The 71,195-nt window shown below is 47.8% G+C and overlaps 3 protein-coding genes, 2 long non-coding RNA genes and 1 pseudogene across 11 annotated transcripts; 3 read left to right on the top strand and 3 right to left on the bottom strand.

The window, feature by feature from the left end:
• Positions 1 to 739: 739 nt before the first annotated feature.
• Positions 740 to 6,741, top strand: LOC139830055 (putative disease resistance protein RGA4; annotated as a pseudogene).
• Positions 6,742 to 15,964: 9,223 nt separating this feature from the next.
• Positions 15,965 to 16,857, bottom strand: LOC139839211 (uncharacterized). The gene is made up of 2 exons (XM_071829263.1): positions 16,057 to 16,857; positions 15,965 to 15,997 (listed from the first exon to the last, which is right to left on the bottom strand). Exons 1-2 carry the CDS (start codon positions 16,855 to 16,857, stop codon positions 15,965 to 15,967), a joined length of 834 nt encoding a protein of 277 aa, XP_071685364.1.
• Positions 16,858 to 21,427: 4,570 nt separating this feature from the next.
• Positions 21,428 to 30,206, top strand: LOC127294561 (putative disease resistance protein RGA3). Its single transcript, XM_051324406.2, has 4 exons — positions 21,428 to 23,491; positions 23,604 to 23,739; positions 24,499 to 27,651; positions 30,070 to 30,206. Exon 3 carries the CDS (start codon positions 24,571 to 24,573, stop codon positions 27,616 to 27,618), a length of 3,048 nt encoding a protein of 1,015 aa, XP_051180366.1. The 5' UTR covers positions 21,428 to 23,491; positions 23,604 to 23,739; positions 24,499 to 24,570; the 3' UTR covers positions 27,619 to 27,651; positions 30,070 to 30,206.
• A 6,278-nt stretch (positions 30,207 to 36,484) lies between these two features.
• Positions 36,485 to 38,144, top strand: LOC127294564 (uncharacterized). Its single transcript, XR_007846755.2, has 2 exons — positions 36,485 to 36,942; positions 37,607 to 38,144. It is a non-coding gene; the product is annotated as an uncharacterized lncRNA (long non-coding RNA).
• A 1,637-nt stretch (positions 38,145 to 39,781) lies between these two features.
• LOC127348758 (uncharacterized) lies at positions 39,782 to 41,594 on the bottom strand. The gene is made up of 2 exons (XM_051374673.2): positions 40,185 to 41,594; positions 39,782 to 39,948 (listed from the first exon to the last, which is right to left on the bottom strand). The coding sequence occupies exons 1-2, from the start codon at positions 41,563 to 41,565 to the stop codon at positions 39,914 to 39,916; spliced, it is 1,416 nt and encodes a 471-aa protein (XP_051230633.2). The 5' UTR covers positions 41,566 to 41,594; the 3' UTR covers positions 39,782 to 39,913.
• Positions 41,595 to 62,675: 21,081 nt separating this feature from the next.
• LOC127294565 (uncharacterized) lies at positions 62,676 to 66,300 on the bottom strand. 7 transcript variants are annotated; one of them, XR_011743109.1, is made up of 5 exons: positions 66,252 to 66,300; positions 65,865 to 66,112; positions 64,469 to 64,710; positions 63,751 to 63,830; positions 62,676 to 62,935 (listed from the first exon to the last, which is right to left on the bottom strand). It is a non-coding gene; the product is annotated as an uncharacterized lncRNA (long non-coding RNA). The 7 variants fall into 7 exon arrangements; XR_007846758.1 differs by lacking the exon at positions 62,676 to 62,935 and adding an exon at positions 65,601 to 65,762 and having other exon boundaries at positions 63,212 to 63,830; XR_007846760.1 differs by lacking the exon at positions 62,676 to 62,935 and adding an exon at positions 63,212 to 63,525 and having other exon boundaries at positions 63,600 to 63,830.
• Positions 66,301 to 71,195: the final 4,895 nt, after the last annotated feature.

The raw sequence follows: 71,195 nt of genomic DNA, 5'->3' as shown, positions 1-71,195 counted from the left end.
ATGCCTCCGTGCAAGAGAGCTCAAGTTAAGACGAAGTTCTGCAGCTGCTCTATTCCTGCCTGGCTAGCTCGCTGCTCTATTCCTGCCTGGCTAGCTCGCTGCTCTTGTGTGGGCACATGCCTACCGCTGTGATTCTGCAGCACGCTGATGAGCGGCTCATCAATATGCAGAACGATACTGAAAGAGACGCTACTACTATGGCATTATCTTAAGAATAGGCGGCGACATGTTGTAACCCGGTCCAAGCTCCTGAAAAGGATCCGAGACGAAGAGCCATTTTATTCCACACGATAGCTATCGCTGCTGCGGAAAAATCAAGCACCGTGCTCTAACAACTTGCAGTGCAACGAGTGGATGAGCGACCAGTTCTCCGTTCTGCTCGGTTGATTGGCAGTACAGTAGTACTATCAAAGACTGGTTACGTCTTAGGTGGATATAAAATTAAGAAGGGACAGTGTGGAGAAGGCACACGGTGGCTGCGACAACCAAGCCAAGCTTTACCATTCGTGTATGCCGGGCTGGGGTACTAGCAAGTCCACCTTCTTATCTCTTTCGTGATTGGCTTACCAGACTCGATATAATCCTGCAGCGATACTACGATCCGTGGCTTATCAGCTCACCCTGTCAGGTACTCTCTCTACCTCCCATGCCTTTTATTCAGTGCTTTTATTCTTCTTCTCCGCTATAAACCTCAACCTTTCTAGCTGTGTCCATTCTCTCAACTGTCTTCTTTTAACGAGCATATGTACATCCCCTATAAAAGAATTTGGGGTTCTAGCGGTTCAATCTTAAATCTCGAGGTGAATTGTAGTAATAGTACTAAGCAGCCTTGCAGCTTGCAGGCTAGTGGCCACATCAGAACAGGGTGACTTTGTAGACAGTGTTACACTACATATCTTGCGCAAGGTGCCCTCAAACTGTTGATGAGATGCAAGAACGTGTTGCTTCAGTAGGGACTGCTCTTTGACATCCAACCATTCCTCTGGATCCTGCATCCATCAGTTTCCATCATTCTGTAACACTCCGCTTCTGCATTCAGTATCCTTCGTAACAGGTAATCTAAAGTGTGCCCCTAGATCAATAGAGAGTACATATTTCATCCTCTTTCCTGTCTTAACGTTTCTTAATTCATACCTAATTTGCACCAGTTGATGATGCAAATGCAGCTGAGCTTTCGTGATCGGTGACTCGGTGTGATAATCCTATCTGTTTGTTTGGCTGCTTAGCAAAGAGATCCTACTGGGATGGAACAATCTGTATGAATATATCCCGCTCGCCTGCAGCACTCTAATCAACATACCATTATTCAGGTATTTTCTTTAGTTCTTATAGCTCTGTTCAGTTGGAAATCTCCAAGCATTCGCTGAACTAGCTTTGTCTTAAGGGAAACACTTAATTCAACTTCTCCTTTTCCACTCTCCTGTAGTGAGGCTTTCTTTTATTGAGTGGCTGATAACCTCCCATTACCTTTTCTGTGCACCGGCCTATTCAACCAGTTACTTTTCATCCTCCTGGGCTCCGATCCATGGGGATCTTACAGTGCTGATGGGTTGATCTACATGTGAAGTGGGGATGGGTTGATCAATGGAGCAACCTGCTTCTGCGAGATGATTGCTATTGACTCTTGCCATCCAATGTTTATTTCGTACTGAAACATTCGTTTCTGAGGTAAGAATCGTACTATTCTAAAGATCATGCATGTTGGTTTCCATGACATTATTTTTAATATCATGACTTGTGTTACCATGACCCCTAGTGTCTTGTGTTCAGTTACATTGGTGATCTAGAAACTAGGCACGGAGCATACTAAGATGAGTAATCATTAGGCATTCATCATAAATTTAACACGGAAGACCTAGCACTCAATTTTATTAAAGCCAAAGAAGTAGCAAAGCTAGTATTAGCGCATTAGCTTATAAATGCATTATGCATGATGTACAAACCTTCATACCTACTTTACTCTCCAGTACATAAATGGAAATTCATTTGTTGGTCCCACTATTCTGGCTTGCTGTGCTAAATGCCAAACCCCACATAGCTCACTAAAGCTATAACTGGAGCTTCTCGCCCCAGCAGACTGTTTGAGTCAGAATTTCTCTAACATTCATACAGATTTAGTGAAAATTTTCTAGTTTTTTAACCAATCTTAACTCATGATCTACATTCATTACCAGCCTGCAAGTTTGCCCCACCTCCAGAGGAGTCGCTTTGTATTTCCAGTGGATCAACCTCATCAAGTTTGTCTGATGGCAGCCATACTGGATTCTCTTGTTGGATCATGTGCAAAAAAATTGCAAGAAATGATTACCGAAGAGGCAGTTCAGATTCTAGGGGTAAAAGAAGAACTGAAAGAACTACAACGAAAAATGACCCAGATACAATGCGTTCTTAATGATGCTGAGGAAAGGAGTACACAAGAATCAGCAGTCAAAAATTGGCTGGGTGAGCTTAGAGATGCTATGTATTATGCTGATGATATTATCGACATGGCAAGATCTGAAGGGGGGAAGCTACTAGCAGAACACCCTTCATCATCAACAGAGTCAACTAAATGTGGTGGCATTTTGTTTTTTACTTGCATTCCTAATGTTTTGAACCGTCGCAAGATTGCTGTTCAAATCAGAGACTTTAATGCTGAACTTGAGAAGATATCAAAGTTGAGTGAATTTTTAAAGCTTCAAAAATTGCAGCCTAAAGCAGAAGTTTCAACTGTGAAGAAAAGTATCAACCTTGTGGAGCCTAATCTTGTGGGAAAGGAAACTTTACATGCCTGCAAAAGATTGGTTGGGCTGGTTCTTGCAAACAAAGAGAAGAAGGCATACAAGGTTGGTATTGTTGGAACAGGGGGGATTGGGAAGACAACTCTAGCACAGAAGATATATAATGACCAAAAGATAAAAGGAGTCTTTAGTAACCAAGCATGGATTTGTGTTTCTCACAAGTACTCTGAAGTTGCTATTTTGAAAGAAGTTCTTCGGAATTTTGGGGTGCATCAAGAGCAAGGCGAAACCGTTGGAGAGCTCAGCAGCAAGCTTGCAGCCGCGGTTACAGATACAAGTTTCTTCCTTGTGCTAGATGATGTTTGGGAGCCTGAGGTGTGGACCAATCTGCTGAGAATTCCATTACATGCTGCTGCAGCCGGAGTAATTCTAGCTACCACTCGACACGATACAGTTGCACATGCAATTGGGATGGAGAACCTGCATCGAGTTGATCTGATGTCAGCAGATGTAGGATGGGAGATGCTTTGGAAGAGTATGAACGTTAATGAAGAAAAAGATGTGGAAAAACTTCAGGATATGGGTTATGATATTGTTCGCAAATGTGGTGGACTTCCACTTGCAATCAAGGTAACTTCCAGTGTTCTAGCAACTAAAGAGAAAACAGAGAATGAGTGGAGAAAATTTATTGATAGAAGAGCTTGGTCTGTGGGAAATCTTCCTACCGAGCTCAGAGGTGCTTTGTATCTGAGCTATGATGACTTACCAAGTCATCTGAAGCAATGTTTTCTCTATTTAGCCTTATATCCAGAAGATCACTACATTTTACGTGATGATCTTATCAGGTTTTGGGTCGCAGAAGGTTTTATAGAGGAGCAGCAAGGCCAACTGCTAGAAGACATAGCAGAAGAGTACTACTATGAGTTGATATATAGGAATATCTTGCAACCAGACCCTGTATGTGTTGACCATAGTTGGGTCAAGATGCATGATCTTCTAAGACAGCTTGCTCAACATATATCTGGAGAAGAAAGTTTTTGCGGAGACCCACAATCATTGGGGGCTAAAACTTTGTCCAAACTAAGACGTGTTTCAATCGTCACTGACAAGGATCTTATAGTTTTGCCCAATATGGAGAAAGAGATGATTAGAGTAAGGACACTACTTCTTAGATCTGCTAAGAGAATAAACGTTGGAAATACAATTTTCAAGATAATTCCGCGCATTCGAGTTTTGGATCTGACTGGTTCATCCATACCAACCATTCCAGATTGTGTTGGAAGTTTGATCCATCTACGACTACTTGATCTCGATGGTACAGAAATATCTTATCTTCCGGAGTCCATCGGTTGCCTTATAAATCTTCAGATATTGAACTTGCAAATGTGCAAAGCTCTGCATATACTTCCTTTGGCAATCATTCAATTGTGCAATTTAAGGCGCCTTGGCCTGAAAAATACACCAATAAATCAGGTTCCAAAAGGTATAGGCAGATTGGAATTCATCAATGATTTGGAAGAATTTCCTGTTGGTGGTGGAGGTGATAATGGTAAAATACAAGATGGATGGAAGTTGGAAGAGTTGGAACATCTCTCACAGCTAAGGCGGCTTCATATGATTAAATTGGAAAGGGCTACTCCTTATAGTACAGATTCATTGCTGGCAGAGAAAAAACATCTCAAAGTTTTGAATCTAGTCTGCACAGAACGTACAGATGAACCATGTTAGCAAGATTGAGAAGATCTTTGAGCAGCTAATCCCTCCACAGAACCTGGAAGATCTATATATCAGGAGGTTCTTTGGCCGGAGGTATCCCACATGGCTTGGTACCACCCAACTAGCTTCAGTTGTATACTTGAATCTCGTAGATTGCAATTCATGTGTGCATCTTCCACCACTCGGGCAGCTGCCGAACCTGAAATATCTGAGAATTGATGGAGCAGCAGCAGTTACCAAGATTGGGCCCGAATTCGTGGGCTGCAGGGGGGATAATCGCAGATCCACAGATGTGGTTGTTGCTTTCCCCAAGCTCGAATCGTTGTTCATCTCGGATATGCCCAACTGGGAGGAGTGGTCTTTTGTTGAAGAGGGAGATGCAGATGCAGCGGAACGGGGAGAGGATGGATCTGCTGAGATACAAAAGGGGGAAGCCCCGTCTCCAGGGATACAGCTGCTGCCACGGTTGAAGGTGTTGGGACTTGGGGGCTGCCCCAAGCTGGGATCTCTCCCACGACAGCTAGGACAGGCGGCCACCAGCTTGAAAGGGCTCCAATTAAGACGAGCAAGCTCCTTGAAGGTGGTGGAGGACCTCCCGTTCCTCTCTAAGACGCTTCTAATCGTGGAGTGTGAGAGCCTGGAGAGGGTCTCGAACCTTCCTAAAGTGGGGGAGCTCCGTGTAACTAGTTGTCCCGACTTAAGGTGCGTTGAGGAGTTGGGCAGTTTGCAGCAGCTTTGGCTGGACGAGGATATGCGGGACATCTCTAAGCTGTGGGTGCCGGGGATTCAAGAGCAGCACCGAAAACTTCACGGTGAAGACGTGGATGTCTACACGTGGCCTAGAAGCTGAGAAAACACCAACTTTGATGGCAACGGAGAGGCGAGGTATGAACACTAGCCTATAATTATTTATTTATATATGTTATCTTAGTTATCTGCTCTGATCTTGTCTGGTGGTGCATCCAATGCTATGCTCGACTAGATGACCACACGCAACATTTTTCTTATCTAGCCCGCCCCGATTGCTTCACTAGCATTTGATGACACTATTTAGGTTAAATAGAGAACTCGACAACGTTTTTACGCAGTTGGTCTTTCGCTCTTAAAGTAGAAATGCACAGGGAACCGTGAAACACCGGCTATTACATAGTGCACTGATGTGCTAACAGATATCCACACCACACTGATGTGCTTCAGAAACTGTACATATCCCAAAATAGCTTGAGTACATGCCCATTTACATGGCAGCGGTTGAAGGAGTAAACTTTAGTAGCTTCAGATTGTTACTCAAGTAGTTGCCTCTCAGTTCCACCCTTGAACTAACCAAACCCCACACTGTTGTTCAGCTTGTCTTAATTATCCTCTCACGAGTTCATAACATTTGCACCTAAACTTGTTCTACTTGTACACACAACTAGCTGTGCTCCAATAAACAGAGACTACTTGATGAGTGTCAAACTAAAATTCTTTCGCGACATGCTCATGCTGGATGTCTGCACACGTAGCACTGCCCAATTGAAATTCTGAAACCATGCAGTAGAGAGGTGGATTGGGAAACACTGTCCACCGTATACTAGATTGAAAGGCGGCATACTTCTATCCTTCATGGTATCTTTTTTACATATGGATAAATCTCAGTTATGTTTAATTTGCACAGTTTGTCCAGTGTACTTTAGGCCTTTTGCCTTTTTTTTAATGTACATATGATTTGATCATAGCTTAAATTTCTTCATATACATGACTACGCTTATTTTGTGTCATTATTCTTTTGTAGGTACTTGATTCTAAGAGCTCGTGAAACTATAATTTGGTCACTGCTCCATGGGTGCATCTTTTCTGGGTGGAAAACGAAAAAACAAAAAAAGATATAAAAAGGGAAATCAAAAAATGAAAACGAAATTTCCAAAAAAATGAGAAAAGGGGGAAAATATAAAAATATATTTTATTTAGTTTATAATGCCTTGTCACGTTATGTAATGACATGTATGGACTTGTATCCAGACTCTTCATTATTTTCCTCTTTGATAGTTAGGGTAGGTAGGTAACTCCGCCTATGTTATGATAAGTGTTATACTTATGTCATGTAGCCGGTTCCAAGCCCGGAGAAAGGAGGAGGATACTATCTATCAAGGCGTGACGGTGCACCCCGCAAAATGGTGCACCATTTTGAAAGATTACAAGACTGTGCTGACGAAACAAGAGTGAAGCAAGGTTTGGTTGGTGCCCTCGATCTTAAATTTGACACGTTGTTTGCTTATTATTTGTCTCTATTGAGTGTAAAATCCGGGGGCAGAGATTTGGTGCACATGGGGTACCAGTGATCCCATTCTTTTAAAACTAAAAATTATAATTTTTAGTTTCATTTTTTTGAAAATATCCGCATATAGACAATAATGTATTTCACAAGCGTGTAAAATATCAACTTCAAATACTTTATATTCTAAGCTACTAAAAGAATATTAGCTTTAAGTAGTAATTTTCAAATCTCAAAAACATATCAGATTTTATTATTTTTGTCTAGCACAAAATTAAAAGAATTTTGGGTTGAGATTTTGCATGGTTGTGTGATATATCATTGAAAATCCCCAAAATTATTTTCAGATTTTTAATGAAATGTAAAAATACCTTTTAATTTTTTAAAAATAGCGAGAGCACTAAAGCTCGGGAGCCAACAACACTTTCTGGTAAAATCTGCATGTTCTTAACTCTTAAGCTTTTCATCTCTGAGTTATTGAGTGAGATGCAATACACACTTTGTTACATCTGTAACTCGAGTTAATCTGACGCATTTTGTTGGGGTTCCAACACATACTATATCGAAGTTTCTCGATGCATATATATCTGGTCTTCTACCCTTTCAATACTTGTGCATGATATTTGCAAATGCGTATCTACCGGAACATGCTGCTAAGGATGTTGCGGCGATGGTGCAGCCCCTCATTTGTCAAACTCTCAATGCCTCCAGACGTGACCACGCCTCGCACCAAGTCGGTCCGTTGCCCCGTCTTCTTCTTCCAGGGGAGAACCATGAGGACCGAACATAGTTCTTCAGAGTTCAGAAGTAAAAAGGGTACTGAAAGTAGGAAGTCTGAATTGGAGAGAAATTTTCTTCTATCTCTGGAAAAGAATTTGCAGGAGCTTTGTCCTTTTTGGCCTCGTTCTGTTGTTTTGGGGAGGTAAACCCCGCCGGGGCCAAGCTGAAATCCCAGCGCAAACCCTGCCAATCTTGTCCATTCGACGGGGAAAAGTAAAATCGCCTCCACTTCCCTTGAAAGAATCCCCCGAGGGTGAGGGACGAGAGATCGGGTTGTGACCTAGGCGAGCTGGGCGGCGAACTATTGGGAGGGCAGCAGCAGCGACTCAGCGGCAACGAGAGCAAAAGTTTCTTGTCGATGTATATTTGGTCTTTCGCCCTTTCAATGCTTTGTCGGTACGATTTGCAAGTGCCTGAACTGTAGGACATAGCTGACAACAGTTGCATTGCATGTACGGGAACATGCCCCCGAGGAGTGAACCAAAGCGTTCAAGGATGTTGCGCCGTTATTTCGTTGGTGACGCCGCCCTCTTCCAGTTGTGAACCACCAGGACTAAACGCAGTCTTACAGTCAAATATTTTGTTTCGACTTTAAACAATCACTGGAAGTCTGAAATTGATAACCAATTTTCTGTCTTGAAAATAATTCACAGGAGCTCTGCCCCTTTCATCTAGTAAGAGAAGGTGAAAACGAAGTTACTATTTATTTATTTTTTAGGCACAGTTTAGTTCGTCGATGCATGCAATGTGCAAGACACTATCCCCCAAGTGATTCGTCGTGACGAGTAATTGGCTGATTAACTTGCGTGGTGAGAAATGAGAGCAGTTGCGGCCAAGCCATGTCATGGGAAGTTAGCACAGCCCAGCAATATCCCCTTATAATAGATGGGAACATGCAGCCCTAAGAGCATCTCCAACAGACGCGCTAAATCGCGGCGCGCTATACCAGCGATTGGGCGTGCTGTATACCGATGGCGCGCGGCATAGCGAATTTGTCTCCGGTAGAGGCTCTATTTTGCAGGGCGCATTGGTGTGCGAAAAACGCACCTCCGGCAGAGGCTCTATTTTGCAGCGCGCGCGTCGCAAACTGCTAATCCGATCATTTTTTTTTGAAAATTCATCAAACAAACTATGAAAATATGATCGAAAATACGAATATATTTTAAAAGTGCAACGATACAATGCGACATTTAAACGAAAATACTAAAATAAACTACTCCTCCGACTGGTTGTCGGACTCCCAGTCGAAGTCGGAGCTGCTCAGTGTCGTGTCCGACACCGGCGTCGACGTTGTCGTCCACTGGAAGTCGGAGGAGAGGACGATGGTCGACGGCCCTGCGCCGTTCTTCTTTTCCTCCTTCCTCCTCGCCGCCGCCTCGGCCCTCGCCTTCTTCCTTGCCGCGGACTCGGCGCGGCGCTTCTCGCGGCTCGCCTTTTTCTTCACTTTCATCGCCGCCTTCTCCTCCTCCTTCTACGCGTAGAAGGCCTCCGTGGCGGCGACGTCCTCGGGGAAGCGGCGCGCCCATTCGAGGCGCAGCGCCTCGTCGCGCTCGGCGATGAGGAGGCGCTGCTCCAGCTCCCGATGTCGGCGCTGCTGTTCGCGCGTGATCATCGGCGGCGGCGGCGCCAGCATCTCCGCTTGCTCCCGCGTGAAGACGTCGTGGAAGTTCATCGTCCGCCGGGAGCGGCCGAGCCGCCAGGCGACGGCGTCGTACGCCCGCGCCGCCTCGTGCGCGGTGTCGAACGTGCCGAGGCGGATCCGCTCCTCGCCGGAGCGGATTTCCGCGTCGAACCGGCCGCTCGGCCGCGCCGGACACCGTGGTAGCCGGAGGAGGGGCGGCGGCGCGGAGGCATCTCGCGGAGGCGGCGCGGTCGGAGGCGGAGCGGCCGGAGGTGGAGCGGCGCGGGAGGGAGAGAGGCGAGGAGGGAGACAGACGCGTGGAGGAAGTGGCAGTTGGACGCGTTCGCGCGTGGCGTGTTTATAGCGCGCGCGGCAGCGCACGCGGCAAGTTTCCCGCGCGGGCGGCAAAATTTTTAGGCGCGCGCCTTTTTTCCGCCTCCGCTGGAGCAGCGCGGCAGCGCCCGCGCGCGGCAAACCGGCGGTTTTTTTTTGCCGCGCGGGGCTTTTAGTGCGTCTGGTGGAGATGCTCTAATATCATTGCTTCAATGTTTTATGCTAGTACTCTAGGCCACAACAATGCTAGTACTCACCGTCACCGTGTTGCTGATTAATTTTTTTTTCCGGCAAGGTGGAAATTTTATTTAACAATCCAGATCGTAGTCTGCAAACTAGTTACGGGCGCTCTTCTCAGCAATCTGTTCTAACCTTCGGTGACGGGCCATTGTCGTTATCCCATTCCCGCACGAGATCCCTTTCCGCCGCCAGCAACTCGACTTCCGGCCACCTCCAGCGACCTCCTGCCCCGCTCACCAACGAATCGGAATTGCCTTCTCTCCCCTCTCTATACCACGGCATGGAATCACCAAATCGCTCCTCAAAACACAAACCCTGGCCATGCTCCCGGCTATACAGAGGAGCAGGAGTAGAAGCTTCGGTCTTGGCGTCCATGGTGGGTTGTGCCGCGGTAGCAGGTGGGGGTGCAGTGGAACGACGACCGGATGGACCGCGCGCCGCAGATGTGGCAGGCCAGCAAGGCTCTGCTCGCAACCGCCGTGCCCCCGCTGGGTGACGTCGTGCCCACTTGATCGCGAGCTTCCCCCGGGAGGGCGGGAGGCATGCATCAGCTCCACTCTCTGCTTTCTTCCTAGAGGCAAGTCACCACCCCTCGCCCACCATGGATCTGATTAGTTCCCCTTTCTAATCCTCTTTCGATTTTGCTACTGCTATTTGTTTCTGAAATAAAATGGTGTTTAATTACTTGTCGGACTCCTGCAATACACGAACAAAACTGCAGCCATGGTTCTGGTACTGATTTGAGGGAAATTGTTATAAGCATTTCTCTGCTTTCAGAATGATTTTAAGATAGTACTACGCACTCTGTAGTTCTGTTATTAAAGAACAAATAATAACTGATTTAGTCACACACAAGATTACTAGAAAACACATGAAATATGTATTGCAGTTCTTTGGACTATAACTCTTATCGCACGACCAACAGATCTTTGAATCATCCTAACAGTTCACGTGGGACACATAGCTGGACACACTTGGTTTTTCATATGGCTTGATTAGGATTAGTAAATTGTTTCCTGGCCAACAGGATTCGGATCAGTACTTAAATTGTTTCCTGGCCAACCAAGCAATCTTTTCATATGGCTGCTTGTTTGGGTATTGCGACGGTGGCTCATGGCTGCTTTATCGTGAATCGATTTTTCCTACTGCAGCCTTAGCATTCATGTTTAATTGTGCAACATGGATGCGATAATTTTATGTTTTTGCAGTGATAATTTGGTCTAGGACACATTGATAGTCGGTTTTGATGTGCTACATGATTATGTGTGTCAATGGGAATGAGTACAGTTATATGTTTCTTACTTGCTAATCATGACAAAAGCTGTTCATTTAGGTGTAGGGAATTCTTGTGTTTCTGGTTTCTGATTTGTTTTCCATAAGTATGGTGCTTATTTTATTTCCATGGTATCAACTTCTCATAAATCAAGATTACTGTCTTCCGTTGTTGTGATTAAAGCTATGATAACGGCTTAGCTTTGAAACAGATGTGAGTGACCAGACGCGAGCGTTGCCTATGCACATTTTATTTATCGACCCGGTGTGAGGGCCCTGATCTAATGTATTTTCATGTGTTTCTCTACAATTTTGGGATGCTTCCTTGGTTGCTTGAATATATATGTATTTGCAAAATTATTATGTATGGCCATTTATTTTGGTAGATTGGTCACTCGCTTCTCTAGATCCGCTATCAGATACTGTAACATAGATTCTTTCCTTATCTGGTAAATCATAGAACTGGCAATGTGAATTTTGCATCCTTTAGGAGTTAATGAGTTTGCCCGCTCTAAGTTTACCTACATTGTATACAAAACATTAACATTGTATACTCAAGCATAAATAGAATATCTTTGAAATGTATGGCTGCTTGTTTGGGTATTGTGGCGGTGGCTCATGGCTGCTTTGTCGTGAATCGATCTTGCCTGCAGTAGCCTTAGCAGTCAGGTTTAGTTGTTCAGCATGGATGGGAAAAACTATGTGCTTTTGCAGTGATATGTTCATGTATGACAGGCTGATGTGCTACATGATGTTGTTTCCTCTGTGCATGGTATAGTTATAGATTTGCTTTATCGTCTTCAAGCTTTTCTGCAGGTCATGTGATTTTAGTAGATAGATAGCTGGTTCCTCTTCTGAGATTTTTGCGGCTGGAGGCAGCCAGCACTTTACGGATACACAGAACGAAAGATATGATGCAGTTGAACCATCACTTGTGAGTAGGATCTGTTTTACATTTTTGTTCAGGGTTTTGGTGTGGTCTGTTTTCCTGCATACCATAGCGTTAGCTTTAGATTTTGACCTTATGAGTTGAGTTCGGATTGTTTTGTTCCCTCGATCATCTGCGGTTCATACTTTTCGTCATTGCAGAAGATAGTGTCTAGTGCAGTAGATATACGTATGTGCGTCCGGGTGTCTCTGCCTGTATGTTCAGAGTATGGGTTGTTCAGGCTGTATACTATTTAGTTCAGTTTTAAGCTGGATGTCTCTGCCTCTATGTTCAGAGTCTGTACTATGTTACTATTTCTTCCTTTATCAATGAAAGCAGTGCCTACTGCCTTTCGTAAAAAAAAAAAAAAATAGATTGATATACTTCTCTCCCAAATCTTCTCCAGATTTAGTGTCATGCGATCTGTTTTATTCAGTTTGGTGGTCACCATACTTTTGTATGCTATCTACTACTTCTGGCCCAAATAAATATATCTGCTACTTTTCTACTTCCTTGAGTGGATATATGAGAACATGCAATGGCCTGTATGGTGATGGCTTGTGATTTGAAAATGGATTTGAACAGTATCTTGACTGGATGTATTTTCCAGTGACGCCGAAGTTAGTTTTTCACAACTGGACCATTTGGTAACTTCAGTCAAGATACGGTATGATGTACTTCAGTCAAGGTGTAGTAAGGACTTACTCAACATTGTCATAATTATTCTAGCAGATCTTTAGATCTGCAACTCATCAGGCCATGTCACATGTCCAGTCCAAGTTTTACAGATAACTATTCCCATTATTGGAGAGTATATTTGTAAGTCTGTCAAGTCTCCAATGGGTATACGAAATGGTTATTAATTCTAATCTTTTTTTTTCAATTACATCAGCTTACTTCTGTAAGTATGGAGAAAAGGCTACAGTGTGTCTGTTTAAGCATCCATTAGTACTTGATGGCTGCACACATCAATAAGATGATTTGTTTGTCTGCCTCCTAATATTATGTTCTGTTCTGGTGTCTCATGAGTTTTTGCATGCCAATAGTATTGTTTCCTTTCTACAGATAATATTCTAGCAAAACAAACTTTATATTAGATTCATATGTCATCCACACTTAATGGTTTACTGTTTTGGGGGACTCGATCAGGTGTAGTAAGCACTTACTCAACATTTCCATAATTTTTCTATCAGATCTTTAGATCTGCAGCTCATCAGGCCATGTCACATGTCCAGTCCAAGTTTTACAGATAACTATTCCCATTATTGGAGAGTATATTTGTAAGTCCGTCAAGTCTCCAGTGGATATACGAAATGGTTATTAATTCTTTTTTTTCGAGAAAACGCAAAAGACTTTTGCGTTTCATTGCATTGAAAAGATAGGGAGTTTTACAAGCCTCCTAAGAGGGAGAGAACAGAAAAGGAAAAAAAAACATCAGTGCACGTCCCAAGTTGACGGCAGCACTACCCTTAAGCCCCTAGCCCCTGCTCTAGCCCACTGAACTGCCTCCATGATGTCGTCCACCAATCCAAAGATCGATGGCCGGCTTCTGTCAAAGACGCAGGCATTGCGGTGTTTCCAGATGAGCCACGGCGTGAGTAGGGTGATGGAGTCCAGGCCTTTGCGCATGATTTTGGGGGTTTCCTGCCTCGCTTTACGCCACCAGTCGTCCAGGGTTGCGTCGGCGTCGGTAGGTGGCTGGCAAGTCATGCCCAGGCGCGCCAACACCTCATGCCAGACCTGCCTAGAGAAGGGGCAGGCTAGGATGAGGTGATGCATCGTCTCCGGCAGCTGGTCGCACAGCAAGCACCTGGGGTGGTGCTGCAGTCCTCGCCGGGCCAGTCTCTCCGCAGTCCAGCAACGGTCCATGCTCGCCAGCCAGCTGAAGAATTTGACGCGCGGCGGCGCCCAGGTCTTCCAGGTAAGTTTCCACAAGCTGGACATGGTCGAGCCCTGGAACAACGCGAGGTAGCAGGACCTGGCTGTGTAAGAGCCGCTGTCTGTCCACTTCCAAACAAGTCTGTCCGGCTCCGTCGTCAGCGTGGTGTGGGCGATGGCCATCCAAAGCTGGAGGTACTGGCCGATCTCGTGGATGCCGAGGATGCCATGTATGTCGCGGGCCCAACTGTTCCCCTGGAGACCTTGCGCCACGGTCCTGATTTTGCGGCGGCGTTTGGGGATGCAATCAAACAGCGCGGGCGCGATCTCGCGAGCAGCCCGGCCATCGATCCATCGGTCTTCCCAAAAGAGCGCCTGCTGACCGTTCCCAATGACCATGCTGGTGGAGGCGAAGAAGATCGCGCGCTCCTCGGCCGAGAATTGCAGGTCCAGGTCCCTCCAGGCGCGCCTGTTGTCGGTGCGGGCAAGCCATAGCCAGCGCAAGCGCAGGGCCAGGCCAGTCCGTTCGATGTCAGGAATGCCGAGGCCGCCGTGGGTGAGAGGCCGGCACACTCGTTTCCAATTGACATGGCAGTTGCCGCCCTTGGCCTCTCTCTTTCCTTCCCATAGGAATCCCCGCTTGATCTTGTCGATGAGCTTGAGGGTTTTCTTTGGCGGTGCAAGGACTAGCTGTTGGTGGATCGGGATAGCGCTGATCACGGCCTTGACCATGGTCGCCCTTCCTGCCTTGGTCATAAGCTTGGCTTTCCAAGTAGGCAGGCCGGCAGCGGCGCGCTCAACCAGCGGTTGCATCTGCGCAGCTGTGGGCCTCCTCAGGGTCAGCGGGATGCCGAGGTAGGAGATGGGAAGATCGACAATGGGACAGCCTAGTTCTTGGGCCACCGGCGTGGCATTGTCCTGGTCGCAGCGAATAAGCGTGGCCGAGCTCTTGGAGTAGTTGACCTGCAGGCCAGAGGCGCGGCCAAATAACTGCAGGATCTCGCGCACGGCAGTGACGTCCTCCAGCGTGGGGCAGCAGAACAGGACCACGTCGTCGGCGTAAAGCGAGAACGCGGGGACGGCACGCGTAGGGTGTAAACGCTGCAGGATTCCAAGATGGGCAGCGCGTTGGATGAGGCGGCCCAGGGCATCGACTCCGAGGACGAAGAGTTGGGGCGAAAGAGGGTCGCCCTGTCTCAGTCCACGGCGGTGCCATATGGGAGGGCCCGGCTCGCCATTAATCAAAACCCTCGTGCTCGACGAGGAGAGCAGTACCGCGATCCACTCCAGGAAGCGATCTCCGAATCCATACTGCCGTAGCGCTTCGAAGAGGAAGGGCCACGAGATGGAATCGAAAGCGCGCGCGAGATCGAGCTTGAGAAGGATCCGAGGTGCTCCGAGCTGGTGCAGGAGGCGTGCGGATTCTTCACCAGGAGGAAGTTGTCGTGTAGGCTCCGACCGCCGATGAACGCGTTCTGGTTGGTGCTGACCAGGCCGTCGAGGTGCGGCGCTAGGCGAAGGGACAGCGTCTTGGCGAAGAGCTTGGCGATCAGGTGATGAGGCTTATGGGCCGGTAGTCACCCAGGGCAGCCGCGTCCGCACGCTTGGGAAGCAGCGTCATAAGCACCTGGTTGAGGCGATGGAACCCTCTGCCGCGCAGCTCGAAGAGCTGCTGGAACACGTCGACGACGTCCTGCTTGACAGTGGTCCAACACGCACGAAGGAATTCCGCGGTGAAGCCGTCGGGTCCAGGTGCCTTGCGGGCCGGCATGCGCTTGACGGCGTTCCAGATCTCGTCGACGGAAAAGGGGGCCTCAAGAGCGTCCAGGCTGTCCGTGGGCTCTATGAGCTGTGTGAAATCCAGCGTGCAGTCCCGCGCGACATTGGTGCCCAGCAGGCCGTCGTAATGAGCGAAGGCAGCCTCGGCGATGGCGGCTTGATCAGTGATCGTCTGGTCGCCGACCCGGATGGCGTAGATCCTATTCTTTTGTCTCCTGTAAGTGCACTGCTGATGGAAGAATGCCGTATTGGCATCGCCGTCGCGGAGGCAGGCGATCCGCGCACGCTGACGAGCGATGGTGCGGTCTAGGGACGCCAGCCCTAGATAGGTGGCCTTAAGCTGCCTGTGCAGCCAGATCTCGTGCGCGGATAGGGCACGGTCCTCCTGGGCTTTGTCGAAGCGGAGGATAAGATCCCTGGCGATTGCCATGCGCATCCGGACGCTACCCACCGTCTTCGAGCTCCAGCTGGTGAGGCTGCGCGCCGTGGCGTGCAGGCGCAGCCAGAGTCGCTGGAAGGGGTCAGCATGGTGGACAGAGTTCCAGGCCGCGGTGACCGTGTCGTGGAACCCGTCCAGGCGCAACCAGAACTCCTCAAAACGGAAACGGCGATGGCTAGCAGGCACGGGCGAGCAATCCAGCAGTAGCGGAGAGTGGTCAGAGACGACGGAGGCGAGGCAGCGCAGGTGGCATTCTGCGTGGCTTTCTTCCCAGTCCGTGGTGCAGAAGAAGCGATCAAGGTGCACGAGCGTGGGCGGCGATTGGCCGTTGGACCAGGTGTATCTTCTACCGTTGAGGTAGATCTCCTTGAGTGCCAGGTCATTGAGCACGCGGCGGAAGCGTCCGATCATGCGCCGGTTTAGGTTAGAGTTGTTCTTGTCGCCGTCGCGGTAGATGAGATTAAAATCTCCGCACAGCAGCCAAGGCCCGGGGCACGCAGCGCGGACCTCGCGCAATTCCTGGAGGAACGCGATCTTGTCGGCGTCAGTTTGGGGTCCGTAGACAACCGTGATCCACCAGGGAGTGCCGCCGGGCGTACAGACCTTGGCGGAGAGCGTGTGGGCGGTGAACTCCGGGTCAGAGATCGAGACAACCGTGCTCTTCCAAGCAAGAAGAATGCCGCCGCGCGTGCCGATCGCTGGCAAGTACACGTAGTCGTCAAACTCAGAGCCAAGCATCTCAAGGACAACCGACGAGTAGACAAGCTCCATCTTAGTTTCTTGCAGGCAAACAACGGAAGCGTCGGTGGTATCAATCAGCGAGCGAATGGCGGTGCGACGGGCGCGAGCGTTAATGCCGTGCACGTTCCAGTTAGCAATCTTAAGGCCGTGATCCATGGGGAAGAGATCGACGGTGGAGAGACACTAGCGCGGCTAGACGAGGACCGGCCCACCAGGGGTGGTGGCAGCATCCACCGAAGTAGCGATCGGCGGCATCTCACGGTCAACCAGGGCAGCCATGGCCGTGAGGCCGGTGAGCGGGATTGGCGCCGCGAACATGCCTTCGTAGGTCTTCATCTCTTCCGCAGTGATCCTCTGGTTGGCCCCGATGATGCCAAGCGAGCGCAGGACGTGCATGTGGGCGCGTCGCTCAGTCGTGGGCGGCACGGCGGTAGCGGCACATGCGGAGCGTCCCCGGCGCGGCGCGAAGTTGAGCGCGGGCCTCTGTCTGCGGCGCCTCGGCGTGGGCAGAGCGGCGGTGAGGTGCTTGGTGGCCGCCGTGAGGAAATCGCCAAGCGTCCATGGCTGCGGCGGGCATGGTCTCCGGCGGCGCATGGTGATCGGCGGCGAGGCAAACCTCGCAGCTGGCCGCGGAGTGGGCGTGCATGCAGCCGCGAGGGAGGCCGCCGTGGGCTGCGCGGAGGCCTGTGCTTCGTTGGAGGGCCCATCATACGCATCCACAGGAGTTGGGCGGCGCAGGATCGTGGGCGGGCTCTCACAGGTGTTGGGCCGTGGGCTTGCTTGGTTGTTGGTGGCATCGGGAGACGTCATGGCTGACGGTGCGGCGGTGGCGTTGCCGCCAACTTTGTCCGCAACGGCACGGTCAACAGAAGGCTCCAAAACCTCGGTCGAAGGAGACGAGGTAACAATGCCAAGGCCCGATAAAGGATCTGCAGCAGGGAGCGGTGGGTCCAGCGGCTGCGTCTCCAGCACGAAGCTGGGCGTGGGTTGGTCGCCGCACTGATCCCGGGGCACGCTTTGCGAAAGCGCGTCAGGCTCCTCCTGTCCATGCACACAAGCCGACAGAGGGTTTGAACGGCCGGTGGCGTCCGGTGTGCAGGGAATCTCTGATTCGGCGAGTGAGGCTTGGCCATCTGTCCCTGGGGCGGGCCCTGGGCTCTGCGGCGCTGATCCTGTCGGGGACGCAGCTATCTCTGCAGCAGGCTTTGGCAGTGGGCCCGTGTCAGCATCCTTCTTTTTCCAGCCCCATCTCTTTCCCTTTTTGGCATGGCGACAAGAACGGCGGGCCCGGCGTTGGCGCGGCCACGGATCGATGGTCCTGTCCAGCACCGGTGGCAGCGCGCCGCCGCGCGACGGCCGCCGGTGGGGGGGCCAAGCGGACATGGCGAGGCCGTCAGCCCGGACATGAGGGCCTAGGTCCATGGTGCCGAGGCCGTCAAGGGCCATGCCATCCACGCGGCCATCAGGGGTGTCGGCGGCGCGGCGACGCTTGCGTCCTCTCCTTCTGTTGCGCGGGCGACCGTCGCCGTTGCCACGCGCACCATCCTGGTTCGCGGCGCCGCCGTTGGCATCGGTGTCCGGGGCCTGGGTGGCTTGGCTGTCTCCCACGGCGACGGCGTGCACGATCTCGACGCTGATGGGGTAGGTGAGGGTCTTGACCTGCGGCGCCTGAGATGGCACGCGCGACGGGACCAGCTCAACGACCTCCAGAATGGCATGGGTGCGAATGTCGGCGGGGTTGTGGGCGCGGACGGGAGCGGGTGTCGGGGTGAATCTTCTCAATCCAGCAGCTTGGGGCGAGGAGGTGCTCAGCCGTGGATAGCTGCCAGGCTTGGGGAGGGATTCCGCGGCGGGCAAGCTCGACGTGATATTCAAACCTTCCCGAGCCGGCGTGGGCGAGCTTGCACCATGGCCGCATCATGAGGGAGAACGCAGGACAGCTGACGAAGTGATCGCCAGTGATCCGCGCCTTGATCTGCATGCTGGAGAAGATGACGAGGAAGTCCTCGGGGTGGTGAATGTGCACCGTGAAGTCACCCGGCGATAGCTCGAAGGAGGCGTGCAGCAGGTCGGCGACGTCGTCGATGCTAACGGCCGGGCGGGTGCCGGTGATGGTCGCCAGCATGGCGCGCTCAAGCATGCGCTCGGACTCCTCCATCTCGACGGAGCGTGACACGATGACTCGCGTCGGGGCCGGGGTCGCGAGGGCGGTGAGCGGCGCGTGCGTAGTGGCCGGTGGTGGGGGCGGCGGCGGCGGAGGGGTGGTGTGGCGCGTCGGGCCGAGGAGCGCCGCGCGCGCTCGGCCTCGCGTCGGGCCTGGCGTTGCCGGGGCCCGCACTCCCAGGACTCGTGGCCGGGGAGGAGGCACTTGCGGCAGCGCACCTTGTTGGTGCAGTCGCGCACGATGTGCCCGGGCTCGAGGCACTGGAAGCAGAGGCCGGCGTCCTCCACAAGCGAGGGGCTGCGGCGGGGCCGAGGCGGAGAGTGACGCGCCTCAGGGCGACGGGGGCGGCGGTTGTGGTACCTGCGGCGCGGCTGTTGGAAGCCATCGGCGTCGACGGCGGGCCCGTGGTTGACCCGGTGCACCTTCGAGCGGGGCGAGGCGGGTGGCGGCGGGCGCCTGCAGGCGGTGGCGGCACCGGAGGGTGCAGCGGCAGGGGTCGGCGCGGCGGCGGGGCTTGGCTGCGCCGCGGCGGCGCGCGCGACGTCGGAGTAGCTGCGCGCGCAGGAGGACTCGCTGTCAGATCTTCGCCAGCGGAGGCCGTCTGCGGAGCAGGACGCGTCGGAGGCGGAAGCGGGGGAGGCCATGACGGGGAGGGGCGGCCGGCGGAGAGCAACATCGGCGGCGGGGCTCCGGTGGTGGTGGGAGGCTAGGCTAGGCTAGGAGCGGTGGGAGCGGGGAGAGCCATCGTCAGCTTTCCTCGCACATCTCATTATGTTGCATTAAACATTGGTACTTGTTCGAAATGGTTATTAATTATAATCTCTTTTTTTTCAATTACATCAGCTTACTTCTGTACATGATCTTTACTTGCTTCTAATTTTCACATGTGCATGAGAAAATATTTTAGATCTTGCATTTAAATGGTTTGCATACTGATTAAGTATATGCTGCTTGCATGAATTTGCATACATATTGTACGAATGCCTTATCTGGGTTGAGTTTTGTTACAGATTTACATGGTGATAGCTCCAACGTGCCACCACATCATGATCAAATCAAGAAGATTGGGGGAGTTCCAGGTTAAGGAAAGCTATTCTGGCCAATAGACCGTGGTAATGCCTCACACATTTGATTTACTGCATAGTAATATAATGCAGTAATTTGGCATGTATTCTATTACTTTTGCTCTTATGTTTTGTACATTCTGATTCTATTACTTCGCAGGTTCTTGGTTACACCTGGAATGAACATGCTAAGAAGTTTTTCCATGGTGCTGAGATGTCAATGTACAAGATGGAAGTACTTAATAAACATGCTTAGAAAGTCTGGACTGATCAGAAATAAAATCATAGTATGATGGCCAACAGTCTCATAGGCTAACTTGTGTTTTTTCTGTCGTGTTACTAACTTCACTTTGATAACAGGTTCTTCTTTGAAATAGGCTTTCGCCCCGCTATATTAATATAGCAAACGACCCGATACAACGAACGCGCTGGTGCCGCAGCACAACACCAAGCCTAAAAGGAAACACAAGAGAAAAGAAAAAGAAAACAAAGCCGACACCGGCAGCTTGACAAGAACAAGAAAGACTCGCAACCGCTGCGCCCTCCAGAGAATGCTACCACACTCCTAGCACGCCGAAGCGCCGCGTATCAAGCAACACCTTCAACAAGGAAAGTGACGACGACGCCACTGCTGCCCGGACTGGTCCTAGGGTTTCCCCCGATACGCGGAAGGGAGTGGGGAGGAGGGACTACCGACGCCCTTCAGGAAGGCAAGGCGACACCCGCAGGCGTCACCGCGTCAGTGTCGGGCCTGCCGACAAGATTTCTCCCGTCCCCCAACCCACAAACCCGGACGATACGACGTGCTCCACCCGACTTGCCGCCCACCAGCACACGCCACCGCGACCTTGAAGCCATCCTGACTGTCTCGCTGTGGTCGCCGGAGAAGGGCCTAGACGTAGAGATGAGAAACAGCCGGGTCGGGGGTAGCAGCACCTCAGCCGAGCGGGAGGGAACTACCTCCACCGCCTTCGCGGTAGCCGACCGGACATGGCAGCGAGGTCAAACCCGCCCGGCCGGGCCCAAACAGGCCCGCAAAGACCTCGCTACCACGCTGCAGCAGGCCGGCCGGAGTACCGCCGCCACCCAGCCACCGCCGTCGCATCTCCTCCACCTCCAGGGAGCATCACCGGGGCGCCATGAGCAGCCCGCCCGCCTAGCCCCTTTGGGCCCCGAACTGGGCCCAGATCTGGGCCGAGCAGGCCCTGCCATGGCCGCTGCCAGCGCAGCTCCGCCACCAACGGTCGCGCCGCCTCTCCTCCAACCACCCGACGCACAGGTACCACCCCGCCGCGCCGGACCGCCGCCGCCGAGGAGCACCGCCGCCGGCCAGAAGCCCCGCACCCCCAGCGCCGCGACGGGTAGAGACGTCCCCGCCGCCGCCGGCACCGCCGAGGCAAGGCCCGGCGGCTCCCGCCGACGGCGGCGGCAAGGGGGAGCGCGAGGAGGGAGGGAGGAGCGCCGGGGAAGGGGCGCGGCCCGGCCGCCGTGGGAGGGCGGCGCGGGTCGCGAGAGAAGGGGTCTCCTGGGTCTTCCCTGTAATTTTCTTCTGCTGTGACGTTACGCCCTTGATAACAGGTTCAGCTGAGGGTGGTTACCTGAATGAGTGTATTTTATTTTCGTAGCATTACTGGAAGCCAGTGCTTTTCAGGATTAAACTGGCTACCTGCTAAAACAACACAAACCCACATCCAAGGCATTAGAGACATTTTTATTTGATAGATCTCACTGGGTCCTTCTTCTTTTTGCTCAGAACATAATGTTTACTATAGTGAAGCGTAATCATCAATTTGGATTCTATCTTATACCTGAAGCATGCATTGCGATTGCCAAAGTTAGTCCTATGCTCCTAGCTAATATGATGTTTTTGAATAAAACGGCATGCAATGCATGCCAATGGTGTTTGATTGTGTTTGTGTCCGAATTGTGAGCTGGCTTCTACGTGATTGAAAGATTGAGCAGAAAATGGGGGCCATGTGTTCCTGAATCCGGATGCAATTTTTCTATATTTTGTTTCCTTAAATTTTCTCCGGTCCAGCCAATAGGCTCTCTTACCATGCACCTTTAAGTACTTGATGTCTTCTTCATTTGCTGTGTTCAGTTTCCCATACTTATAGAACTGTGTATTTGCACCAGGCCGGCTTCTAAATTCTGCATTGTTTGTTTATTTGTCGATGATGTTAGATTGTGACCGATAAAAATAAGCAACGCTGGATGTGGTTTATTCCCCTAGAAAACCATGCTCTCCAGCACAACGTTAAGATAGAAAAGCGGGCGCGGCAAAACGCGCTCGGTCCTTCTAGTCCACAACTAATGACAAAGCCTTGTCCAGTTGTTCCAGTTGTACAAAGCCTTCTTGTTGGCGTGCCGTTTTAAATCTCGCAAAAGATCTGGGCTGTTTTTCGGTGCTGTGGCAAAAGGCCCAAAGCCCTCCCCGATCTCCCGTCCCCTCTCATCGTCTTCGTGGTGCCCAGCCGGAAGATGCCTGACCTCGCCGCTCGCCTGGGAGGCGGAACGGAATCTCCTTCCGCTGGGCTCTTCCGATGCTCAGGGAAGGATGGCCCTGCTTTTGCCGGGGAGCAAACCATGCTCTGCTCAGGGCAGGTGTCAGGATGGGGGGAAATTACTGGGGTCTTCATAGTAGGTTCGTTGTCGCCTCTTTTTACCGTACCATCGACTTCAGTAGGTTTTTTTCCCGGGTTAGATAAGATCGATTAGTTATTAGGTTGATTAGTTGTCTCGGCTGCTTTAAAAATGGGCAACTTGCATACACATGGGCGCCATTACATACTACAGAGGGGTTGGGATGGAAAGTGTCATGGCTACATTTATCTACGATCGTTGAGTGTGATATCTCATCTGACTCGATTTTCTTTTGTTTTCTCAGTTATCATCGTCACTATTGTGACTTATGAGTGGGTAAATACAGATCATCAAGGCAACATATAAGACAACCTTCTTTGGACATGCCTGAATATTATTATGTTTTGCCATGCCCGTTTTTCTTGTCATGCCTGAATATTGCTGGTCAACTACATTTTTTTGTCTAGCGCGTTACGGAGCGGAGTTGCTGGTCTGCTGCCCTCGTGGGAAGATTCCAGGTCCATCAATTAACAAAGTCCTGAATACTTTATAAACTGTACAACTTGCATACGTGATAAGCCAAGACTAAACTAATAACATGGACGGCATGTCCGGCGTGTTCTCATGGAATCTCAAGGAGGTAGGTAACCAGATCACATCGCCAGCTAATTAGCATAATAAAGATATTAGACCTGTAAGCAGGTCCTGATGAATACTCGGTGCCACTAAGCAGCTTAGCAGTTGGCATTCAGTACCAATAAAGCATCCCTTGCAAGTTAGTGGCCATATCAGAACAGGGTGGCCATATCACAATACTATTATTTTGCGCAAGGTGCCCCCGAACTGTTGATGAGATGCAAGAACATGTTGCTTCAGTAGGGACTGCTATTTGACTTCCAACCATTCCTCAGGATCTGCATCCATTGGTTTCCAACGCTGTGTAACACTCGGCTTCTGTATCCGTTCTCCTTCGTAACTGGTAAGCTCAAGTGTGTCCCTTGATCAATAAAGAGTACATATTTCACCCTCTTTCTTGTCTTAACCTTTATTAGTTCATAACTAATTTGCACCCGTTGATGATACAAATGCAGCTAGGCTTTTGTGGTCGGTGTGCTTATTTTCTCTGCTTGTTAGCCTCTGTACCAAAGAGATCCTACTGGGATGTAAGAATTTGTATGAACATATCCCACTCTCCTGCAGCACTCTAATCAACCTACCCGCATTAAGGTACTTTCTCTAGTTCTTATAGCTCTGTTTTGTTAGAAATTCTGAGCTAGCTTAGGTTCAAGGGAAACATGTACACTTCACCTTCTTTTTTTTCACTCCCCGGCAGTAGGTCTTGTTTTATTGATGACTGGATGATAATGCTCCGCTATCTCTTCTACACATCGGTCTATTCAACCAGTTACATTTCACTCTCCTGGGCACGGTCCATCAAGATCTAAAGTGGCGATGTGCTGATCACTGGAGCAGGTATCGTGTTCAATTACACCTGTGATCAAGCTATGGACCATATCAAGAGGACTTAGTAATTTTCTAATTCATTACTTTCTATTTGTGTAAAACAAATTAATGGAACCATAGACATGTGCAATTGAGGAAACCATATGGAATAAGAAGAGTGAATTTTAACATGGAAGTCCTTGCACTCAAATTTTACTAAAGCCAAAGTAGCAAAACGAGTATTAGCGTATTAGGTTCGTCATCCACATGGATATGCAGTCAGCATGATTTACAAACCTCCATACCTGCTTTATTCTCCAGCACATAAATTGAAGTGATTTGGTAGTCCCACAATTCTGGCATTCTACCAACATACTGTGGTGTGCTAAATGCCAAAGCCCACAGAGCGCACTAAAGCTATAACTGGAGCTTCTGTCCCGAGCTAGATTATTTGAGCCAGAATTTCTCTAACATTATTAGTATTTGGTGAAAACTGTTAAATTTTTAACCAGTCTTTAACACATCTTCTGCATTCTTTACCAGCCTGCATGTTTCCCACACTTCCAGAGGAGTCGCTTTGTATTTCTCGTGGATCAACCTCATCAAGTTTGTTGAATGGCAGCCATACTGGATTCTCTTGTTGGGTCATGTGCCAAAAAAATGCAAGAAATGATTACAGAAGAGGCAGTTTTGATTCTAGGGGTAGAGGAAGACCTCAAAGAACTGCAGCGAACAATGACCCAGATACAATGCTTTCTTAATGATGCTGAGAAAAGGAGGATAAAAGAATCAGCAGTTAACAATTGGCTTGGTGAGCTGAGAGATGCTATGTATTATGCTGATGATATTATCGACATCGCAAGATCTGAAGGGAGAATGCTACTAGCAGGATGTCCTTCATCATCGAGAGAGTCAACTAAATGTGGTGGCATTTCATTTTTCACTTGCATTCCAAATGTTCCGAAGCGTCACAAGATTGCTGTTAAAATCAGAGACTTCAATGCTGAACTTGAGAAGATCTCAAAGTTGGGTGAAAGATTTTTAGGGCTTCAGAGTATGCAGCCTAAAGCAGAAGTTACGAATGTGAAGAGAACTACCAACCTTGTGGAGCCTAATCTTGTGGGAAAGGAAACATTACATGCTTGCAAAAGATTGGTTAAAAATGTGCTTGGAAATAAGGAAAAGAAGGCGTACAAGGTTGGTATTGTTGGAACAGGTGGGATAGGGAAGACAACACTAGCTCAAAAAATATATAATGACAAAAAGCTAGAAGGGGCCTTTAGCAAGAAAGCTTGGATATGTGTTTCTCAGGAGTACTCTGAAGTCGCTCTTTTGAAAGAAATTCTTCGAAATTTTGCGGTACACCATGAGCAAGATGAAACTGAGGGAGAGCTCAGCAGCAAGCTTGCAGCCGCGGTTACAGATAAAAGTTTCTTCCTTGTGCTAGATGATGTTTGGCAGCCTGAGGTGTGGACCAATCTGCTGAGAATCCCATTACATGCTGCTGCAACTGGAGTAATTCTAGTTACCACTCGGCATGATACAGTTGCACATGCAATTGGGATGGAATATGTGCATCGAGTTGATCTGATGTCAGCAGATGTAGGATGGGAGCTGCTTTGGAAGAGTATGAACCTCAATGAAGAAAAAGATGTGGAAAAACTTCGGGATATGGGTTTCGATATTGTTCGCAAATGTGGTGGACTTCCGCTTGCAATCAAGGTTACGGCCAGGGTTCTAGCAACTAAAGAGAAAACAGAGAATGGGTGGAGAAAATTTATTGATGGAAGTGCTTGGTCTGTGGACAATCTTCCTACTGAGCTTAGAGGTGCTTTGTATTTGAGTTACGATGACCTACCAAGTCATCTGAAGCAGTGTTTTCTTTATTGTGCTCTTCACCCTGAAGATGCGTTGCTGTACCGTGATTATCTTGTGATGGATTGGGTTGCTGAAGGCTTTATAGAGCAGCAGCAAGACCAACTTCTGGAAGACACAGCAGAAGAGTACTACTATGAACTAATTAATCGGAATCTCCTCCAACCAAATGGTACATATGTAGACCATGTGGTATGCAAAATGCACGACCTCTTAAGGCAGCTTGCTTGTTACTTGTCAAGGGAAGAATGTTTCATCGGAGACCCTAAATCTTTAGGGGTTATCAATATATCAAGACTGCGACGCCTTACCGCTGTCACTAAGGCGGATAGTGCAGTGTTACCTAGCATGGATAAGGGGGAATTTAAATTGAGGACCTTCAACACTGATCAGAAGCCATGGAGTGTCGATGAAACATTTTTCAAGAGATTTCCCTATATTCGAATTTTGAATCTGAGTGACTCACTTGTACACAGCATCCCATATTATATAAGAAAATTGATCCATCTACGTCTACTTGATCTTGATGGCACTCTCATATCTTGTCTTCCGGAGTCCATCGGTTCCCTCATAAATCTTCAGGTATTGAGCCTGCAAAGGTGCAAAGCTCTGCATAGCCTTCCTCTAGCAATCATTCAATTGTGCAATTTAAGGCGCCTTGGTCTGGAAAATACACCCATAAATCAGGTTCCAAAAGGTATAGGCAGATTAGAATTCCTCAACGATTTGGAAGGATTTCCTCTTGGTGGTGGAGGTGATAATGGTAAAATACAAGATGGATGGAAGTTGGAAGAGTTGGCACATCTCTCACAGCTAAGGCGGCTTGACATGATTAAATTGGAAAGGGCTACTCCTTACAGTACAGATTCATTGCTGACAGAGAAAAAACATCTCAAAGTTTTGCTTCTTATCTGCACCGAACCTACAGATGAACCATATTCAGAGGAAGATGTTAGCAACATTGAGAAGGTCTTTGAGCAGCTAATCCCTCCACAGAACCTGGAAGATCTAGTTATCAATAGTTTCTTTGGTCGGATGTATCCCACATGGCTTGGTACCACCCACCTAGCTTCAGTTATATACTTGAAACTCATAGATTGCAATTCATGTGTGCATCTTCCACCAATCGGGGAGCTGCCCAACCTGAGATATCTGAAAATTGATGGAGCAGCAGCAGTTACCAAGATTGGGCCCGAATTCGTGGGCTGCAGGGGGGATAATCGCAGATCCACGGATGCGGTTGTTGCTTTCCCCAAGCTCGAAACGTTGATCATCAGGGATATGCCCAATTGGGAGGAGTGGTCATTTGTTGAAGAGGGAGATGCAGAAGCAGCGGAAGGGGGAGAGGATGGATCTGCTGAGATACAAAAGGGGGAAGCCCCATCTCCAGGGATGAAGCTGCTGCCACACTTGAAGGAGTTGGAACTTGGGGGCTGCCCTAAGCTGGGATCTCTCCCACGACAGCTAGGACAGGAGGCCACCAACTTGAAAGAGCTCAATATAAGAGGAGCAAGCTCCTTGAAGGTGGTGGAGGATCTCCCGTTCCTCTCCGAGACGCTTCTAATCGACGGATGCGGCGGGCTGGAGAGGGTGTCGAACCTTCCTCAAGTGGAGGAGCTGCGTGTAAATGATTGCGCAGGCTTGAGGCGGGTTGAGGGGTTAGGTAATTTGCAACAGCTGTGGCTGGACGAGGATATGAAAGAGCTATCCTCGCTGTGGATACCTGGGCTTCAACAGCAGCGCAAACAACTTCATGGTGAAGACCTGGATGTCTACGACTGGAAGTGATGCCCCACTGCATATGGATTGAGAAGGAATATGGTATGTACATGAACAAGTTATTTTATGTTTTACAGATTATCTTGTTAGGTTCACACCGTGTTTGTGCTTTTATTTGGTGGAGTAGTATTGAATCAGATGTGACCATTCATTAGCAGGGTACTTTAGACATTATCGGCTTGCATTATTTTTCTTGGTACCGGTGACATGGTTGTAGACTCGTAAGAGCATGTTTAATAAGAGAGTCGACTGCCGGCTCTAAAGCAATGCCATGTCACATAGAGTCAATATAAAGCCCACTCATATAATAGGCTAACTATTAGATTGGCTGCTAGGTGGGCTCTAATTAAAAATTAATTTCTCAACTCATGCGTACTATTGGGCCTAGGCTACATGCAAGCTGCTTTTCCTCGTTAGATGTGCTAACGCCCGGCGACATACGAAGCGCTCGCTCCCTCTCTTTTCTCTTCTCTCTCTCTTCCACATCAGGTTTTAGTGATATTTTAAGGTTTATAGCCTGCTGACTCATCCCTATTATACTTGCTCTAAGTAGTTAGAGCATCTCCACCGACGGTCCCCCAAATAGGCGTCGGCAGGGGGCGCCGATTCCCATACCGGCGCCCCATACGCTAGCTCGATAGAATTTGACCGTTCATTAGCAGGGTATTATCTGCTTGCATTATTTTTCTTGGTACCGGTAGCATGGTCATAGTAGTTAGTCGGTCGATCTGCGCTGGCACACTCGTCCGCTCCTGCCCAGGCTAGTTATTGCTTAGTATATATCTACCTCCTCCGCTTGTGCTGGCCGGCTGTGGCGCTCGTTTGGCTTTAGCTTATGTTTATTTGCATTGGTGTATCTTAGTGTGTTGCGTTGCGACTGAGAGAGCGCATGCCACACTTTGCGCGCGCTTTATGCGCGTAAAGTCTCATACGACACGAGTTTTAAGTATACCGTACACGCGACGCCGCACTGCAGGCGCGCGACGCTGGCCTCGGCCTGGCTGCATGTCGTTCGTGCGGTGGACTCCTGATCGATCCATCCACGGCACCAAGGGTGTCCGAGTCAATGGTTTGCGTCTATTGGCAGGCTGTGCTCTTTTCTTTCCGTAAAAGGAAGAACCCTGGCCGCTTGACACTTTTTTACAAAAGAGCACATTTCATCTTATTCCCTCCGTCCGTGAATAAGTGTGCGTTTTTCTTTTTTGGAATTCAAACATTTTTTAAGTTTGACTAAACTTTTACAAAAATATAGCAATATATGTGGAATCAAATTGCTATATTATTAAACTACATGTCAAGATAAATCTAAAGTTATTAGTGTAGTGTCATAAACTATTGTTATTTCCTCTAGTTTTAGTCAACTGATGTCAAGTCAGGGGCCATATTTCACCTTGTATAACTTATAATCATAAATGTTCTACATAAGATAATTTGGACCGACAAGATTTTTTAGAAGCTGCCTGTTTTACTAGCTTATTATACTCCTATTAGCAATGCGCAAAGAACTGCATAAGCCCTGTTGTTGCTCAGTGTCTTGCAGTATAACCCTTATAAGGTCTTTGTAGCAACCTTGTCTAGATATAGTGTTAACCTTATGCACGTAAAATGTTTCAATCTATTGTGATTGTACATTTCCTAGAATAACTCCAGTTGATACTTTCTTCTTTATTTTCTTTTGAAATTGTGTACCGATTGTGTGCTTCTATAAATAGATATCGATGATACTAGTTTAAATCTATTTCAAATGTTTTGAAGGGAATGGATTGTACAACTCTGTCTTTTTCAATTACTAAAGTGGTTTAATTTGAAAAAAAATGTTGTATATATTAGTGACAGCGCAAGATATACTACAATCGATGACAAAACCTGCATGATTGTAATCTTCATGGCCTTATGTCGTTTGAAAGATGCACACGCCCCAGTTTGGTTAAGCATTTGGCAAATATATAACTGGATCTTGACCTTTTGTGTAGTCTTGAATCTGGGTTTTTCAATTTTTTTAAAGTGATTATGCTTATCTTGTATGCTGGTTTATTTCCGGAAAGAGCTCCAGTACATACTTTCTGCTTTCCTTTCTTTTGACATTCCGTACGTGTGTCCCCTTGAATGGGAATGGATTGTGTGCTTCTATAAACAGATATCGGTGATACTAGTTCCAATCTCTTTGAAATGTGTCGAAGGGAATGGATTGTACAACTCTGTCTTATTGAAGTGGTTTAATTTGAAAAAAGTCTGCTATATATATTAGTGGCAGCGCAAGATATACTACAATCGATGACAAAACCTGCATGATTGTAATCTTCATGGCCGTATGTCGTTTGACAGATGCACACACCCCAGTTTTGTTAAGAATTTGGCAAATATATAACTGGATCTTACCTTTTATGTAGTCTGGAATCTGGTTCTTCTATTTTCATTTTAAGTGATTATGCTTATCTTGTATGCTGGTTAATTTTGTAGGTAGTTAACTGCAAGGGCTTGGAAGTTGCAACCTGGTGATTGATCTATGGGCACACAAATACTATCAGATTTATCTTGTGTCAGAAAAAAGGAGGAAGGAGAAAATCCAAAAAAAAAAACGGAAAAGAAAAATCCAAAAAAATGAAAAATGAAAAAAAATGAAAAACTGAAAAAGAAAAAATGCAGTTTTTTTTTTTTTTTTTTGACCTTGGAACACTGTCATTCCATTAAAATTGAACGGTAGAATCACCGTACAGAGCCCTGCTTACATCAACAGGAACCTGATCTAACCACACTTGGTGTTCATTTGACACCCCATTCAGGCCTAACGTTGCCAGTTCATGGGCAGGCTTATTACAGACACGGGGTACAAAGACAACACGATGCTCAATAAATTCAGTTTGTAGCAGGAATTTAACTTCACAGAAAAGGACTCCCAACTCCGCCAGGTCAAATTCAGAAGACGTAATTGCTCTTTGCAGGTTCTGGCAGTCTGTTGCAATAATAATACGACCAAAACCAAGTCTTACGGCCATGTCAATTGCTCTCAGAACTGCATATGTTTCAGTGTGAAAAGCATTTGCTGCCGAGGGGACCGAACCAGCTTCAGCAATGATCATATCTCCATCATGGTCTCTTGCAATTGCACCCCACCCACCCCTGTATGTGACAGGGCTGAATGCACCATCCGTATTCAACAGAACCCAATCAGCAGGAGGTGGTTGCCAACTCTGAAACCGATTCATTGGCTTTTTGGGGTCTTTTTTTAGGTGCACTCTCCACTCTTCAGTATAATTATTGATGCTCGCCTGCAGAATATTGAGCGGTAGTCTCCTTTCACCCCTGTTTGCTTTATTCCTCTCTGTCCACCAACACCACAACAGGGCCACAGTTTTCATCTTCTCGCCATATGACAGGTCAAGAACTTGATCCATGACTTCCATTGCAGAGTTGCAACTTAATAGTCTTTGCCTCACATGGTCCAAGGCAAGAGAAGACCAGACTTTTGATGCATCTCGACACGCAATAAAGAGATGGCCTCCACTTTCAAACATTGCCTTACAGACTGCACATCGTGTATCCAACTCAACATGCCTCTTTTCAATATTCATCCTAAGCGGCAGGCTATCACGAGCAAAGCGCCATAAGAAATGATGAACTTTAGGAGGACAGTCTAGCTTCCATAATCTGTTCCAGATATTAGTCTCCCATTCACTACCAATATTCCCATTTGACTGACCTGCCTGCCTTTCATCATCTTGAGCCAAAACATATATTTTGTACGCCGATTTAACAGAAAAAATCCCCTTGCTGTCAGGATGCCAAGCAACACAATCTTCCAGTTGGTCACATATAGGGATTTTCAAAATCGCTTCTGCATCACTTGGTAGGAACGATTGCCGCACGAGCACCTCATTCCAGCTTGTTGTCTCTAAGTTCAGCAGGTCCCCCACCAGATTCAACTGCGATGTGCCCTTAGGAGTACTCGGGCCTCTAGTAGAGCATGTTGGGATCCAAGGGTCCGACCAGATGCTGATATGAGATCCATCGCCAACCCTCCAGATAACGCCGTGTTTTAGTACTTCGATACCTTTTAGAATACTCCGCCAGACATAACTCATACCCGGGCTTGGATTCGCATTAAGCAGGTCACCATCAGCAAAGTATTTAGCCCGGAGCACCCTGGCACACAAAGAGTCAGGGGCTTGCAGCAAACGCCATCCTTGACGAGCAAGCATGGCCATATTAAACGCATGTATGTCTTTGAACCCCAGCCCTCCTTCGCTCTTCGGTTTCATCATATCTTGCCAGCTTACCCAATGTGCTTTGTGATCATCCCCCATCTGGGACCACCAGTATCGACAAATCATCTTGGTGATATCGTCACACATGCTTTTTGTGAGATCAAAGCAAGACATCGCATAAGTAGGTATGGCCTGTGCTATCGCTTTGATCAGTATTTCCTTGGCAGCTCTAGACAGGAGCCGTTCTTTCCACCCAATTATCCTTTTCCAAATTTTCTCCTTCACATACGCAAAAGCCTTGGCCCTATCTCTTCCGATGTATGTTGGCAAACCCAGATATTTACCTCCATAGTTCTCCACCTTCAGACCCATAGTTTGTAGAATGGAAGTCTTAAGCTTCTTCGGCGTGTTCTTACTAAAGAGGATGGAAGATTTATCTCTATTGATTACTTGCCCAGACGCTGCCTCATAGGCTTGCAGGATCCAGTTAACAGTAGTTGCACTTGCCGTCGTGGCCTCCATAAGGAGTAGCGAATCATCGGCGAATAACAGATGGTTCACCGATGGTGCCGATGGACTCAATTTAATCCCAGAGATTAAACCTTTCTCTTCTGCATCATGGATAAGCGCCGAGAAACCCTCTGCACATAACAAGAATAAGTATGGTGATATTGGGTCACCCTGTCGAAGGCCTCTTCCCGGTGTTATAGAATCTGTAATATTTCCATTCACCTTGAACCTGTATGTCACTGATCTAACACACTTCATCACATTCTCCACAAACTGATTACACATGCCCAGTCTAATCATCACTTTTTCAAGGAATGACCATTCTACCCTGTCATATGCTTTGCTCATATCCAATTTAACTGCCATGTAGCTTTTCTTCCCCGACCTCTTCCTCTTCATGAAGTGAGACATCTCATAGGCAAGGATAGTGTTATCTGAAATAAGCCTTCCCGGAACAAATGCACTCTGGTTTGGAGATATGATTTCATCCAGAATACACTTCAAACGGTTAGCCAACACCTTGGAGATTAGCTTGTAAACGACGTTGCAAAGACTAATTGGGCGTAAATCTTTCATACTCTCTGGGGTCTGTACCTTTGGGATGAGCACAACAATAGTTTCATTCCATCCATCTGGTATACTGCCGCCTTGCAACACGTTTAGAACCTCATCTACCACAGCATCACCCACCGTTTCCCAAAATTGCTTATAGAACAATGCTGGCATTCCATCAGCACCCGGGGCTTTGAGGTCCCCAATGCCATCAAGTGCTTTTTTCACTTCCTCCCTAGAGAATTCACCAGCCAACACTTCATTCATTTGATGTGTGACACGGGGCTGAATATTCTCCAAAACATTATTAGCATCAGAACCTGCCATGGGGGTAAACAAGTTAAAGAAATAGTTAGTTACGAGGGCCTGTAAACCCTCCTCCCCTTCTACCACCTCCCCATCAACACCCTTTAGATGGCTGATAGTATTGTGTTTTTTCCTCTCTGTTGCGAAAGAGTGAAAATAGGCGGTGTTTCGGTCTCCCTTCTCAAGCCAATCCGCATGGGCACGTTGCTTCCACGATAACTCCCACTGATCCTCAAGCCGCTCCAGCTTGAAACGGGTCTTCTGCTCCTTTGCAATATTATGTGCTGTGATCTCACCACGCCTACACTCCTCAAGTTCCTCTTTTAGCTTTTTTATACGGTTTTGTAGGTCACCCAGCACATCACGACTCCACATATGTAGGTCCTTTGACACCTTGCTAATTTTACTTGATATACTGCCTTCTCCTCTTGCTCCAGCTAGGCCCCATGCATTCTTAACAATTGCCTCGCAATCATCCTCCAAAATCCATCTAGCTTCGAACCTTTTATTTAGACCCTTGTTGCCAGTCCAAGATGGTTTCTTACTGCACTCCGCACGGACCACCACTGGTCTATGGTCTGAATGTTCCGGGTCACCATTCTTTACCTTGAAATCTGAAAAGTGGATACGCCAAGAAGGGGAAGCCACAGCTCGGTCCAAACGCTCACGGATATAACCTTCAGCACGCCAATTATTATTTCTCCACGTGAACATATCCCCCTCAAACCCAAGATCTTGCAGGTTACTATAGTCTAAAGCATCACGAAATTTATCCATCTGTGCTTGAGGTTTTGGTACACCACCTTGCTTTTCAAAACTATAAAGTATTTCATTAAAGTCACCAATACACATCCAAGGCAGATTTGATTGATGGTGCAAAGTGCGTAAAAGCCTCCATGTATCTTCACGATTCTCTTGCCGGGGCTCCCCATAAATTCCTGTCAGCCTCCATTTGAAACCATCTGGTTGCACCACTTCCACGTCAATGTGCATTCTACCTTTCCATCTTAGACTCAGATTAATTCCACGTTTCCAGAACATAGCAAGACCACCACTTCTGCCCTCACACTTTTGCACAATCATGTGAGGCATTCCTAGCTTCCACCTGAATTTCTCCATCCCTTTCTCATCAAGTTTGGTTTCCGACAAGAAAAGGATATCCGGGGCCTCCTTCTTCTGGTGAGCCAGAAGACCACGAACTGCCGGCCCATTCCCCAAACCCCGGCAGTTCAAACCACTTATAATCATTGGGGCCCGCGGAGCTGTCCCGGCAGCCCCGCTTCAACCGATTTGTCACACTCCATCACTACACCCTCCATTTCAACCGTCTCCTTATTTTTATTTTTCTTTTTCTTAAGGTCCTTGTCAACCTCTACCGACAACTCCACCTTTCTTTTGACTCCCACGCTCACATCAATTTTTGCAGTGCCCACTCTATCCTTCTTCTGCCTTTTATATTTTCTTAACAAAATCACTGGCTCTCCCGACTTTGTATTGGTAGGAGTCTCCTCCCTATGCACAGCTTCAAACACCTTGTCGGCCTCAGGGATGTTGCATGCCCCATGCAGCGCATTGTCATTCCCTGCATTTTCCTTTTTATCTAGTTTCTGTTGTACAACCGGGCAGGCTAGTTGTCCAGCGTCACCCACTCCCACTACCAGTGCACCATCCTTTCCCGTACCACTGTCCCCTGCCAAATACCCTTCTCTTTGTCCCTTGTTCATCTCACAGATGACCTGCTCTTTTCTGGCTGTTCCATCTGTTACTGACTCACAACAGTCAGCTCCCACACCCGAGCCATCTGTTAGCTTCAAAGGACTCGACACCTTCCCCTCGTCTCCTTTACCTGACCCAGAACGGTCGATGCTTGGGTTTTTATCTTTTCTCCATGATAAACTATCGATGCCTGGCCCATTACCTCCATTCCTGAAGCTGCCAAAATTTTTGTTCTCTGTACCTCGCCTACCACTCCAGGATCCTTTATCACTTGGATACGGTCCTTTTTGGTTTGGTGTCCACTTCAGCCATTTGCCAAATTGTTGCATCTCACCCCTTTTCAGCTGGATTGAGCAAGCTTTATCTATGTGCCCTACCTTGCCACACGTGAAACAAAAGTTTGGCAAATATTCATATTCAAAACGGCACCACTTTTCTCTGTTATCCTCCCCAAACGTGACCATCATTCCCCTTAACAGAGGTTTATTAACCTGCAGTCTGACCTTTACTCTAAGGTACTTACCCGGCGCCATACCATTTGCATCAGTTTCAACATCAATGAACTCCCCAATTGCATCCCCCATCTCTTCACCTGTCTTCCTGTTCATCCTACCCAAAGGTAGATTAAAAATCCTTATCCAGATCGGGAAGCTCTCGAACTTGTACTCATCTGCCGTCTTGTTTACATCAAACTCTTCCATCAGTAACAGATCATTCTCGAACATCCACGGCCCTTCCTCCAGTGCCTTCCTCTTCCCACTAGCCTGATAGAACGTAAACATAAAAATGTTTTCCCCCACAGACTTGCAGTGGATACCTTTCAGTGGGCACCATGCCCTTCCCAGCGCACCGGCTAGGCCCTCCGCAAAAGCTGGCTTCTCCGAAAAAAGCCTTCCCAACGCTTGTGGCTCCACCATCCCAACCTGGCCTCCGCTCACCCATCCGATCTTCACTCCCTTCTTCTCCTCGGCCGACAGTTGCAGCTTCTTCATCATGCCTTCCACTCCCTCCAGGCCAGCCATATGGAAGATCAGTAGAAAACAAACACTCGGGAACAATCTAGGTAAAGGTGTTTTACGATCCCGCGCCCTAGCCACGCGTGAAAGGCTTTTTGTGGAGCGTTTTTGTACTGGGAGATTTTGCAAGAGCCTCGTGCTCGAGCGATCACGTGGGTGTGAAGCAGCGAAACTCAAACTAACAATGGCGGCGGTGGCTAGGTTTAGCCTGGGCGACGGGGGCAAGAAACGAAGAACCTACCCTGGGAATCGCCCCAGAATCGCCTCGCGAAACGTCTCCGGAAATTACGGAACCGTCACCCAAAGGACGGACTATTGCAGTTCACCATATTGCCCTAAAAAAAAAAAAAAAAAAAAAAAAAAATGCAGTTTTTATCTTCATTTGTAATGTTCTAAACCTAATTTTTTATGGACTTGTACTTTTTATTTGGTAGGGTAGGTAACTCCGCCTATATCACGACAAGTGTAACACTTATGGGTATAGCCGGTCCCAAGCCCGGAGAAAGGAGGAGGGGTAGTAAGTATGGTAAACGCTATCTGTCTTAGTCCGATGCAAAGGAAAACGTCGGACCGATCCGATTCCACATATTCCTATTTCATCCCACGGCCCGCATGCATCAGTTCTTCTGAAAGGAAAAAAATCGAGACCACTAATCTCGCATGTTGACCAACCTCACCCCCAAAATTTCGGGCAGTTCCCAAAATTATCCATCGGTGTGAGCTCCTACCAAAATAGATCTGATGCTGCCGCCTCTGCTCTCACCGTGCCACAGCTCCACCCACCACCTCGCCGTGCCGCCACTCATCTCCCAACGGCGCAGCCATCTCCCATCTCGGTGGTTACCTGCGACCTGGTTGAAGCCCTGTGTCGGCGGCGCTCCGTCGCGGCGAGTCGTCGTTGGGGCGTCCCTGGCAGTGGCCGGCCGGCGGTATAGAGGCTGTGCACAGTACACCCCATGAAGCAGCAGGCCGGAGGGCCGACGGTCTGCATACCGCACGGAGCAGCGGGCTGGAGGCTGCTTCCTAAGGTAATTGCAATTAACCTATGTCCCAATCTAGGGCTTAGATCTTTTTAAAGTTACACAGGTAATGATCATATTATTACGCATCCACAAGACCAGTCCGTTGAGATAGTACTAATATGAAATTTATACTATTCGGATAGTGTATATGAAATTTATGTGCTTCCGATTCAGATCTTTATGCTGAGATAGCACTAATATCTTGCTATGTGCTGCATGTGAAAGGGTATATATGAAACTTCTGTTCTTCCAATATGTATGATTTGGGCTGGGATGGCACGAATCTAATGCTTCAAAATAAACATGCTTCCTATGTACATTATGTTTCTTTCTTCAGCCTGGATAATTTGCTTCATATAACCATGCTTCACCCTTGTTGATTTTTGATATTGTCATTTTCGTTACCATTGTAATCTAAATATTATCCTCATGATACTAGTTATGTTTCAGGCACCGAAGCTTCCATGTTGTACTAGTTACGTTTAGATAGCATAATGCAGATGCTTCCAAACCATTTATGTGTTTCTACCTGAAAAATTGCATAAATAGTATCATGCTTCTACCTTTTATTATTTGTTTTTCAAATTGTCAATAACATTTTTTTAACATTGCCCCATGCTTCCTACTTTTATTATATATGTTGCTCATGGTTTAAGTGAACACATTCCAGATTACCCTTCTTTCCGAATGGCTGTTATCCTCCAGCTACAACTCGAGCACGAGATTGCGTTGGCCAACGTTTCTTGTGTGAAGCAACACTACCAGTGGGGCGAACGTCTTCTTCATGCTACTGGAAGCAGACCAATGTGCTACTCTCAGTACCTCAGAACCCTAGGTCATTGTTACAGGTCATCGATGAGCCTCTTGTGTTCTCGTTGATGCACATGTTCCATCGCTATGAGAGGTGGATGGCGGGCATTATGCCAGACGACACAAACCCTGTGACTGATTCATATTATATATAGAAGCAAATTTTGATATTATTTGAAGCAAAAGTTATTTTAGTTGTAAGAAAATTATGTCCTCCTCAGGAAGCAATGACCATAGAAGCACATATTTGTTTCATTGAAGCATATACAGATCTTTTGGAATCAGTACATGCTCTCTTGAAACCAATGTTGTCACATTGGAAGCAAACACTATGTCCGTTGTAAGCAAATTATATTATTTGTTGGAAGCAATGTTAATATAAATGAATATTTGTTGCATCTTTTCTGTATGGTGGAAATAAAATACTAGGAGGTAACAACCTCCAATTGTCTTGGAAGCAATCGCCCTGGCCAAGAGAAGCAAAATATTCTTCGTAGGAAGCTAAATTAAGTTGTAGAAAATAAATTTTCAATGCTTAGAAACAAGATTTGGATATGCCATGATTATTCCCAAAAAAAACAAGGATATTTTCCCAAAAAAGGGGGCTTCCAGTGCTGAAAAACAATGTTTCCCTGATATAAAACTGTGGTGTTGTCACTGGAAAAAGTCGTAATTGATTTCTTAGTATTTTATTAATCGGAAACAACTCATAGTTTCTCAAAAGAATCCGCTGAAAATAAGCTATTGTTTTGGATGAATCGGACGTGCATCACGGTGGCAGTCCAAACGGAAAAGCATGCAAGCTGTTTCCTGGGATCGCGGGAAGGAATCATGGAAAGAGCGAAGCTGGGCTGGTTGAAAATCATACGACCCAGCTGCATCCAATCCTACGGCCAAGTACAGGTCCGATCGGAAGCAAAAATCGGCATCCGATTCCTAGCGGCCCTTCTACCTTAGAAGTGTACCAAGCTGCGAATACACTCGAACAGTTTCAGTTTCAGCAGCACTTGCCTGAGGCTTGTGTTATTGTTTGCTTGTTGAGACATATGTTTTATTATTTATATGAAAATATTGTCCAATTATTGTCTTCAGTATTGTTTCCCGGGAATTCTTAGCTCTTACTGGTGCTGAATGATGCATCTCCCAGTTAATTTACCGCGCCACCAGGGACGTTGCCGGCACACCCGAGCGCTCAGTTGCGCCATGTGTATAGGAACGAAACGCCACACCGTTCAGTTTAGTGTGGAGAAGGACTCCATGGCGGCTTAATTTAGGGTGAACACTCTATACCGTGGTCCGATACGAAACGAACCATCAAACTGATTCGCTACCGTTCATCTTTATTTCATCGCTTGGCTCACAGGCATAGTTCTCACATAAAAGAAGAAAAAACTGGCCCGTTCTCCCCGCATGCTTCCTTAATGCACCCGGTTATGGATCAGCTCACCCCAAATCTCTCACCCAACAAGCAAACCCTGCTCGCCTGGCCACGCTGTTAGGATATACTGTATAGTGTACCGTGGCGTGTGTGTATTCTACTGTACCTAGTCAACACGCCACGCACCCCACCTCGCATGTTCAGCAGTTAGAGAGCAGGTTAGAGGAGATCATGGCATCACACGATAACCATCGGTCGTGGAGGAACTGTATATAAGCTGTACCCCGACTGAATAACAAAGTGTGTTGAAACCTTTCTCTGTGTTCTGTCTCTCTTCATGGTATCAGAGCTAAAATAGGTCGTTGAAATTGTGTCTGGACGTAGGCAAAGAATTCAGTAATGATAGACAGTGCTTCAGATTTATGGCGCAAGGGAAAAGACCACACGTAGTGACTGAAATCATCGAGCACAACTAAATAGAACTGAAATCCTGAGATGCTTACAACGGGAGATGTCCAGATATCTAAATGCAACAACTGGAAAGGGAAATAGCTAACTGTTTGCGAAGCCTGAAAGGGTAAACGCACATTTTTGCCGAGCTGACAGGCATGGCATGTGTGCGGTGCTGATTTACTACAATCAAAGGAAAAACTAGACAATGTGCTACGAAGGGCGGCATGGCCGGGGTGACCAAGCCGCTGATGCCAGAGGGTGACTGAAGCAGCGCCAGCGAACGGACGGCGAGGTACTGACGAGCTTGAGGCCACCGGGTACAGATCGCCGTCAGAGTTACAGCGCAGAATCACCATCCGAGTTCGAAGGTCCTTGACAGAGAAACCAAAGGCATCAAATTCAACTGAAACAGGGTTATCGCGACAGAGTTGTCGAACCGATAGAAGATTCTTAATGAGACTAGGAGAAAGGAGCACATTGCGAAGAGTAAGAGGGGAAGTGGAGGTGATGATCGAGCCGGTGCCAGTGTGAGTGATAGGGAGATGAGCACCGTTACCAACTACGATCTGAGAATCACATGAAGAAGGACGTAGGGAATGGAGATTACCGGCGCCGGAGGACATGTGCGACGATGCCCCGGTGTCGAGGTACCAGTCCGACGTGCCACCAGAAGGAGACGACGTGGTGCCATGCAGCGCGGCCTGGAGTGCGCCCATGTCCCATGGCTGCGGCGAGGCAGGAGCCGTGCTGGAACTTGCGCCGGGCGTGCCGAAGTTGGGCGGTGCAGGGGTGCTGGGGCCAGCGCCGGGCGAGCCGTAGGTGTAGCCGTAGGGAGGGAGGCCGCCGTAGTTGTACGGCAGCTGTGGCGGAGCGATGCCGGGCCCGTACTGGTACGGCAGCTGCGACGGGGCCACGGCCATCAGCGCCTGTTGATGAGGTGTGCCGGGACGCGGGCCAAGCACGCCAGCACCAGGGGCGCGCCAGTGCACGGGCCACGCTTGGACGAGCCCAGTCCAGGAGTTGGTGCCGGGTGCAGGAGCGGGGTACGTTGGTGGGCGCGGAGCCGGCGAGGAAGCAGAGGCTGGTGGGGCGGGCGGAGGATCGGCAGGAGCCTTGCCCTTTCCTTTGTTCCTGTTGCGGCCGCGGTTGCGCCCACCGCCAGAGCTGGAGCTGCCGTCGCCGCCGTAGGCCGGCGCAGGAGCGGGCGCACGCCCGGCCAGGAGTGCGTGAGCGGCGTTCTGGCGCGCGGACTGTTCGGCACGATGTTCCTCCAGCATGAGGAAGGAGCGAACCTGCAGGAACGAAGGAAGAGGAACACGCGACGTGATGTGCGGGATGGCGTGGTGGAACTGGCGTCCAAGCCCGCGCAGGAGGTTGAAGACCTGCTGCACCTCGGTGACAGGCTGCCCCAGGTTGCGCAGTTGGTCGGTGAAGCTCTTGAGCTTGGCGCAGTATTGCATCACCGTCATGTCGCCCTGGACAAGCGCGTGGTACTCGGCGTCGATGTAGACCGCGCGTGCGAGCTGATTGTCGCGGAAGAGCTCCTGGAGCGCGGTCCACACGGTCAGGGCCGTGTCCTCGGGCTGCATGATGACGTCGAGGAGCTCGGGGGAGACCGTCGTGTACAGCCAGTGCACCACGCAGTTGTCGATCATGACCCACTCCGGGTCGTCGTGGCGCGGGACGGCGGTGGAGTCGATGTGGGCGCGTAGACCGAACTTGCCGATGACGGTGTCGAAGAAGCGACGCCACTGGCTGTAGTTGCCCGCAGCAAGGTCGAGGACGATGGGAACGTGGCTGCGGATGGCCACCGTCTGCAGAATGGTGGCCGGGAGAGCTGGTGGTGCGGCAGAGTGCGACGGGCCCGGTGCGGCGGGCGGTGCGGTGTTGAGCGCCTGCACCACAGCAGGTGAAGCAGAGGGATGAACCGGAGAACCATCCGGCGAGCTCTCCGGGTCGGCCATGGGGTTGAAGAAGGCGTCGTCCATCGGAGCGGAAGCAGTTGGAGATCGATGGGCGTCTGATACCATGAAGGAGCCTTGCCCTTTCCTCCAGCATTACTGAATTCTTTGCCTACGTCCAGACACAATTTCAACGACCTATTTTAGCTCTGCAAACTGACAATGGACGAGAGTTTGACAATGCCGCCATGCGCTCCTTCCTTGCTGATCGTGGCACACTCTTTCGTCTGTCATGTCCATATACAAGCCAGCAAAATGGGAAAGCTGAGCGCACACTGCGCACTCTCAATGAGAGCCTCCGCACCCTTCTGTTCCACGCTTCCATGCCCGCCAGGTTCTGGGCCGAAGCACTGTCCACATCCACTTATCTTCTGAACCGCCGGGCATGTCGCTCTAGCTCGCCCAGAACCCCGTACGAGATCCTGCTTGGTGTCGCCCCTGACTACTCCTTGCTGCGTGTCTTCGGGTGTCTCTGCTACCCAAACACCACCTCAACATCTCGTCACAAACTCGACCACCGCTCTGTTGCCTGCGTCTTCCTCGGATACCCTTCCGATCACCGCGGCTACCGGTGTTTCGATCCCGTCTCCCGCCGCGTCATCACCTCGCGGCATGTTCGCTTCGATGAGGAACGGTTCCCCTTCTCATACCCGCACCTGCACAGCAGCTCTACACCACCATCTGCTGCCGCGCCGCCGGAGCAAATTCACCATTTTTTGCCAGTGCTGCAGGCTCCTTCGTCAGCTCGTGTGCTCCCGTCGAGCAGGACTGGCCCCGGTTCCAATGGCGCTTCCCGTGCCACCTCGGTTCCTGACGGTGGTGGCGCCTCCCCGGCCACCGCATGTTCGCGTACTGCCGAGAGTTCCAACTCTCCCGTGCCCACGTGTACAGGCTCGACCGTCGATACTCCATCGACCGGCGCCGCGCCCAGCTCGTCCACGCCTTCAGCATCGACGTGCTCCTCGCCGCTGATCCTATCTCCACCGGTACGCCGCATGGTGACGCGCGCTCAAGCCGGTGTGTTCAAGCCGAACCCGCGCTACGCCCATACTGCTTCGACCTCGCCGGATATCTCGCCAATCCCGCGCTCCGTTCAGGTCGCCGTGCGCGATCCGAATTGGCTCGGCGCCATGCGTGAAGAGTTCGCTGCTCTGGTTGGCAATGGCACCTGGGAGCTGGTTCCGCGTCCGCCTCGAGCTCACCTCATCACCGGCAAGTGGGTGTTCCGGCACAAGACCCGCGCCGACGGCTCCCTCGAGCGCTACAAAGCGCGGTGGGTGGTGCGCGGCTTCACGCAGCGCGCCGGCATCGACTACGGCGAGACCTTCTCCCCCGTCGTCAAGCCGGCCACCATTCGCACTGTGCTCACCATCGCTGTGTCTCGCCGGTGGCCCGTGCATCAGCTCGACGTGAAGAACGCATTTCTCCACGACACGCTTGATGAGGAGGTGTACTGCTTGCAGCCTGCAGGTTTCGTCGACGCGACCAAGCCGGACCATGTCTGTCGCCTATCCAAGTCTCTGTATGGCTTGAAGCAGGCGCCGCGCGCCTGGTTCCTTCGCTTCGCCAACTTCGTGAAGACCATCGGCTTCGTGCCGACGCGCTCCGATTCATCGTTGTTCATCTACGTCCGCGGCGCCGACATGGCCTACCTCCTTCTGTACGTCGACGACATGGTGCTCACTGCCTCATCTGCAACACTACTTCAACGGGTCATCGCGAGGCTCACGAGCGAGTTCGCCATGAAGGACCTCGGCGCCCTGCACTTCTTCCTGGGCATCCGCGTCACGCGCACGGCAGCCGGCTTCTTCCTCTCGTAGCAGCAGTACGCCGAAGATGTGCTGGAACGTGCCGCCATGGACAACTGCCGCTCAGCTCCTACGCCGGTGGACACCAAGGCCAAGCTGCCCGCTGCTGACGGTCCGCGCGTCGCTGATCCGTCCTCCTATCGCACCATCGCCGGTGCACTCCAGTACCTTACAATCACGCGACCGGAGCTGGCCTACACCGTCCAGCAAATCTGCTTGCACATGCATGATCCCCGTGAGTGCCACGCCGGGTTGATCAAGCGTGCGCTGCGCTACGTCCGTGGCACCGTCGACATGGGGCTGCACATCCATGCCTCACCTCAGCTGGACGTTCGTGTCTACACTGACGCGGACTGGGCCGGGTGCCCCGACACCCGGCGCTCTACTTCCGGCTACTGCATCTATTTGGGCGATGCGCTGGTGTCCTGGTCGTCCAAACGCCAGGCCACTGTCTCGCGCTCCAGCGCCGAGGCGGAGTACCGCGGCGTCGCCAACGCCGTCGCTGAAAGCGTCTGGCTCCAGCAGCTTCTTGGGGAGCTGCGCTGTCCCATCTCCAAGGCCACACTTGTCTACTGCGACAACATATCTGCTGTCTACATGTCTGTGAACCCGGTGCATCATCGTCGCACTAAACACGTCGAGCTCGACATCCACTTCGTTCGCGAGCGGGTGGCTCTTGGCGAGTTTCGCGTGCTGCACGTTCCCACGCGCCAACAGTTTGCAGATGTCATGACCAAAGGTTTGCCAACGGACATTTTCCAAGAGTTCCGATCCAGTCTTTGCGTCTCGATAGCCGACATCACGACTGCGGGGGGGTGTTAGGATATACTGTATAGTGTACCGTGGCGTGTGTGTATTCTACTGTACCTAGTCAACACGCCACGCACCCCACCTCGCATGTTCAGCAGTTAGAGAGCAGGTTAGAGGAGATCATGGCATCACACGATAACCATCGGTCGTGGAGGAACTGTATATAAGCTGTACCCCGACTGAATAACAAAGTGTGTTGAAACCTTTCTCTGTGTTCTGTCTCTCTTCACACGCCACCACTCCTCCACCATGACGTTGCACCCTCCCATCCGAGCTGAGACCTGCACATCCAACATGATCGAGTCCTGCGCTTAAACACATGCGCGCTCCACCGCGGTAAATCATCAACAATCGAAGCATTAGGTTCGGACTCGGCCTAGCCTAGGGCTGATGAGGAAACACTGCGCATTTGAGAGATAGGTGGCGAACAAAAGGCTGCTTCCACTTGTTATTGGCGGCGTCTCACTCCCTTCACCAAGAACAGTAATCTTTTTAGATAATAGGCCAAAGACCAGACGTCGGCGACAAGATATCCCAGCTACAAGAACGCACACCACACCCACAAAACCTACCAACGAAGCTACCGGAGCGCGAACAACAAGCACGACTATTACGACGACGACTCGGGACAAGAACTGGACAACAACCGTGTCGGGCCGGAGCTCACCCAACGAGCGAGCCAAGAAACACACACGCCGTCGACAGCCCTCCCCGTCGCAGGCGACGCCACCGGAGGCCGATCACCACCAGGAACCGAAACGATGTGCACCGACCAGCAAGCAACACCTGTGAAGCTCAACGCAGGGGAAGGGCACGCTGCAAAGTTTGCCGAAGATCGCCACACCAAGAGCCAACGCCATCCGAAGAAGCTTCGTGCCTCCGCTAACCAACCAACTAAGAGCTGCACGCCATGAGCTCCAAGACGGTGTCTTCAAGAAGAGAGCGGCATAAGAGCGCTGCCACCACCCGATCTGAGGATCTTGGGCTTTCGCTGGGAGCACCAAGGACGACAGAGAAGAGCCGCATCGATGCTTTCAAGAAGGGGACGGCATCCTTGGACGTTGCCGTCGCGTCTCAGGAAGACCTGAGAAAGAGTTTCCCCTCGGCAAGATCTCTTTGCCTCTCGCACACGGCATGGGGCACCGCCTAAACGGCGACCGCACCGCTGCCATGGAGCACCGCTCGCCGAGACCATGTCGCCCACACGACCATGGCCACCGGCCAGCACCTGAACATCTGGCTCGTCCGCCAACAAGCAAGGATCCTACCAACCGAGGCCGCCGCCCCAGAGACCAAAACTCCTCGTGTCGTCGGACCGCAACAAAGCACCGAGGCCACCGCCAACTCAAGGCTCCCGCACACATCCATACGGCCTCTGACCTCACCGATGTCTACCCCGGGCAGATCACCCAGTGAGGGAGCTCCTCCAAGAAACAGAAGGTCAACCCACAGCCACCACGGCTGGTGCTGCCGCGAGATATGGAGGTCGGGCGAAGGGGAGACTCCCGCTGCGAGATTGACGGCCAGCAGCCACCCCGGCCGCCGGGAGCGTCAGATCTGGCGGAGGGGCGCGGAAGGGCTCGAGAAAGGGGGGCTGAGGCCCCTACCCCAGGCCCAAACTCGAGGCGATCGGTGTGCCGAAGCCTGCGGCCGAGCTGCCCTGCGTCCCTCCCAGAGTCTGCCCTGCCCGAGCGCGCAGCCGACCCGAGCGCTGCCACCTATTGTGCTTGCCACCGACGACCGCGTCGCTGCCAGCCGAACCACCTCCATGGACAGGAACAGAGCCTTCCGCCGCGGGGGCCTGAGCCTCCGCCAGCCAGCCACGAGGAGGGGGGCCCACCGCCGCTGTCAACCGCACGGGCTAGGCCCGGCGGCGACCACTGCGGCGGTGGGGCGGGGGAGGAGGAGAACGGGGTCGGGCTAGGGTTTAGGGCGGGGGGGGGGGGGGGGGGCGTTACCAAGTAACCCCTGGTCAAATCTGTTCATATCGTCTCGACTTTTGAATTATAAAAACATATAATAATGTATGGTTCATCATCTGAGCTGACTATTACTTCACTATCAACTAGGCCTTGTGCTAACGGTATATCCATGCTACAACATCTGGACTGTCAAGCGGCGGATGGAAGCATGATCGTCGAATGAATAAAGCATGGTCATCATCGGAAGGAATCATGGCCACAATTGGCCCGTGACGTTTGAAGGAAGCACGTCCACCGGTTGAAGGAAGCACAACTGAAGAGCGGCCATCATCGCATGGCGCGTTTTGTCTTCTGGGAGCAAAGTTGAAGCAAATAGGAAACAAGTAGCATAATCAATGGAAACATTTGCCATTGATCTTGTAAAAAATCCGATTCATTGAGGACAACGGCATCCATAGTACCATCTTTCGTTGGGCATACAAGAATACAGTAGCACAATCAGTGGAGGCATTTGTCATTACTTAATATCTTGTAAAAAGATTTGATTTCAGCTGATTTTTTCCATGGAGCAAACTTTCCATTTGATGGTAGCCAAAATTTATTTCTTTCAAAGCAATGTTCCCAATTCATTTGAAGCATATATGTAATCATGATAGTGAAAATAATTGAGCACAACATCCACGACACGAACACGAACCATTTTCCGCTCTTCCTCTCCTGATCTCGTCTAGCCAGGGCGTTTGCCCAGGTCCCCTCTCCCTCTGCTCACTGCTCCAGCAGCGGCATGGGAGAGGGGGAATCTCGTTCCTCTATTCTGGTCTAGTAGTTATGGTTAGGTTTTATTTCCTATGGTGCGTCGTTGTGGTGGTGGGAGTGGCATACGGGCTAATAAATATTCCTCAACTCTACTCCCACACCGGCGACGACCTTCTGGGCGGCATCTCGGATTTGATGGCAACGTGTGTTGATCAGTCCTTCAGATCGACAACTAGGTCTTCTTGCCGTTTTTTAGATATGGCGAGATCAGTTTCTCGGTGTGTCGCTAGCGTTCACTGTTATCCGGAGCGACGCTGGCTGCCGAGGCGAGGTGGTTTTTCTGGAGCGAAGGTATGCCGTTCTAGCTTCTCCGACTTCGTCAACGGGAGGCGGCATTTCTTGGTCCAAGATAACACAAGGACGTCCTTCAGTCGATGTGCCACATCGACATGTCCTTCGGTCGATGTGCCACATCGACATGTCTTTCGGTCGATGTGCCACATCGACATGTGCCTCGCTGCTTGCAGCGGGCCCGTTCATCGATTCACAAAGCCTCATTGGTGATGATGCTTTTTGGATCTTGCAATGGTGGAGGCTCGACGTCTCCTCTTGTTTCCATCTCGGCGGCGCTGGAGTTGGGCGGCGGTCGCTGGCTACGGTGGTTACTGGAAACCATAGGGATTGTTTTGTATTTCTTGATCTTTTAGGATGTTATCTGCAAATTCAAGATAATTATTTTATATATTTGTTTTTTAGGTTTCACATGTTTTGCTTCATGTAACTTGATTTTCGATTAATAAAATATGTGGTTGCTCTAAAAAAAGATAGTGAAATAATTTCGTTATTGCTGAAATTTAGATTGGAAGCAGTACCATGGTCGATGGAAGTAATACCATGTGTGTTCCGAAACAAGAAATATTTTTGCGCCAGACACAACTTCTGTTGACCAGGAACAAGATTTGCTTCCGAATAAAATCTGGAGATAGTACCTTCCTAAAATAAAAAGAAACACCAAATCGTAGTACTCCGTGTTGAAGGATACAGAGGGAGGAGAGATGGGAATGTATTATTGTGCCTCATGGGCGAGTATATATAGGAGTACAAGGGACCACTTGGAGTAGAAGACAAGAAACAAATCTATCCCTACCTAATCTATCCATAACCGACATATACTCTAACATCCCCCCGCAGTCGTAGCGGTAGCGTCGTAAACAACTGGATCGTCGTGGACGGTCAGACTGGAGAGAAACCGAAGTAGAACCAGTGGGCTGACATCCCCCCGCTGGCGCAGCGGGAGCGTCGGGGACGGTGTCGCAACGCACTAGCTTGGACTGTAGAGGAAGCTGGTGAGTCTCAGGCGAGGTGGTAGCCCTTTGTGCCGATGTCGAGGTAGCCGAGAGCGTGGGTGCTGCAACCTTGGTCGAGGGAGCCGCGCGAGGGATTGCCGTGGTCGATGTCGTGGGCGGGTGCCGGTGTCGATGTAGCCGCAAGCGCGTAGTGCGCGAGGAGAGTGACGAAGACGCGTCGAGGCAGTCGTGGAGGTTGTCGATGCCGAAGTTGATGCAGTCCGAGCCGTCGAGGACGAGGTGCGGCCCTAGTTTTGCCAGAACCAGGCGCACGTCGGGGACAAAGGCATACTTCGGTTTTGTCAGAACCGAGTACACATAGAAGAAGTCGGTGACGCGGTCGAGGCAGTCGTAGAGGCGATGCCTAAGAAGACGTTGTCGAAGTCGATGAAGAGGATACGTCCGGCACGAGTTTGCCTGACTCGGGAACGTGTCGGGGACGAAGGCACTTCCGGTGTTGCCAGTACCGGGCATGCGAGGGGCAGGGACCATCATGAATTTGTCGCCATGTCAGAGGGACTAGTAGAGGAGGCCTCCGGAAGCGTCGCGGTCGCAGATCGTCAGAGAGATGCCGACGCTGCCCGCGGTTCTCAGAGTAGAGTAGCAGGTGGTGTAGACGGGGACGAGGCGATGGCACGGGCGACGAAGTCGAGACGGTTGGAGACGTAGAAGGCGGCTAACCCAGCGGTGACCTGGGGTGGTCATGCTGGACGCCTAGACGGGTGTTGCGGTGGTCGGCGAGCCCAGCGCGACCTGAAGTGGTTGGCGAGCCCGGCGGCGACCTGGGGTGGGGGCGCGGCGGCGGTACACGAAGTAGGCGAGGAAGACCCAGCGGCGTGACGAAGACCATGCGTGGATGGAGGCGACCCGCGCCGAAGGGGCGGCTCTGTGGTGGCCTCGGACGTCGATACGCGGGGGACGGCGAAGGGGACCGCGTGCGGCGACGCCACAGCCTGAGGGGCCGGCGTAGCTGCAGGGCGCCAGTCGGTGCAGCGGCGGGACGCCACCAGCGACGTACACGCCTCGGAAGGCGCGTCGGAAGCCGGTAGCAGGGACCAAAGGCGGCGGCGCTGCGGCCCGAAGGGGCGACGCAGCGGCAACCCGATACTCGATCGGTGGTAGGCGCGTGCTCGGGGCCGTGCTTGCCGTTGACGTGCGCGGGGTCGGTTGATCAGACCGACGGCGGCACGATACGCGCCATGGCGTGGACGACGCGCAGATCGGAGGCGATGGCGCAGCAGAACTGGACGCCTATGCTGCCGGATGCACGCCTGGACGGTCGGCCTGGGGTCCAGTACGACCGGCCTGGGCGTCGGTCCAACCGGCCTGGAGCCCGGTCTGCCGGCCTGGGCGCCGGGTGACTGGGCGGAAGGCCCTGGATGGCGGCCCGGTAGGCACCGGTTCTGGGCCCGGTTTTGTCTGGTCCGACCCGGTCTGGAAGCCGGCCGGACCGGCTGTAGCGCCGGGTGGTCCGGTCAGGTGGCCGGTCTGTCGGCCGTGGCGCCGGCCCGTCCGGTGCTGAGGCCGGTCGGCCGGGTCGTGGCGCCGGCCGCCTGAAGGATCTGTCCTGCTTCCAGCCGCGACAGAGAATTCCTACAAACTCCTGTCGTGGCAGAAACGTTGTCGACGATGTCCCGAGCGATGACGGTGGAGACGAGCCGGCGATGGAGACCGCGCGAGCGAGACAGCCTGTTGCGTCGCACGTAGGGGCGCCCCGTGTGCGGCGCGTGCGGCTGTGCCGTGCGGTTGATGTCCGGTGCAGGTCGATACCGTTGTCGGAGTAGAGGCGCAAGAGGACGACGGCGATGGGCGACTCAATCCGATCTATGATCGGTAAACCAAAAAGGAAAAACGCCGGTCGAGCGACCGGTGACGCAAAAAGAAAACCAATCTACGGATTGGAAAAAAAAGGACTCGAGGGCAGCGGATCAACGGATCGGCGGACGAACCCTCATACGGATTGCGCGGCCCCCGGAGTAGATCATGGAGATCGATCTCCCCGGGGGCGGCGCGGAAACCTTGCGGCGGCTAGGTCAAGGAACGTGCCGCTCTGATACCATGTAGAAGGATAGAGAGGGAGGAGAGATTGCGGAATATGATGGATGTATTATTGAGCCTAATGGGCGAGTATATATAGGAGTACAAAGGACCGACTTGGAGTAGAAGACAAGAAACAAATCTATCCCTACCTAATCTATCCCTAACCGACATATACTCTAACACTCTGTATGTCAATCCCACTTGATTAGCGTCCGTTACCAGGAGAAAACACTAAGAATTCTACATGCAAACTACCTAGACCCACCCAATTTGACGTACCATCGGACGATCAAGTTAAAGCAAATCCTACGTCTCTAAAGGAGTCCGATGGAAAGCCTGGTACCGGCATCCGATCGCTAGTGGCGTCGCTCTGCTCGTGTACTAGGATAATTAAGTATTTTGGGGTATATTCCAGTCCACATCGGTTGTAATGCAGTGCAAGCTAAATCAGATGCCGTGAAGATTATAAACGCATACAATGGTGAGGACATGTGGCACTGGTGGACGCAGAAAAAAATTGGAGGGGGCACACCTCCAATTTTTTTTTCGCCCTCCCTATTGTGAATAGGTTTGCTAAATAATACATTGAACAAAGCTAAAGTGCTGATTTTTACCTTTTTTTTTTTGCTGTTGGGAGAGCATGCTCATACGGTTGGCATGAGCATTTTAGGATATATCATCTCTGAACATCATTTTAAACATTAACATCCTATCTTGAAATAGGAATCCTTTCCTCCACATTACATGGAAGAAAATAAGTATTATATGACTTTGCATTTAGTTGTTGGGCTGAAGGTGTTTGTGGTGTTGCATCTTCACTTTCAATCCCGCTCTCGGGATCGGATTGAACCAGAGGTGCGAAATCAAGGCACGCCAGCAAGAAAAAACCCACGATCTTTGATTTCTTCAACATCTATGACCAATGGTGTTGAAGAAGGTGCAATCCTTTTTTGCTTTACGTTTCTTCAAAAGTGACAGCAATTGAAGTTTCTTTATGATTCCTCTTTACTTTTATACAACAAAAATAAAACATACAAGTGACATATATTCTTCTTCATTTATAGTTTTCTACAAGTGCCATGGACAGGAATAATGGATTGAGAAATATGCTAATGTCATTAACTACAAATAATGAACAGAGACAGGAGTCTCTTAAATCGGAACAGAGACTTGACTAACTGTTGTAGGGCTACGGGCCTGCGGCGGCAAGCGGTGGCCGGCCGGGCGCCTTATCCGGCGAGATCGAGAAGACCCGCGGCCGGGGGAAATGAAGATGAGCAGGAGCAGCCGGCGAACTGGGGGCTTGGGCCGGAGGCGCAGAGGGCTGTGTCGGGGGAGGGGCGGAGGGCCAAGGCGCTAGCCGGGGCAGCCGTCGAGTTGGGGAGGCCGGAGGGCGTAAAGGGCGATTGGACTGACGGAGCCAGGAGAGCGGAGGGCAGCGGAGACGAACGCAGCTCGCAGGAGATGAAGAAGAGACTCTCGGCCTTGGTCCATGGACGCATGGTCAAAGACTCGAAGTTAGGTCAGATATTTAGGGCATCTCCAACGCGGCGACCATCCCGCCTCGCGCGTCCAGATGGGTCGAACCGCACAAATCTTGTAGGAAATATGTGTCCTACAACTATATTCAATTTACTTGGAACTTCATATATTCTGTTACCTCATTATTGAATTGAAACATGTCTTTATACATGTAATTGCTATGGTTATTAGCATGAAAATTATGTTTGCCCTGGAACTTGTACTCAAGGATTTGCTTAAGGAAGCTGGTTGGTTAATATTGGAATACAGTGTCTATGATACACTGGAAATATAGCCCGGGCACAATATTAATTGGAAGGAACTAGGCTATTGATCAGATTACAGCCCTGATGTAGGCCTACATAATTAGTCGGAATTTGATTTAATTATGACACATACCTCACATATGTGTGTTCTGGGACATGTACAAATAGTATCCAATTAACAGATAAATTATATCGTGGTTGGTAATTTTATCTGGACACTGTTTGGAAAACGAGTTTAAAATAACTTGGAAGCTTATCTGTAATTGGAGTTGGACTCTGGAAATTACAGTATAAGTAGGTCCCTACCCTCTAGCCTCAATTTTGCAATTGTGAGCGGCACCACGGAAAAGTGCAGAGGAATAGAGGGTAGATCTAATTCTCCTCAAATTCTTACATTGGTTGGACTTGAACCAGAGACCTCGCCCGTGAAGTAAATCATCGCCCCTACGATCAAACCAATTGGAAGAGAATCAATAGACTCCTTTTCGGGAGCGATTCATCCTTCCCGAACGCAGCATACAACTCCCCGTTGTACTGCGCTCTTCAAGTGTGCTTCTTCCCCCTTCTCCCTCTTACCATGGCAAGTCCTTGGGAAATAACTCTGATGGGCAGAAAAAGGAAGGCGTTAAGAGACCCTCCTGGCCCAACCCTAGACACTCTAAGATCCTTTTTCAAACCTGCTCTGCTCCCATTTAAGGAAAAAGAATTTCACGTTCTTCCTGAAAGTAAGGGAGGATTAGGAAAGTCCTATTGATTGCTGCTTTCTCTAGACCGCCGGGAAAAGCATGAAAAAAAGGCTCGAATGGTACGATCCCTCCATCACCCCAGAATGAAAGGGGTGATCTCGTAGTTCTTGGTCTGTGAAGATGCGTTGTTAGGTGCTCCATTTTACCATTGATGACGAACCTCAACCTGTGCTCGAGAGATAGCTCTCCATACACTGATAAGGGATGTATGGATTCTCGAGAAGAGAGCACGGTTTGGGGTTGACGGCGATTAACCGGAATCAAGTACGGGTAGATTGGTAGTCAACCTCTTGTCTCCGATCCGAACCAAACTTCCGCTGCACCTCTGCTTTAATCCCGTACGCCGCGCACAGGAGATAGATCGATTCCTTGTCTCGTTGGAACTCGCCGCCGCCTCCACAAATCACAGCTCCCGTTGATCCCCACCAAGTCGCCTACCACCTGAGCCTCCTGCCGTCCCCTGCTGTTCGCTGCACGGACACGCCGCCCCGGCGCAAGTGTCGCAAGTCGCCGTGAAGCTCCGTCCGTGACTTCGTCCGCCGTCGCCCCGGTTGATCCCAGGTCGAGGTTGCACCAACGCCCCCTCCGATTTACTCCACCAGGCTGCAGTCTCCTCTCCCACGAGCTACAGGTTCAGAATCTGCAGTTTACGCCCACGCATACTGCTAGTCTGCTGTTGTTGCGTCACAAGGACCACTTTCAGTCTGAGATTTGCTTCGGGAATTACGCTCCAATGGCCTCAAATAGTGTTTTTGCTGAACTGCTGAGATCATATAAGTTGGATGGATCAAATTACACTATTTGGAAGAGGAAAATCATGTTTTTACTCACTGCTGAAAACATAGATTATATTACTATGACACCTGAGCCAAACGAACCATCTGTGGATGCTTCGGAAGAGGAAAGAGACAATTATGAAGAAGAGATGAAGGAGTGGACTACTGACAATAAAAAGGCTAGAGTCTATATACTTGGTTCTATGTCTGATTCATTAGCTACTGAGTATGAATCTTAGAAGGCTTCCTATAGAGTTATGAGAAGTCTGGAGGAGGATTTCGGTGAAGTTTCTTTAATCAAAGTTCTTAGCTTGTTCAACAAATTTTTGATAGTAAAGATGACTGATAGTGTTTCTGTTAATGAGCATCTGAATAAGTTATCCGTGTTGAATGAGGAATTGAGAATTGCAGGCTACCCTTTTCATGAACAAGTACTAGTCATGGTGGCGCTGAATTCTTTGCCGCACTCATGGGAACAATTCAAGATTTATTTCTGCCATTCTGAGAGAACTCTGAACATGCGCTCGCTGAGACATCATTTGCTCATGGAAGAAGACAGAAAATCTTCACAAGGGAAGGAGCGACACTCACATCATAATGAGTTACACCTTGGCGAAGATAGGAGAAACTGGAATAAAAGGAATTCTACAGGAGACTTGAGGGACAAAATAAATAGAAAGAGAGATTGGGATAATCATGACAGAAGGGGTTCAAATCAGAATTTCGACAAGAAGTATTACAAGTGTCACAATTGTGGAGATTATGGGCATTTTCGTAATGATTGCAAGAAGAGGAGGAAACCATCCAAACCCTATGAGAAGCATAAGAGACCAAATCAGGACAAGCATGATGACAAGCATCGGGACAAGTATCAGGACAAGCGTCAGGACAACAAGAAGGATAATTCTTCTCATGATGGTATGTGTAATTTATTTGTTTGTTCTGAATCTTTATTTACTACTTCTGCATCAGATCATTGGGTAGTAGATTCTGGTTCCACTTCGCATATTGCAAGGAATGAGTCTGGCTTCTCGTCTTTAAAACCAATTGAAAAGGGAACTAGATTTATTTATCTGGGAACTACTGCTCAAGCTGATATATTAGGAGTTGGTGACTATACCCTTAAACTCCCTAGTGGAGAAAAGTTAATTTTGAAAGACACGGTCTACTCACCAAATATGAGAAAGAATCTGATCTCCGTTTCTAGGCTAGAATTAATTGGTTTTAAGGTCTTGTTTGGAGATGCAAAAGTTAAAATACTGATGAACGGAAAATTAGTTCAGTGAGGAAATAGATTTGATGGTATGTATTATATTGAGGATTTCCTAGATATTGATAAAATGGATTGCATGGTTACTGAACAAAACTCTGTGGTGAGGAATATAAATGGTAATAATAATAGTTCTGAATCATATCTTTGGCATCTTCGGTTGGGTCATATTTCAAAGAACAGAATTAAAAGGCTCATTAGTTCTGGAATTGTAAACTTCAAGTGGGAAGACTATGGCATTTGTGAGGCTTGTGTCGTAGGAAAGATGACTAGGGCGCCCTTTCCCAAGGCGTCAAGCTCAAGTGAACCACTTGATATAATTCATTCAGATATTTGTGGGGAAATGTCTACACCCACAATTGGACAGAAACTCTACTTCATTACATTTATAGATGATTACTCAAGGTACGGCTATGTTTATCTCATTAAGCATAAGTCGGAAGGTTTTGACATGTTCAAGATATTCAAATCTGAAGTAGAGAATCAACTCAATAAGAAAATTAAGGTACTAAGAACTGATCGTGGTGGTGAATACACATCAGGAATCATGGATGAATTTTGCAAAGAAAATGGAATTGTTCATCATTATACTTTACCTTACACTCCTCAACAAAATGGCATGGCTGAAAGGAGGAATAGAACCCTAATGGATATGGTTAGGTCCATGATGGCATACTCCGATCTTCCTTTATCTTTTTGGGGAGAGGCTCTTCATACTGCTGTTTACTTGCTTAATCATTCGCCTTCTAAATCTGTTAGCTCTACTCCTTATGAATTATGGAAAGGGAGGAAACCTACATTGTTAAATTTGGCAGTGTGGGGTTGCAATGCGCAGATTAGAGTTCCTAGTCAATTGAGAACTAAACTGGAACCTAAAAGTTATCCAGGAATATTTATTGGCTATGCTTCTGGTTCAAAAGGTTATAGATTTTATGATGCTGAAAAGAAAAGGTTGATCGAAAGTAGAGATGTTGTGTTTCTTGATGAGGATACACCTTGTCGTGCTAAAAGGGCGAGAGTGGAATTATTAGCAACCCCGCTGGATACTAGTCAACTAAATGCTGAAACTGATTCTAACAATCAGGAAAATCCATCTACCGATGAAATTAATGTTGACACTCCCTCGACTAGTTTACCTAGGAGAAGTGGGAGGAATGTAGCTGCACCATCATATCTTGATGATTATTATGTTTTTATGGGGGAAGTACACTCTAAAACTTCTAGTTTAGAGGAAGAACCAAAATCGTTCAAACATGCTATGTCTTATTCAGAATCCAAATTGTGGATGGAAGCCATGCGTGAGGAACTAGACTCCATGAAAAGAAACAAGGTTTGGGAATTAGTTGATTTACCAAATAATTGTAAGCCAGTAGGATCTAAATGGATATTTAAAAGGAAGTTAAATGCATCTGGTTGTGTGGAAAAGTATAAAGCGAGACTTGTTGCTAAGGGATACACACAAAGGGAAGGAATTGACTTTGTGGAAACTTTTTCACCTATAGCAAAGTTTACTTCTATTCGTATTATTGGTGCATTGACTGCTTATTATGATTTAGAACTCCATCAAATGGATGTCAAAACTGCGTTTTTGAATGGTCATTCGGAGGAAGAGATTTATATGTTACAACCTGATGGTTTTATTGAAAAAGGAAATCAGGGAAAGGTCTGTAAGTTAAATAGATCCATTTATGGTCTTAAGCAAGCTTCTAGGCAATGGTATATTTTGTTTGATAATTCTATAACATCATATGGTTTTTCAATGATGGAAGGAGACCATTGTATTTATTTTAAGATAGTGGGAGGAAAATTTACACTCTTATCACTATATGTAGATGACATACTTATTGCTTCTAACAGTAAGGATATGCTACTGGAAGTTAAAATGTGGCTTTCTTCTACATTTGATATGAAAGATATGGGAAACGCTTCTTATGTTTTAGGAGTGGAAATACTTAGAGATCGGAATAAAGGAACTTTGGGTTTGACTCAAAGGAATTATCTAAAATATGTATTAAAACAATTCTCTATGGAAGACTGCAACCATGCTTTTGTGCCTTTAACGGCAGGAATAAAACTCAGTGAGGAAATGTGTCCTAAAACTCCTGAGGAAAGGAAGAGAATGGAAAATACTCCATATGCTTCTGCCTTGGGATCTCTGATGTATACCATGTTATTCACACGTCCTGACTTGTGCTATGCTGTTGGACTTTTAGGTAGATATCAAAAGAATCCAGGAATTGAGCATTGGAAACAAATAAAACATGCTCTTCGTTATGTTAAAGCGACACTGGATTATTCTCTTTGTTTTAACCAGAGGGATTTACAGCTGCAGGGTTATACTGATGCCGACTGGCAGGGTGATCCGGATGACCGAAAATCGACTTCTGGATATCTATTTACAATTGCGGGTGGTGCAATATCTTGGAGAAGCAAGAAGCAAGATTCAGTGGCCATGTCCTCCATGGAGGCGGAGTATATTGCTGCGTCAGAAGCTGCTAAGGAGGCGGTGTGGCTGAAGGAGTTTCTTTCAACTTTGAAGATTATTGACAGTGCTCGCAAACCAGTTATGGTGTATTGCGATAATCAGGCGGCAATTAAGGTTTCCAGGGATCCTAGATTTCACAGCAAAAGTAAACATATTGAGGGAAGATATCATTATATACGTGATGTTAATAACAGACTTAAATTAGTATCTTTAGAATTTTTACCTAGTGTTGATATGGTTGCTAACCCCTGACTAAGCCTCTTAGTCAGGTGGTGTTTGGTAAGCATGTTAAGGCTATGGGTTTACGGATTTTTGAATAATCTTTTGGACAAGTGGAAGATGTAGGAAATATGTGTCCTACAACTATATTCAATTTACTTGGAACTTCATATATTCTGTTACCTCATTATGGAATTGAAACATGTCTTTATACATGGAATTGCTATGGTTATTAGCATGAAAATTATGTTTGCTGGAACTTGTACTTAAGGATTTGCTTAAGGAAGCTGGTTGGTTAATATTGGAATACAGTGTCTATGATACACTGGAAATATAGCCCGGGCACAATATTAATTGGAAGGAACTAGGCTATTGATCAGATTACAGCCCTGATGTAGGCCTACATAATTAGTCGGAATTTGATTTAATTATGACACATACCTCACATATGTGTGTTCTGGGACATGTACAAATAGTATCCAATTAACAGATAAATTATATCGTGGTTGGTAATTTTATCTGGACACTGTTTGGAAAACGAGTTTAAAATAACTTGGAAGCTTATCTGTAATTGGAGTTGGACTCTGGAAATTACAGTATAAGTAGGTCCCTACCCTCTAGCCTCAATTTTGCAATTGTGAGCGGCACCACGAAAGAGGAATAAAGGGTAGACCTAATTCTCCTCAAATTCTTACAAATCTGCGGTTCAACGCGGCCACACATCGCAAATGCGGATGACCGCGGGTGTCTGGGACGATCCAAACCCGGCCCAAATCTGGGCCTGCGTGGTCGCGGACGACACGCGCCGTTCTCGCGTGTTCGCCTGGTCCGCGTGGCTGGCCCAGCTGTCGGTGATCCAGTCCTATTAAATGTGGATTGGGGGAGGGAGACTGTCTCTATCCAGTCCTCACTCTCCACTCCGGCCGCACGCACGAGCTCGAGCTTCCGCGCCACCTGGCCCCGAAGCGGGAGTTCCAGCCGTCCACCAACGACCACGAGTCCGGCAGCAGCCGGCGAATCGCGCGGCGGCGTTCGAGATGGGGCCGCCGGATCCTCCCATCCGCGACCGGATCTACGTCACCGTAGCGGTGGCGCAGATGTTTTGGGATGCCGGCGTCCCAATGTCGTGGGGGGCGTGCACCTCCCCCACGGCTGGCAGTTGAGCCCAGATCGGGTTCCGGTGCCGCCGATCTCGGGCTCCGGACGCGTCCGCATCGCGGAGATCCGGAGGCGCCGCGCGCAGCTGCCGGCGGACCTCCGGGAGCACCCCGCCTACGGCGACACGAGTCCCAACTGGGACATGTGGTTCGAGGTGGGGCCGCCGGGGGCATCACCCTCATCGACGGCGACAACGACGAGTACTACTAGGAGTAGTACTGCGCACCGGCGGCCACCGTGCTCCCAAACCCTGGCCTAGGTTTTTTTTTGTTTAAAGTCCATATAGGGCTTTCTTTTGTGTAAAAATTTCCCAAAATAGGGCTAACTTTAATGAACCCTAGTTTAAATTTAATTTTTTGTTGTTTTCCTTTTTATATTTATTTTCTTTTATTTTTTTTGCATTTGCGTCGCGTTCGCGCGTTGGGCGCTGCGTGCGACCCAAATGGACACGCGGACGCGGGACGCTGTCCGGGTGTCCGCGCGGCCACCCAAACGGCCTAAAACGAACGGCCCAGCGCGTCTGTTTGGGTCGCAGCGTTGGAGATGCCCTTTGGGTACCTCCCCTCCCCCGTACCACCCGCTACGGCCGCCCATGACATGTGGTGGAGCTTGGCAGCAGCCATCTATGCGGAGTGTGCGGACTCTATATCTGTAATAGGGAAAGTCGGTTTTAAGCACTATCCGAGGGAAACTAATAAAGTTGCTCATGACATGGCTAGGTTTTATTTTGAGTCAAAAATTTCTTGTAATCTAGTGGATGAACCCCCTAGCTGCATCTTGAGAAAACTGATAGAGGATGTAACAATTGTTTAAAATTAATAAAGTTGTGATGGTGGCTTTTCCTAAAAAAATATCTTGGAGTATAAAAAATATGCAGAAAGATACCGAAAGAAGCGACAGCCAAGCCGGGCACCGTTTGCGCATTCCGGGCTGGTTGACCCACTAGTCCACAACAATGCCATTCACCCGCAAAAAAAAATGCCATTCGGTACATCACATGACTCTCAATCTTGTTTATTTTTGTGACAATGCATGAGGATGGTCTGGAACTCTTGCGTGCAAGGATTAACGAAGATGGTCACATAGTCGTCATAGAGAGATATGCGGAACTTTGCAGGCTGACAACCGATTAGGGGAGAGCAGCCCTCTCTTTGTAGAAAGGTTGAGCATCCTTTGTAAAGGATCGCTAGAGATGGTACAAATCATCCATGATATGGATTCTCCTTTGAAGGAACTTGGATCTGGCCACACCATTAACCAAAGCAAGAGATGACACGAAGACCAGTGCATGGTAGGCCACTCTCTCCATCTAGGTAATAAAAAATCAAGCGCTAGCAAAAGCTCAAGGATGTAACTCTAACCACAAATATCATCGGCTTTTGTGATATTCAATTTGTGTAACATCTGATGAGTCTTACATCAATGAATCTCATGAATGATGGGTTGAACATAAGTAAAACTGTCTACGAAAGCAAGGAATCCAACAAACAATCGATTTGAATCCAACATGAGGGGAATATAGATTCCCAAGTCGTGGAGCAAAATAAATTCAAGCTTGCAGAACTTTAGGTCTTCACGCTCATTCATTCACTTAAACTTTATGTCATTAAATCTAACCTCTTTGAGGCATAACCGATCAATCATGGCTCAGGAGGAGCCCACCATGACCCTAAACCCTAATTAGGAGGAGGTGAAGATGTATTAAGAGAACAGGAGGGATGTTTGGATACGAGAGAAGCTATCGTGACAGTTAGATCATGATCTTATAATGAATTTTAAAAAAAAAGCTAAAACTGAGTAAAAAAGAAATAACAACCAAGCAACAAGTAGACACTCCATTAGGAAACACCTTGAAATTTAGATCTGGTGCATATCATATGGGTGCGTAGATGATCCAACTATGAAGCTGTGGGTTAAACTTATTTAACGGTCCCTGGTTGAGGTATAAGTATGGCAGACAAATATTTGTCCAGTATTTATTGACCAGAGATGTAAATTAATTTGACTCATCTTTCCCACTACTTCTCCATGTCCTATCACGGTTCTATCATTGCGCGCGAGCAAGAAGACATTGTCAAATATTGGTGATTAATTTGTTCAAAAGACAATAATTGTGATGAAGAGTGCATGATCCTAAGGCGATGATAGCCTTCCTTTAGGACGACAAAGGGTGCTTTGGAGGTTGAGCTTGAAGTAGCTCGAGTAGATCCGTCAGATGTTGTCACAATGGGCACGTCTACTGCTAGTAGTTCAGTATCCAATGGGAATAACAATTCAAGTGGGACGGGCCTCGCCGCTTAACCCGCTAAGTGTCCCGGTAACAGTCAACTTAACATGTACCCCCACCAATCCATATTAGACACATTTTAGCTATAGATACATCTATATTATCGACAAATAATATAAATCGAAGAAAGTATGTGTGCATTCCAATTTGCAGCAGCGGGATAAGACTGCATGCCCGCTTGTCCCGGTTATGTCAATTTGACTAGGCGATGGCAACATCGCTACAGTACGGTCAGTGCACCTGGTATGCACCTCCCCTAGATCCCATGGGTCCTATTAGCCCCACCTTTTCAATCCCAGTGGGCAAAGCCAGGCGGGAACAAACATCCCATGTGCATCCCACTTGCATCTTTAAGTGGGAACTATCATGATCAAGGTGTAGGCTGTCGTTTATCTGCGACATATGGGTGGGGAAAATATCTAGTGATACCACACCTCACATGATACCATGATACCTCTTCATAAAATTGAAATTTGTAAGTGTCAAAAAAAATTAAAATAAATTTGTGGCTATTCAGAAGATGTATGCTTACATTGTCTAGAATTTTCAGATCCAAATGTGAAATACACAAAGAGAAACAATAAAGATAAATGCTATGTGAATAGTCTCATTTTGTGTTTTTGTTTTTATGTGACACTATTCATGCTGGATTTTTCTTTTTTTTTCTTCAAGGATATTTCGAATTTGGTAATGAAAGTTACAGGTACGTAAACATACATGTTGTGAACACACAAAATTTTGTTTTCGGAATTTTTGACATTTACAATATCTATACCTACTAGTTGAATGCCCGTGCGTTGCTACGGACTGATCCTCAATTTTTTTTCTCTTATCACACATGTATAAGTAATGCACACAAAAATTCGGTGGCAAAAAGAATATTTGAACAAAGACATCTTTTTAATTAACATTTCAGCGGCAGCATGAATACATTTTCCAGACGACTCCCTCGCCCCCTCCCCCAACTTCATTACTCATCGCTCTGTATCTCATATTATTGTTAGAAAATAATAACAATTACTCGTACAGGTTGTTTAAAATAACCACCTGCGGATGTAAGGAATTGTGCAAACACAGTTTGACACTACGATGCACTCCTTGATTTTCTTTTGCCTCTTCATACTCTTGCAATTATGAAGATAATGAAGATAAATTGTCAACCTCATTAAGATTACTATGGAAGAGTAGAATTACTGTGTGGGACCCTCATCGTATTGTTTTTATTCAAAGAAGCATATATTAAACTGATTAAAAACAATTTTTGTTGCTAAAACTATTGAAGAGTAGAATTACTTGGAGCATACATATGCGGTAGATGTGTGAATAAGGCAAAAATCGTTCGTCCCGCAAACCATACAGCAACCAAGGAGTGCAAGACCTGCTCTTGATCACCGCAAGCCTCCACCGCTTCCTTCTCGTCAGCGTTGTCCATGCCGTCATTCAACTGACTCATCCACGCTCACCCTTGCATTAATGGGGTACATGATCAGAACTTTGATTTTATAGCTGCACTAAACATATAGAGTAAGATTTAATAACCAAATATAGTTTGCAATAGTAGGCACTGAATTACTATAAATTTCTTCTTGTGCTTATGTAATTTAGTAACAATTCTAAGTTCTGAACCGTATGCACGAATAAGCATAGTAAGAGTTAAGCTATTAAAAATACTAGCACAGATAGGCGCGGCGGCACGCCGCGCCACTGTGGCTGAGTGATGGAAAAATTCCCTGAAAAATTAACCCCAAGATTAGCTGGCCAGTACTGAGTACCATCAAGAAGGGTAACAACCCATTCTAAGATACTTCCTTCCATTGCAATATAGATTGTCATGGTGTTAATCTGTTGGAATGTATCGATTGTTCTCTCTTTTCTGACATTGTTATCCTTAATGTTCATACATTGGCAAGACATTTTTTTGAAGATACTGCCAAAACGCATCCGTTTTACATTATTTGAGCACTGAATTTCGAAGTTGAGTTTGTCTCTGCAAATGACCAGCAAGATTGTTAGGAGGTATGGTCATGTCAAGTTCTTTTATCATGAATATGAAACTTGAACTGCATAAATATATGAACATCACAAGGTGAAATCTAGATAGATAGAGTACCAAAACTAAGTTTTTTCCGCAAAAAAAACTAAGTTTTTTAAGGGGGCACAACTAATTTAATTATGCTTAAAACATGAAAATATTACAGGGCTTAGTTTTCTTAAGTGTAGTAGCACAGTGCAGTTAACTATACATAATGTCTGAGCAATCATGTTATGCAGTGATACGGCAAAAGTACTTGCTCCTGAAATGGCACATAGGCCAATTATATTACACATTATAATTTGACAGTAAGTTGATAGCTTGGTAACTTGATGGCGAATCTCTGATTCACCAGTTGAACTCCCTGTGTGTCTTCAATTTCTAAACCACATGGGCTGGAGTGCACAAAAGGCACTCATTGTCCTGATTGTGAAGGAAAAAAGTGCAGCGACATGGTGTTGTTCATTCAGTTTATCAGTTGAAACTCCTTTTTTTAGGTGGGAACAGTTCCTTGTTTACCTCTCTCGATCTTTTCATTAGTTGCACTGCAAAAGTAGACTGCCTATGAGGTGACAGTATTGATTCAGTTTGGTCTTATAGGTTAGATGTAGGCATTCACCTTTTTCTCGCTGATGTCATAGTTGATTTTTGTTTTTTCTTTTTTGCTCTCTGTTGTAGAGCCTATGTTATGTCATAAAAACATGAGATGGTTTACATATAAGATTGTTACTGGGAATTGAAACATTTTATTGTTTGTTTCATTTTCTTACCTCTCCTAAGTCTGAATCGGTGGCCTCTATGATGTCGTTGGTAGTGCAGTATTGCTACCCTACTCCGTTTGTTCAACTCCCTTCAGAAAGATAAAAAAATATTTTAGTATGACTTCAGGCATTCCGTCTACATCAAGGAACGACTCCAGACATTCCGTTGCATAGAATATTTATAGGAGACTTTAGATCAGGGACAAACACCAATCACTAAGAAATATATGTCCAGTGCATTAACTAATAGTCTGTTATACATCAAATATGTAGAATTTATACACCACTTGAAAGCTCAAATAAAAGTTTGCACAAGTTATTACTTCTCTTTGCGATTGTTCAGTTCCTATGCTGGAGAGATATACGACGCAGCACATTCAATCAGCTAGCAAGCCATGTAATAAGATACAATAAAGCTTGGTCTACCCCATGTCTGAATATCTGCACTCAGATTATAGAGGTATAGATATGCATCCTACTTTCATTTTTTCCCTATACCACATTTGAACTAATATTTAAAAAAATACAGAAAAGAAACTTCATCTTCAAAATGGCCAGAACTGAACAACCAGTTATCTATGAGTAACACATCTAGAAAATTCTCAGCTCAAAGCAACAGTGCCCACATTTTTTTAATGTCTCAACTCTAGAAGAATTTCATTACCTACAAATCAGCTTAATCATCATAAAGAAAGCTGGAGAAACAAAATCTAGTGGTTAGAGATACCTTTGAAAGTGTAGCCGACAGACAGCTTCGATTCAAGCAATATTGGGCATATAAGACTAAAATGTATGGTCCATTCTTAATAACCCAGACCAGAATCCACATATGGAAACAATGTCACTTATACACGAAATCAACTCTCATGCACCAATTAGTCCTCATATTATACCAGCAGCTTGGCCAACATATCTTCTTGCCTAGCTGAGAACATTCTCATTTGTCTGTATATTGTGAGCTCTCTACTTCTGCAGTCAAAACAGTTCGAAGGTTGACTATAAGTTTTGATCCCACACAAGAAGCCGAAGTGAGAGCGAAGAAAATATAATCTCTAGTTACTAAAAGGTGAAAATCCTATCTTTTGTAATCAACATGCTGTAGCAGTTCCCATGAACATCAAGACGCCAAGCGACATCATGAATTGCAGACATGCTTCTAGTAAAATGCCACTTAGTTTGGCTGACATCAAAATAACTACAGGAAGCATGCCACACAAAACATCAGCTTTTACATCACTTTTAAGGATACAGTACGCAAAACTAACATGCCTGGAGTGTGTAAGACCGCCAAACTGCCGATGTTGTCTTGAATTTGTTTGGCAACCTCAACATATTCGGTGCACATCATACAGGGATCAAAAATTACAGAACTACGAATAACCAAATGGCACAACAGACATATCTAGCCAATGAGATTGATCTAAAGTAGACAGTTTGATGATGGTGTATGCCCTCCTGCTGTAATGATATTAAGCACATATATCTTAAATCTGGCGATCAAGTTATTTGTACGAACATACAATATACACCATCAAATTTCATATAATTCAACAATTGCTCTGTTCTAATACATGTTGAAGATAGTGGCATATCAATTTGAAAGAGTAACATGGAAACATGGGGATACTATCATACTCAAAGCATTTCGTTTGGAACCTAGGAATTTAACCCCTTTGACAGGTATTTAATCCAAAGCACACACGCATACATCATTCAAATATCACAGGTACTTTGTGTCAAAAACCGATCGATTAAATTACACATCTGATGCTAATAGATACACTCGATTCTCAAATATGTAGTAGATAGGATGTACTCAAAACAAAGGAAAGAAGCAGCGCTCTGCTAGATGAGACTACCTATGCATAGTTTTGTCATTCACCATCCAGTCCTCCTCAGATAACAAAACGTAGAGTGGGTTCAAATGTTTATCTAATTCACCGATTGACTTGGTTCTTGTTTGATTTGCTAACCGTATAGGTTTTTGATGCTGCCCTGCCCTTTCATTATGCATCGGCACACTAAACAAAATAGCATGCATCATCTCTATGTACTGAGAAAAAAAATCAGCCCATAATAGTACTCAGGCAATTGCCAAGATTCAGAATATCGTGACTTCTTACCTCATATATGAGCAGGTCAAAAACTCCATGCTACTGTAAAATCCGTTTATAGCATCCTCTACAGTCGAGTGCGAGTTCCACCACACCCTCCCTCTGGCCGTGTGTCGCCGCCCGCCCGGTCTTCCCATGGCATGGCACCACGCCATTGACGCCTCTGTAGTCGTCGCCAAGCGTGAGCAACCAAAGACCACCTATCCCATGTATCCCCACGGAATGGCACAATGGAGCAGCCGCCCACTAAGTTGTACCTGAACCGCTTTTCAAAACAAAATCAGATGAGAAGGACACCATTATTTTCAAACATACTAAGAAAATGATCATGATCACACATTAAACACATACATAGGCAATGTTCTCGATATTTTTGTTTCCAAGTTGCATGTGTACCTGTCTCTTATGATGTTGAAGAGAAACACCACGCTTGGGGTGATTACCCTCTTATATCCTGCAAGGATACGTGCACCAACTTCGTGAGAGAGAGAAAACGTGAGAGAGAGCAGTTGTAGGCACACATGGTAGAGAGAGAAAGATGGTAGATGGCGCACAGCCCGGCAACGTACCACCGTCAGTTCTTTCGGTGGATGGGTTGTGAGGTCAAGCTCCTCATGTGCAGCTGCCTCTGTGTTGCCGCCACCGGTTGAGAGAGATGGGGGAGGGGAGGTGAGGCAGACATGGCCATGGTGCCGGTTTGTCTCCGTCCTTCGTCCTGCTCTGTCAAGGCCCTGGATCGTCCGCTCTTGGTGCTGGTCGCTGCTAAAAGAAGAGGATTAGAGGGGTGAGAGACGGGAGAGAGCGGAAAAGGCAGAGCTGCAACATGTAGGCACTTCCCCTTTCGCCTCCAGGATACGAAAGAGGTTGGTCGACCAGCCGTCTTCGGGGCTGCGCCGGGGGAGCCAGGGACTCACGTCACGGCCGCCATCAATCCCAGGTCAGGAGAGGGGAGAGATCGGGCGGGGAAGATTTCTGGCCGGCTACCCGGCGGCTGGCACTCCTCAATCCCCGCAGCCCCGCAAATCCACCGCCGCCGATGTGGATCTAGTGCGTACCCATCTCAACTCGCCTCCTCCTCTTCCAACAACCTCTCCACTGCTCCTATATAGAGCACATGTCGTCGGCCAGAGAAGCTCATGGAGACGACCAGCTAGCGCGCAGAGATGACCAGGGGAGACATGCCGGCGGCGGTAGAAAGCGCTGATCAAGGGGATCAGGTGGGGAGGAGCTCAGGCGGACAGGCCGGGGAGGCCGGCGGATACAGGGCACAAAGAGATTTTTTTTTTCTGAGAACAGAGCGCACAAAGAGATGATAGGTTGAGAGAGATGAGAAGAATTTTCTAGAGACATGAGCTAGTTAGGAGGCCACCGCACCGCTCTACCACGGCCCAAAAGAACTACACGTACCCGGGGCTAAAACAGAAACCATCAACACGTGAATACACATATCAAATCAGAACCGATTGGAATTTTAAAACCACCCCAGAAGTGCACACCAAATAATAACAGAGACGTGAATACACGTGTCAGCAAGAGAGGCATGTAAAAAGTAAATCCAAAAATCTGAGAAAAATCGAAGTTGATCAGCTTTAGTATAGTAGTTATATGTACTCCTATCTATTAGATGCAATATTATGTTCTTCATCCAGTTCTGAACCGGATGACTCCATTCCTTTTCTGAGACTCCTAGTTGATCTAAGAGGCATGCCCCCAAATCGTATCACTTCGGTAGTTCAGCTTTGTTATTCACCAATCATTAAGAGTGTTGTTCCAGTCCATAATTCAAGTAGGAGCAAAGCTTCTTGACATGCCTTTGAATAATTTACCCGTGGATATGATGGGCTTTAATAAAGGAAAACTATTTATGTAAAATTTTAGAAAAGATAAATACCAAGATGGACCCATAGAAGTAGTCTTGTTGATCTTCATATCAACTGTAGTTTGTGAAGAAACTGAATTTATTTATAGGGAACAAATAGCTGCATTTTTAGAGGTCAAGTTCGGCCAAGTTCCTAGCAGAGGCAACTACTCGAGAATTGCAATTTCAGTTTCAGTATCACTGGTATTTTCTAATATACTCTGAAGCAATATTACATTATCCGTTCTTAACTACAGACGGTAAAGACATATCATTAGAATAGTTTAACCTATTCCTGAAGGAGGTGAAACTGCAGCTCTAAATCTTACAGATCATGGACATTGTCAGTGATGGCGTGTAAGACACACGTCCGTTGGGAACCCCAAGAGAAAGGTGTGATACGTACAGCAGCAAGTTTTCCCTCAGTAAGAAACCAAGGTTATCGAACCAGTAGGAGCCAAAAAGCACGTTGTAGGTTGATGGTGGCGGAGTGTAGTGCGGCGCAACACCAGTGATTCCGGCGCCAACGTGGAACCTGCACAACACAATCCAAGTACTTTGCCCCAACTTAACAGTGAGGTTGTCAATCTCACCGGCTTGCTGTAACAAAGGATTAGATGTATAGTGTGGAAGATGATGTTTGCAAAGAACAGTAAGAACAAGTATTGCAGTAGATTGTATTCGATGTAAAAGAATTGGACCGGTGTCCACAGTTCACTAGTGGTGTCTCTCCAATAAAAATTAGCATGTTGGGTGAACAAATTACAGTTGGGCAATTGACAAATAGAGAGGGCATAACAATGCACATACATATCATGATGAGTAGTGTGGAATTCAATCGGGCATTACGACAAAGTACATAGACCGCTATCCAGCATGCATCTATGCCTAAAAAGTCCACCTTCAGGTTATCATCCGAACCCCTTCCAGTATTAAGTTGCAAACAACAGACAATTGCATTAAGTATGGTGCGTAATGTAATCAACACAAATATCCTTAGACAAAGCATCGATGTTTTATCCCTAGTAGCAACAGCACATCCACAACCTTAGAACTTTCTGTCACTGTCCCAGATTTAATGGAGGCATGAACCCACTATCGAGCATAAATACTCCCTCTTGGAGTTACAAGTATCAACTTGGCCAGAGCCTCTACTAACAACGGAGAGCATGCAAGATCATAAACAACATATATATGATAGATTGATAATCAACATAACATAGTATTCCATATTCATCGGATCCCAACTAACGCAACATGTAGCATTACAAATAGATGATCTTGATCATGTTAGGCAGCTCACAAGATCGAACAATGATAGCACAATGAGGAGAAGACGACCATCTAGCTACTGCTATGGACCCATAGTCCAGGGGTGAACTACTCACACATCAATCCGGAGGCGATCATGGCGATGAAAAGTCCTCCGGGAGATGATTCCCCTCTCCGGCAGGGTGCCGGAGGCGATCTCCTGAATCCCCCGAGATGGGATTGGCGGCGGTGGCGTCTCTGGAAGGTTTTCCGTATCGTGGCTCTCGGTACTGGGGTTTTCGCGACGAAGGCTTTAAGTAAGCGTAAGGGTAGGTTTAGGGGCGTCACGAGGGGCCCACACACCAGGGCGGCGCGGGCCCCTCCTTGGCCGCGCCGCCTTAGTGTGTCGCCACCTCGTGGCCCCACTTCGTAACTCCTTCGGTCTTCTGGAAGCTTCGTGGAAAAATAAGACCCTGGGCGTTAATTTCGTCCAATTCCGAGAATATTTCCTTACTAGGATTTCTGAAACCAAAAACAGCAGAAAACAGCAACTGGCTCTTCGGCATCTCGTCAATAGGTTAGTGCCGTAAAATGCATAAATATGACATAAAGTATGTATAAAACATGTGAGTATCATCAATAAAGTAGCATGGAACTTAAGAAATTATAGATACGTTTGAGACGTATCAAGCATCCCCAAGCTTAGTTCCTACTCGTCCTCGAGTACGTAAACGATAACAAAGATAATTTCTGAAGTGACATGCTATCATAATCTTGATCAATACTATTGTAAAGCACATGAACTGGGATCAAATCACTCAAAGCAAATGTCTATATTGATATAAGAGATGATAATGCAAGAGTTAAACAAGCTAGAAGTTTTCATGAACTATTGCTTCAAAGACATGAAACCGTACAAAGTTCATTAAAGATGTTTTAAGTATCCAGCATAGAAGTTCTATCCTTCATTCCAAGCATCAAGTAAATTTTCACAACATAAGAAGGATTCAATCAAGTAAAAATAAACATGAACGTCATGAATCAACTGTTTCGAAGCTCACTCAACCGGTGAGCGCAAGCATTTGGTATTGGCACTAGGATGTTATGGCATAAAGAACGTTAATGGGGGTTTGGAAGGCCAATGAAAGAAAGTCTCACATAGCTATATATAAGTGATCATTAGACAAGAGGAAGTCTTATGATCGAGGCTATGCAAGGAGTAGTGATTGTCATACAACGGATGCACATAGAGCTATATGTGTATGAAAGCTCTCCAATGGAACTAGTGGGGGTGCATCCAACTTGGTTGCTCACGAAAATCTAGAGCACTTTGAGGAAGCTCATCATTGGAATATACAACCCAAGTTCTATAATGTAAAGTCCCCACATAGTTATACTAGTAAAACATGAAAACTCTCTCATATGGAGTATAGGTGCTAAACATGAGAACAAATGATGACTATGAATACTGCAGGTGCTGAAACATGAGCACAAATGTGGATAAAGGATAGTAATGCTGCCCCCTTTTTCTTTATTCCTTTTTTTTCTTTTTCTTTTTCTCTTTTTTTCTTTCTTCTTTTTCTCTTTTTTTCGATGGCCTACATGGCTCTTTTCACTTTTAGGGGCAACATCCTAATATGACAACACACTTTTTGGTACAAATAACTCATAATGAATAAAACATGATGTATACAACTGTATGCCTCTGCCAGTGTAGCAGGATGTGCAATGATCTAGCGTAACATGGGTAAACCACACATCGGCTGTATAGAATCATGCAAAGCAATATATAAATAATAAACGACAACAAGTCATGTAATGTAAAATGGAAGTTGCATGGCAATATATCTCGGAACAGCTATGGAAATGCTGTGGTAGGTAGGTATGGTGGCTGTTTTGAGGAGATGTATGGGCTGATGTGTAGGAGAACAAGAGAAAGTCCTCCCACGGGTTTGGATGTACTGGCGAAGTATGCACAATTCTCAATGTGAGCAAAAGGCAAAGCACAGTACCGAAGAGGCTAGCAAATTTGGATGGTGGAAGTGCCAAAAACCGTAGCTTAACATTAGTCAAAAAGAACTCACAAGCTTATTGCAAACAACTAGCAGGTTCAACATTAAGAGCATGATTAAAATTTACTCCAAGGAGGGCCGTTCACGGCGGCACAAGTGCCCCGCTAGCTCCCTCGACCTTCAGCACAACTTAGTTATTACGATGAACTCTTTGACATG

The sequence above is a fragment of the Lolium perenne genome, chromosome 4, assembly GCF_019359855.2.
Source record: "Lolium perenne isolate Kyuss_39 chromosome 4, Kyuss_2.0, whole genome shotgun sequence".
NCBI lineage: Eukaryota > Viridiplantae > Streptophyta > Magnoliopsida > Poales > Poaceae > Lolium > Lolium perenne.
This window is presented reverse-complemented; position numbering and strand designations above follow the sequence as displayed.

Excerpts from the sequence above, each read along its gene's own strand:
- LOC139839211 (XM_071829263.1), bottom strand. The coding sequence starts at position 16,857 with ATGGATCACGGCCTTAAGATTGCTAACTGGAACGTGCACGGCATTAAC. Across the intron at positions 15,998-16,056 it reads TCACCGCGGCCTGGAACTCT|CCTCACCAGCTGGAGCTCGA; the intron begins GTCCACCATGCT and ends CACGGCGCGCAG.
- LOC127348758 (XM_051374673.2), bottom strand. The coding sequence starts at position 41,565 with ATGGACGACGCCTTCTTCAACCCCATGGCCGACCCGGAGAGCTCGCCG. Across the intron at positions 39,949-40,184 it reads GCACATGTCCTCCGGCGCCG|GACCTTCGAACTCGGATGGT; the intron begins GTAATCTCCATT and ends TTCTCTGTCAAG.
- LOC127294561 (XM_051324406.2), top strand. The coding sequence starts at position 24,571 with ATGGCAGCCATACTGGATTCTCTTGTTGGGTCATGTGCCAAAAAAATG.